The following is a 72,089-nucleotide window of genomic DNA, read 5'->3' as shown; positions in this document are numbered from 1 at the left end:
GGATATCTACATCATCATATGGAAGGAAGCGCAAATGGATGGAGACACATATGGATCACATTAGTTTCCTGTGAAGCTACGTCTTAGTTGGTGCTTATCTTGGCAAGAGCCAAGTTGAAATCAGCATGAAGTTTTAACATCTACTCTCCTGTAATGGAAATCATAATCCATGAGTTTACATAAAATAGAAGTCAGACTTATTGGTCTGTAGTTACCTGGTTCGGTTTTTTCTCCCTTTTTGAGGATCAGTATTACGTTTGCTATTTTCCAGTCTGTCGGTACAACCCCTGTGTCAAGAGACTGTTGCATGATCTTGGTTAGCGGTTTGTAAATAACTTCTTTCATTTCTTTGAGTACTATTGGGAGGATCTCATCTGGCCCAGGTGATTTGTTTATTTTAAGAGCTCCTAGTCCCTTTAACACTTCTGCCTCTGTTATGCTAAAGTTATTTAAAATTGGATAGGAACAGGTCGACATGTGGGCATGTTGTCCGTGTCCTCCTTTGTAAAAACCTGCGAAAAGTAATCATTTAATATATTTGCTATTTTTTTTTCTTCATCTATGATTTTGCCATTTGCTCTTAGACATTTAACCTCCTCTTTGAATGTTCTCTTGCTGTTATAATATTGGAAAAATATTTTGGAATTGGTTTAGCCCCCTTAGCAATATTGATTTCTATCTCTCTCTTGGCCTTTCTAACTTCCTTTTTGACTTGTGTTTGCAGTTCCAAGTACTCTTTCTGTGTACTTTGTTTTTGGTCCCTTTTAAACGCTCTGTAAAGTGCCTTTTTTCGCTGAATATTTTTTTTAATTGATCTATTAAACCATTTTGGCCATTTTGTTTTAGATTTAGATTTGTCTACTTTTGGGATGTAAAAAAGTAGACAAATCTCTAGTACTACATTTTTAAAAAACAGCCATCCTTTTTCTGTGGATGTTTTCTCTATTTTACTCCAATCTACTTCTGTTAGTCTCTGTTTCATACCTTCATAGTTTGCTTTTCTAAAATTGTAAACCTTAGCTTTAGTCATTACTTTTGGGGTTTTAAAAATCACTTCAAATAAGACCATGGTGTGGTCTGAGTTTGCCAATGGCTCTCTGACCTCTGTTTTAGTTATTCTGTCTTCGTTATTTGAAAAGACTAAGTCAAGGCATGCCTCCCCTTTAGTCGGTGCCTTGACAAATTGCATTAAGAAGCAGTCATTTGTCATTTCCACCATTTCAATTTCGTCTGTCGTGCTCCCCACAGTGTTTTCCCATTTTATTTGGGGGAAGTGGAAATCCCCCATTAGTATGGCTTCTCCTTTTCTACACGCATTTCTAATGTCATTGAATAACAGATTATTTTGCTCGGCGTCTGAATTTGGCGGTCTATAGCATGCTCCTTATTATTTGAGACTGGCGAAAAGCTGGTCTCTTAAAGTGTAATTGGCGTGGGTGGGGTTAAATACCCCATCCCTATAAAAACCCATGGGAATGTGGCTGGAGCCTTAATAAGGTAATTTATTAATAGGTAAGTAAGGTTCTAGCCACAAATATAAAAAGACCCACTCCGGGCTCATTAGGGGAGAGGAGCTTAGGAGAGAGCTAAATAGAACGAGAGCGAGTGCTACCGAAAACTGTGAAAGTCGAAGGTACTCGTTATATTTGTGATTACAGTTATCATTTGTCTGTTTTGTTTTCGCCCATGTGCCCTTTTCTTTGTTTGTTTTTTGTTTAAACTGTTTATTTTTCATTTAATTTAATAAAACGCTGAGGCACAAACTGTTTTACGCTTCTTCCTGGTCCGTGACGTCATCCCACACACCACTCAAGCCCATCCTTTCACAGGTCAAAATAAATATTCTTCTAAAATAAACATTGAGAATGATTACCCTAATAATAAGGATAGGTAACCGATTTAAATTTGTACTGTAAGTTTACCAACCCTACAGTTTTCCTTTTCAGTTCCCTGCCTGATTCTGCAAATCATTATAACAAAGGCATAGACAGGTGATGGTTATATTATATGACGGTTTTAGTTTTATACTTTATGGCTGAGATAAAGTGTATAAGTGTCAAGTTCGTTCATTTCTAGACAACCTCACATCAATTCAATGTCACTGACCGGCAATTACAATGTCAAAAAGCATTCTTGAAAAAGTGCACCTTTATCGACAAGCTGAAGCGCAATTATAGCTTGTACATGTTTCCAAAAAGCAGAGAGGAAAGGAGAACTACGCTCCCACAATCGTGTGATTCCTCACTGCCAGTTGACTTCATAGTGCACTCTATCAGAAAACATTTATACCAAATGGTGTTTCATTAGGACCTCAACCAAACATCAGGTTGGGCCCCCGCTTACCCAGATCCAAGCCATGACACAATGTGGCATAGACTCCACAAGGTGCTGGAAGGCGTCTTGTGTGATCATTAATATTTCAAGAAACTGGTATATAGAGGCCGGCAGATGATGAATGCGCCGTTCAAGTTCATTCCAAACATGCTCAAGTGGATTGAGTTGCGAGGATTGAGGTGGCCAAGGAAGACCTGACCATTCACACACAATTCTAGCACGGTGGATGGGTACATTATTACCTTGAAAGTAGCACTCACCATCAGGGTACAAGTGCAGAATTGCTGGGTTGACTCAATCAGCAATGATGCTTAAGTAAAGATACTGTCACAGTAAACAATTAAGTCAGAAACTTAAAAAATGAATTAAAGTTGTTGGGCTTGTACACCTTTAAGTCGACTAGGCTTTATGAAGAACACCATAAACACACATCCACACACACACACACAACCCTTATTAAAATGATATATAAACAGACAGATTAGGTTCTTACAGATAAGACAGACACGAGAATGATCCTGCTCCAAGCCCTGCTAAATAAATACTGACAGCAGAAAGCAAAATATGTGTAAGCACACACAAAAAAAACACAAATCAGCAAACACCAGTGAATCAAATCCTGTATCCATTTGACACAGATGACAACTGTCATTGTGTCTTTAGGAAGGTGACCCCCCTTTCATATGTGAGTTGTGGAAATCTGCTGAATCTCTACTTAGCTGAGCTCATCGCTATAGCCAGCAGTGCAGGGATGTACAGTAAAGACCATACCGTGGTCTCCAGTGACACACCCAGTAAAGGCACTGCGGGCCTGGAGTGGAGGGGATCAGCTGACTGCTTCGAATCCTGTAGTGTTGAGTTGCCTGGGGTCTCATTGGCCTTTCCTCTCCCTTGGGTTGGGCAGGAAAGTCATCTGGGCATAGTTCTCATTATACTTCAGGGATGCTTACTGGTCAGACACCCTTCAGGGTTCAGTAAACTTGTAACAAACGTCAGGGCGAGATTGATGGGAAAACAACTGATAAGCAAAAAATATTTTTTATGAAATATTCTTGTAGTGCGTTTATAGCCTGAGACACTATCAGTGGGACAAAAAATTAAAAACACCTGCCATAACAGTCAGCATACATACATTGATTTATATACATTTGGGATGGCTGTGGGGCCACTCACAAGGGGGCACATTTAGTCCCACCGATTACTGGTGCATTAGAATTTCTAAGTGTATACAAAAATTGACTTTCAATTACAATAATGATTAGGTGTCATCCGTCATTGACATAGTGATACTTTGCTAATAATTCTCTCTTTTTACAAGTGCCAGAAGCCAGATCAAAACATCAGCCACTGTGATGACACTCGGAAGGCCAGAAGGGAATTTTTAGCGAATTCTCATTATTGATTGTTTAACTGAAATAGCCACCGAGCTCACAGCATGAAGGGATTTTAGCACTTCAGCTAAAAAAAAAGTGTTTTTCTTGGAGTGAGGAGAGAATAATATAGATAGATTTGAAACAATAATAGAGTTTTTTTTTCAGAATGCTAAATGGCAAGCTTTTATCAGAAGTGGAAGCTGTTATGTATGGCTGGTGAAATGTAATTGAAGACATTTTTGATAGCAAAACGCAGGTTGCTGTGGCAACAAGCAGCTTTTAGTGGATTGCTATTGTCGTAATGGTCACATGTCATAATGTTTATTTATTTATTTATTTTTTACCTGTGGGGCATATTTTAAATGTATTTAGTAAGTTAACTCCTATTTTTTGAGAGTAGAAAAATAACCTTATTCCCAGTTTCTTAAAGCATTTATTTTAAACCTGAGTCAAATGTATCCTCCCATGAATAGATACTATATTCCCTTTTGGTCAGAATACTATATTAGTATAGAGGTTGAAAGGTCACAGTGTCACGCTTGAGAAGGAACAGAGAAGGGCATCCTGGGGTTAGTCATGAGTTAAAATTAATGAAATCTATTCTGTCCAGAAAAAGACTGATAAAAGAATATTTAATTGAAGTTTATCTATTCCTAAGTGGTATAGCTAGTTAACTCAAGTCATCACTTAAAACTAAGCACAGGGGTCACAAATGGATGCTCAGTAACAGTAAAGGCAGAACAGAAGGTTGTAAATGCATGGACTAGATTAAGAAGTGATATTACATTTCACAGGGAACCACATATGAACCAATTGCAGCCCACTCCCTTTGCTTGACCCACTGTAATCTATCAACTTCAATGGTTTAAAATAGTGGATGAGAATTGACCAGCACAGGGACTGCAATGAAAGCACAAGAATGTGGAGATCAGCGGCAGAGCCCACCTAACCCTACAATTAGATTAGAACACCATTCATACAACATGAGATCCCTAGTAGCCCATTTTAGAGAGAATACAGTAGACTGAGGAGGACAAGATTACAAACCAACCTTAACTTAATAGATAACCGAGCAGAGTCAAACACAATGACTGCATTGGGTTTAAATGTAAGAAACCATCTCAGACTTTTGAAATTGATCTTATTTCTTTATTTTTTCAAAAATAAGTTAAAATTATTAAGCCAAACATATAACACAAATCTAACATTATGAGCAGACCTATCAAGTACAAGTCCCCATCAAACATCAAATGTAACCCTAACACCAAGCCCTAACCCTAATCCTAAACTCAAAGTGAAGTAGTAACATTCTAACACTGTTGGATTCTGCCAGTAGTTATACTATTTCACAGGAGAACCGTAAATAATTACTTATCAAATCATTTTGACCATAGGAGACAACCCCCCCCCCCGACCCCCCCCCCCCCCCCCCGACCCCCCCCAACCTTCCTGCTGCAACCCAAGCACTCTTTTCTCGTCTAGAGGCATCAGAAGCAGTCACTTCCCCTTGGTTAACACCTTAACATCAGTCTTACAAGGTCAATGCATTAAACCCACAGCATGTTCACGAGGTGCGTCTTTCTCAGAAGGCATTGTATTACCCTGGAGCCTTTACTCTTGTCAAGTGCGCTTGTCCTTCCGAGAGTATTCAGTAATATTGCTGACAGCTGAACTTTTCACTTGGAAGTTTCCCATCTATGCTTCATCACATTCCGACTATGAGTTAAATAACTTAAATAAAGTTACACCAACAAAGGGTTATTCTGGGCTATTTGTGATTCCTAATATAATCTATAAGACCTACTGAGGTGTAATGTGGGCTTGCTATTGGGAAATTATTGAATTAATATGATTTCTAGAGATGTGCAACTGTAGTTTCAAACCATTTCAGCAACTTCTTCAAAATCAGCATTGAGTAACCCTAACCCTAACACTGCATACTAACATTGTAATTATGTGCAAGTACACATATATTTACTATGTAACTACTATATAAATACACAGTAATTAGGGACACAGAATGTAAATTGTTACCAAAATGGAATTAGGAACATTTCGATGTGTAAAGTAAAAGTGTGAGAAACACTGAGTCCACACTAGTTAAAGTGAAAATGAAGTCTTGGAAACTAGGGATTTTAATTGATTAATCATTAATGGATTAATCACACTTGTGGGCTTTGATCGATTAAAAAATAACCGATTAATCTTGCCTACCTGAGTGCGGTATCAAGAAAAGGTGCACGAAAAATAAATCTTGAAAAATGTCAGAGGGTACTTCTAAATACCTTGGCAAAAGGGCAACTGGAAGGTACACCCAATATTTGACAATATCTCAGAATTCAACATGTTTCTTCAAACAGTATCAGAATATGAACAGCTATATCATACTTTTTCTTCAGCTAACTAAAATGAAATAGCCGTCAATAAATTACATTTCTCTTCAGCTAACTAAAATAAAATAGCACTCAGTAAGTTACCTTTGTTAGACTGAAACTTGAAAGCTTATGGTATACCAAAAACTGATCTGTTAAATACAGTAGTATTCTAGGCGGTAATGCAACTGGTAATTGACAATTATATATATATATATATATGTGCTGTTGATGTATTTTTTTTATCTTTTTCTTTTAGAGATGGCATTAGGTGAAGGAAATGCAAACGGGCAGTACAATGTCAGATTACATCACTAAAAGTGATCACTTGTAATTGTCTTTCAATACAATTTAATTTCATGAACAAATAGGTGTGATTAATCGACCATAGATCAGATGAGTAATCAATACAAAATGTCAAGATTAAAACCCCCATGGAAAACTAAACACATTTACTATAGAAGGGAGGATTTGATTTTCCCCCTGACAGGGATGAAATCCCCTGTGAAGGTATAGTGGAGGCTGTTATCCAATTGTCACGAAACTTGGTAGAAACAGTATTTGCCACTTAAATTATTAAGAATATCAGATTCTCAGGCTATAGGGGTGTCTTTCTATTTATAAATCTGTCAATCTGTATGTTCCACTTCCTTTTTTGCATAAATCTGGAGAACCAGTTATTCAATTGTCATGAGGCTTGGTATTAACATTATTTAGCAGAGGTTATTATTAATATCAAATGCTGGAAATATACAGGGGTGTCCGTATGTCTATACATCCATTCATTTGTATGTCACACTTACATTTTTGTATATACCTGTAGAATTGCTTATCAAATTGTGATTACACATTCAATCGCTAATTCTATACCATTCTGTACCTACCCTCTAATATACACCATGGTCATCATTCTATTAGCTCTAATTCTGAATTTACAGCTGTTGCAGGGAATGTATGTTACTGACATACATGTTATTTTTAAAATTGCATTGTGATAATTTCACTCCTTAGACTCTAATTTGTATTTGCACTAGTTTCATGTTGCATTTCAAGGTTAGCTGTTTACCTCAGCAATTGAGCACACAGAGCAGTTCTGTCTTTTCATTTTTAGCTAATTGAGAGGAATGGTTGGCAAAGGCCAAGCAACAATCGATACACTATGGATTCAAAAGCTGCCCTTCAGAATAACCTTATAAATCATCTCATGTATGCGCTTGTGTAAACTATTAGGAAAGAGGCACAGGCATGTTGTATATCAGCTTCGCTCTCTTAATTTTGAGCACAAACAACATAAATAAACTCAAAAGCATAAAACTGACCTTTTCGATGTGTTTGCAGAAGGCACAGCACATACTTATTGAGACAACCTTAATTTGAAATGTGTAAAATGAAATTCAAAAAAAAAAAAAACTTGCTTAGTCCAAGATACTGAAAGTAAATGGCTGGTATATATGTTATGGTAAAAGTCTGAATATTGGCAAATCTTTAGATTTATTTGTAAATGTCGACATTTAGCAAGTAAAGCAGTAAATGTCCAAAATAAACTTAATGATGCTTTACTTTGGACATTTATTATTATTATTATTATTATTATTATTATTATTATTATTATTATTATTATTATTATTATTATTTATTTCTTAGCAGACATCCTTACCCAGGGAGACTTACAGTTGTATACAAAAAAATACATATCAAGAATTACAGTACAATTAAGAGCAAGATACAGAATACAGTGACTTCAGTCCTAACAAGAGCAAATACAAAACACAGTACAATTTATTATTATTATTTGTTTATTTAGCAGATGTCTTTATCCAAGGCGACTTACAGAGACTAGGGTGTGTGAACTATGCATCAACTGCAGAGTCACTTACAACTACGTCTCACCCAAAAGACAGAGCACAAGGAGGTGAAGTGACTTGCTCAGGGTCACACAATGAGTCAGTGGCTGAGGTGGGATTTGAACCGGGGACCTCCTGGTTACAAGCCCTTTTCTTTAACCACTGGACATATCGGGGCATTTCAAGAGCAGATAAGTGTGTGTTGATAGATAGATCAGGGTTAGATTTGAGTGCAAGTGAAATACAAAGTACTACAGATTGGGTTAAGTGCAGGATTAAATGCAGTAAAATAGGAAGCAGATAAGTGCAAGCATCATCAGCATAGAAATGGTATGAGAAACCATAGGCTGCGATGAGGTGGCCCAGGGAGCTGTTGTAGAGAGAGAACAAGAGAGGCTCCTTGGAGGACTCCTGTTGAGAGAGGATAAGGTGTGGAGGTTGAGCAGTGCCAGAGATTCCCAGGTCAGCAAGAGAGGATAGGAGAAAAGTTTAGCGAGTTAGTGACAGACAGGAGAGCAGTTTCAGTGGAGTGAGCAGAGTAGAAACCAGATTGGAATGGGGTCGAGCAGAGAGTGGTTAGACAGGAAAGCAGAGAGCTAGCGGTGTACTGCCCGCTCGAGGGTTTTGGAGAGGAAGGGTATGAGGGAGACAGGACAGTAGTTCTGGAGGGAGGTGGGGTCGAGAGTAGGTTTTTTGAGGAGGGGAGTGATAGAGGCTTGTTTGAAGTTAGAGGGAAAGAGGCCAGAGGGGAGAGAGGGGTTGAGAAGGGAGGAGATGAAGGGGAGTACAGCAGGAGCAGCAGCTTGAAAGAGGTGAGTGGGGATGGGGGTCCAGTGCGCACATGGTGGGTTTGTGGCCCTGGAGGAGGGAGGAGAGGTCAGAGTCTGGGAGGGGAGAGAAGGAGGAGAAGGAGGGTGAGTTCGTAGGGGAGACAGAGGGTATTGGGGTTGGAGCTGGAGGGGGTGGGGGGGAGGGAGAAGTGTTAAAGAGTTTGTGGATATCAGAGGAGAAGGTAGAGAATAGTTTCCAGGGGTTGTTGGTGGATGATTGGATAATAGATTGGAAATAGGAGCGTTTAGCAGAGGAGATAGTAGAGGAGAAGGAGGAGAGGAGGGAGCGGTAGAGGTCTAGGGCAGCAGGGAGTTTGGTTCTCTTCCATTTCTTTTCAGCAGAGTGCAGTTCTGTTCTTGCTGTGTGGAGCACAGAGGAAAGCCAGAGTTGGGGAGGGGAGGAGCAGGCAGGTTAGAAGGTAATGGAGGAGAAGACGGTGGATGTAGTAGAGTCTATAGAGAGTTGGGAGAAGGAGTCGATAGGAGGGAGATGAGAGGGAGCGGTGGAGGAAAGGACAGTGGGGGTAGGTGGAGTAGGGAGAGAGGGGAGAGACAGAGACAAATAGATGAAATAGTGATCAGAGAGGTCCAGAGCAGTGACAGAAAGGGTGGAGGGGCAGCAGGCCCTGCAGAAGGTGAGGTCCAGTTGATGGCCATCTTTGTGGGTAGGAGGGGATGGGGAGAAGTTGAAGTTGAAGGAATGAAGGAGAGGAAGGAATCCAGCAGAGTGGGGGGGGTTGGAGAGATGGATATTGAAATCACCCAAAAGGACAGTTGGGGTAGACAGAGAGGGGAGGGAGGAGAGGAGATAGTCGAGTTCCTTGAGAAAGTGAGCGAGAGGTCCAGGGGGACGGTACAGTACAATTAGCAGGAGTTGACAGGGAGAGGTTAGTTGGACACCGTGAAATTCAAAGGTGTTCACAGGCAGTGAGGAGAGGTCAGAGGGGACAGAAAAGAGTAAGGAGGGAGAAGACCAGTCCCACCTCCCCGTCCAGTGAGACGCGGAGTATGGGACAGGACATAGAAAGAGGACAGGGCAGCAGGAGTTACAGTGTTATCAGGAGAGAGCCAGGTTTCAGTGAGAGCAAGGAAATTGAGAGAGAGGTGGGAGGCAAAGGCAGAGATGAAATCAGCTTTGTTGGCAGAAGAGTGACATTTCCAGGCTATTCCTTTGCCGACAGAGGATGGGAGCTCCAAGGGGGCGGTGCACAATTGGCCGAGTGCCGCCTGGGGGAGGGAGGGTTTGGTCGGCCAGGGTGTCCTTGGCTCACCATGCACCAGCAACCCCTGTGGGGTGGGGAATGGAATGGGATGCAACATCGAACCCTACTAGCTAGACACCGAGCACATTCAGAGTGGATAAACAGCAGGGCTGATCTCTGTTCTCCGGGATTGGTAACCCGCCCACCTCTGCTCAGGAATGCTCGGTGTAAAAACGATTCTGGCTTTAGGCTTGTGAGATCATTGGACGCTCACACACCCTCAGAACGTCTGTGCTGTCTAGGGACCCGCTGAGGTGAGGAGAAAAAAACATAATTGGGCATTCCAAATTGGGAGAAAATAAAATTAAAATAAAAATAATAATTGGTTACACAAATATGAGTGCAAGCGCGAACGGCCCCTGATTCTGTGTCGCATAAATGGAGCAAAGACGTAAAAAAAAAAAATTCACTGCACTAAAATGATATTCTGAAGACATGTCTTGCGCCATTATAGAGCGCCTGCCTCATCACTACAGGTCAGCATATCATTGTGTGTGGTATCATTAACATATTCACCGAAGCCATTCTGATGACAGCACAATTGGGTCCCAAATAGACAACTGAGTACTGCGTTAAGACCTGCTAAAACCAGGATTATTTAGTGGTGCAATCAGGAACTTTAACAATTAAACACACTATAAAAGGCAAAGTAGCCCTAAGTAGCAACCATATGCATTAGCCAAATCCAGGAATGTCACATGGAGCTCCTTCCTCTCCTTTTTAGCTGATTGAATTTGTTGCCATATCACATTGATGTGTAATAAGCATCCTGGGAAACCTGGAATGCCCGCTTTTTGTATTGAAGTGTCAATGAAGCAGTTCTTTAATAGATAAGTTGACAATCTCTGAGCAATAATGCTGAAGAAAATCTTGACTTCTACGTTTAATAGGGAAATAGGGTGAAACTGACTGATGCTTGTAGAATCTTTTTCTTTAGGTATAAAGACTCCACCTGCTCGGTGCCATGCTCTTGGTACAACCTGTTTTTCCCATGCCACTTTCATCAATTTCCACAGGATTCGTAGAACTCCTGAAGCACTCTTGTACACTCTGTACGGAACTCCATTAGGCCCTGGAGATGATGAAACCCTTGTTTTTTTCACAGCTTGCTCTACTTCTTTCCACTTAGGTGCACAGTCCTCCATTTGGTATTCTGGTGAATTGATAGGTGGGATGTCTGAAGGAATTGACATAGGCTCCTGCCTTTTTGAATCTGTATGTGTTTCCTCAAAATATTTCTCCAGCTCAAACTTAGATGCTTTTAGTGTGCCATTCTTCTCACTGGTGAATAACTTCTTTATAAATTTGAATGGGTCTTTACAAAAGTTAGTTCTCGCACGTTCCTTCGTTTTTTAGCGTTTCCGTAGGCGCTCAGCTCTGCGCAATGTTGCAAGCTTATCTTTTATGACCCTTTGTAAGAGATTGAGTCCCTCCTTCTGACTTTGTTCTGCTCTTCTCCATTGCTTCCTCAGCTGTCTCCTTTCTCTAACTAAGCGTTCATTCTTCTGCTGCCGTCTAGACTTTCCAGGAATAGTTTGTACTTTTTCCTTCCTTTTTTCAACTCCAAACCTCTCGCTTCCATATGCGTAGATGATGTCCCCAAATTTATCCAGCTTCTTTTCAACTGTTCCACTTAACCTTTCCAATGCAAAGCAGAGATCTGTGTTTACTTTGTCCCATGCAGTTTTCTCACAAGCTCTTGGCTATTTAACTCCAGGCTTGTGCCCGTTGAGGTTCTTTTCTTTCTTATGCTGGTTTGTCTGACCGGGTTTACAAGGATCATTAGGTTCATCACTAACTGTGTCCATGCAAGTCCTCCTCACGTCTATGACAGGGGTGCTGATATCCTGCGAACTGTAGTTTGCTTCCTGTCGCTGGATTTCATTCGACTGACTTGACTGACTTCGTAAGAAGTACTGATCAATGCGAGGCCCTTGTCCCTTCTCCCTCAACCATTTCATTCACCCTTGATGAATCTTCAAACCCCTGACCGTTGTCGCCTTGCTCCAGGCCTGAAACAAAGATGGTTTAACAAGGGGATATATCAATGTAAATGTAATAGGCTACTTGATGCATTTTGTAATACAGGATTATCACAAAATGCAAGAGGCCGAAGGAGTGCTTGCATATCAGTCAAAACAAAGGCAACAACTCAGGTAAGACAGCTATTAAATGTATTTATCTTAATGCTAGAAGTCTCACAAACAAAATGTTAGAATTTGAAGCTACTGCATTAACAAGTAACTACGATGTGATAGGTGTTACAGAAACTTGGTTTTCTGAGAGTGATGGAGACGAATATATTATTAGTGGGTACACACTGTATAGGAAAGACAGGCAGGACAGAAGAGGTGGAGGGGTAGCGCTATACATAAACAGTCTTGAAGCCCAGGTGTTAAATCTCGACAAAGAAAACAACGCTGAATCAATATGGGTCAGAATGATGGACAAAAATTCAAAGGGCATAATAATAGGAGCATGCTATAGACCGTCAAATTCAGACGCCGAGCAAAATGATCTGTTATACAATGACATTAGAAATGCGTGTAGAAAAGGAGAAGCCATACTAATGGGGGATTTCAACTTCCCCCCATATAAAATAGGAAAATACCGTGGGGAGCACGACAGACGAAATTGAAATGGTGGAAATGACAAATGACTGCTTCCTAACGCAATTTGTCAAGGCACAAACTAGAGGGGAGGCATGCCTTGATTTAGTCTTTTCAAATAATGAAGACAGAATAACTAAAACAGAGGTCAGAGAGCCATTGGCAAACTCAGACCACAACATGGTCTCATTTGAAGTGATTTTTAAAACCCAAAATGTAATGACTAGAGCTAAGGTTTACAATTTTAGAAAAGCAAACTATGAAGGTATGAAACAGAGACTAACAGAAGTAGATTGGAGTAAAATAGAGAAAACATCCACAGAATAAGGATGGCTGTTTTTTAAAAATGTAGTACTAGAGGCACAAAACAATTACATCCCAAAGGTAGACAAATCTAAATCTAAAACAAAATGGCCAAAATGGTTTAATAGATCAATTTTAAAAAATATTCAACGAAAAAAGACACTTTACAGGGACCAAAAACAAAGTACAGAGAAAGAGTACTTGGAACTGCAAACACAAGTCAAAAAGGAAGTTAGAAAGGCCAAGAGAGAGATAGAAATCAATACTGCTAAGGGGGCTAAAACCAATTCCAAAATGTTTTTCCAATATTATAACAGCAAGAGAACATTCAAAGAGGAGGTTAAATGTCTAAGAGACACAAATGGCAAAATCATAGACGAAGAAAAAAAAAATAGCAGATATATTAAATGACTACATTTCACAGGTTTTTACAAAGGAGGACACGGACAACATGCCCCACATGTCGACCTGTTCCTATCCAGTTTTAAATAATTTTAGCATAACAGAGGAAGAAGTGTTAAAGGGACTAGGAGCTCTTAAAATAAACAAATCCCCTGGGCCGGATGAGATCCTCCCAATAGTACTCAAAGAAATGAAAGAAGTTATTTACAAACCGCTAACCAAGATCATGCAACAGTCTCTTGACACAGGGGTTGTACCGACAGACTGGAGAATTGCAAACATAATACCGATCCACAAAAAGGGAGACAAAACCAAACCAGGTAACTACAGACCAATAAGCCTGACTTCTATTATATGTAAACTTATGGAAACTATAATAAGATCCAAAATGGAACATTACCTATATGGTAACAATATCCTGGGAGACAGACAGCATGGTTTTAGGAAAGGGAGATCATGTCTTACTAACCTGCTTGATTTTTTTGAGGATACAACATCGACAATGGATAATTGCAAAGCATACGACATGGTTTATTTATATTTCCAGAAAGCTTTTGACAAGGTCCCGCATAAAAGATTCATTCTCAAACTGAACGCAGTATGGATTCAAGGAAATCCATGCACATGGATTAGGGAGTGGCAAACACTGCTGCATCAGCAAAGGTCATTCAGAATGATCTAGACAGCATTCAGAACTGGGCAGACACATAGCAAATGACATTTAATAGAGAAAAGTGTACTGCACGCAGGCAATAAAAATGTGCATTATAAATATCATATGGGAGATACTGAAATTGAAGAAGGAATCTATGAGTTTATGTTGACTCGGAAATCTAGACAATGTGGGGAAGCTATAAAAAAGGCCAACAAGATGCTCGGATATATTTTGAAAAGTGTTGAATTTAAATCAAGGGAAGTAATGTTAAAACTTTACAATGCATTAGTAAGACCTCACCTAGAATATTGTGTTTAGTTCTGATCACCTCATTACAAAAAGGATATTGCTGCTCTAGAAAGAGTGCAAAGAAGAGCATCCAGAATTATCCCGGGTTTAAAAGGCATGTTGTATGCAGACAGGCTAAAAGAATTGAATCTATTTAGTCTTGAACAAAGAAGAATACACGGTGATCTGATTCAAGCATTCAAAATCCTAAAAGGTGTTGATAATGTCGAACCAGGGGACTTTTTCGACCTGAAAAAAGAAAAGCACCAGGGGTCACAAATGGAGATTAGATAAAGGGGCATTCAGAACAGAAAATAGGAGGCACTTTTTTACACAGAGAATTGTGAGGGTCTGGAACCAACTCCCCAGTAATGTTGTTGAAGCTGACACCCTGGGATCCTTCAAGAAGCTACTTGATGGGATTCTGGGATCAATAAGCTACTAACAACCAAACAAAGGCCTCCTCTCGTTTTTAAAATTTTTTATGTTCTTATATTGCAGGACATCTGAGTTTAATGACAATTAACTTGTTTTGTCAACATGGAAATATACTAGGGAACACACTTATTGTGATATTTATATCACTTATATTAAATGATTTATTTCTGTTTTAAAATGGAACATTTGCCTTGACCGGAGAGAATATGCAGTGAAAGTGCAAAGACTAAAACGTAGGGTTATTATTTTGGTGCCATGAATTCCATGACATGAATTCTCTGTAGTTTCAAATAAAACAAACATTTTGAGAATTCAACACCGTCTCCCTGAGTACTACTTCCTAAACATGAAAAAGTTACATTATACTAAATGAACTGATCAAGATTATTATGATAGTTTGCAACATCAGATAAAAGCTTTCAATAAGAAATAGGGAGAATACGTAATCTTTACTTACAAAATCTTGTCTTGTTACTTTAAAAACTGTAACTTTACAGCTATACTACTTGCAAATGTTGTTAAAAGGAAGGACAAACTTTGTCGTGTGAAAGCTAGGGCGTCTGCATTATAAGCTGCATTGGAAGCATGTTATGGGTTCAATTCCCACACAGGGTTTATGTTGCAAACATAAAAAAACCAATGAATGTATTTTATTTATGTGTAACAAACACATTTTTAATGGGGAAAAAATGTAGTTGATATGAATGTCACTTTAATTGAACATATATACTTTTGCACACATAATTTTAACGTGCATATATATATATATATATATATATATATATATATATATATATATATATATATATATATATATATATACACAGATATGCTCAGATTTGTTGGTACCCCTCCACAAAAAACGAAGAATGCACAATTTTCTCTGAAATAACTTGAAACAAAACAAAAGTAATTGGCATCCACCATTGTTTATTCCATATTTAATAGAAATCAGACTTTGCTTTTGATTTTTTATTCAACATAATATTGTAAATAAGAAAACAAATGAAAATGGCATGGACAAAAATGATGGGACCGCTAACCTAATATTTTGTTGCACAACCTTTAGAGGCAATCACTGCAATCAAACGTTTTCTGTAGCTCTCAATGAGACTTCTGCACCTGTTAACACGTAGTTTGGCCCACTCTTCCTGAGCAAACTGCTCCAGCTGTCTCAGGTTTGATGGGTGCCTTCTCCAGACTGCAAGTTTCAGCTCTTTCCATAGATGTTCGATAGGATTCAGATCAGGACTCATAGAAGGCCACTTCAGAATAGTCCAATGTTTTGTTCTTATCCACTCTTGGGTGCTTTTAGCTGTGTGTTTTGGGTGATTATCCTGTTGGAGGACCCATGACCTGCGACTGAGACAGAGCTTTCTGACACTGGGCAGTACGTTTTGCTCCAGAATGCCTTGATAGTCTTGAGATTTCATTGTGCCCTGTACAGATTCAAGGCACCCTGTGCCAGGCGCAGCAAAGCAGCCCCAAAACATAACCAAGCCTCCTCCATGTTTCACTGTAGGTATGGTGTTCTTTTCTTTGAAAGCTTCATTTTTTCGTCTGTGAACATAGAGCTGATGTGACTTGCCAAAAAGCTCCAGTTTTGACTCATCTGTCCAAAGGACATTCTCCCAGAAGGATTGTGGCTTGTCAATATGCATTTTAGCAAATTCCAGTCTGGCTTTTTTATGTTTTTCTGTCAAAAGTGGAGTCCTCCTGGGTCTTCTTCCATGGAGCCCACTTTCGCTCAAAAAGCAACGGATGGTGCGATCAGAAACTGACATACCTTCACCTTGGAGTTCAGCTTGTATCTCTTTGTCAGTTATCCTTGGTTCTTTTTCTACCATTCGCACTATCCTTCTGTTCAATCTGGGGTCAATTTTCCTCTTGCGGCCGCGCCCAGGGAGGTTGGCTACAGTTCCATGGACCTTAAACTACTTAATAATATTTGCAACTGTTGTCACAGGAACATCAAGCTGCTTGGAGATGGTCTTGTAGCCTTTACCTTTACCATGCTTGTCTATTAATTTCTTTCTGATCTCCTCAGACAACTCTCTCCTTTGCTTTCTCTGGTCCATGTTCAGTGTGGTGCACACAATGATACCAAACAGCACAGTGACTACTTTTCTCCATTTAAATAGGCTGAATGACTGATTACAAGATTGGAGACATATGTGATACTAATTAAAGAAACTAATTAGTTTGAAATATCACCATAATCCAATTATTTATTATCTTTTCTAAGGGGTACCAACAAATGTGTCCAGGCCATTTTAGAATATCTTTGTAGAATAAGCAATAATTCATCTCTTTTCACAGCTTCTTTGCTTTATTCTATGACATACCAAAGGCATGCAAGTATACATGATAAAATAGCTTTTAATTTCATCACTTTTCAGGAGGAATGAAGCATTATTTCAATGAGCTGTAAGGGTACCAACACATTTGAGCACGTCTGTATATTGTAGCGACCTGGGAGTACTGCTTAAGGCACTGCGCCTGAAGGGACACTTTATGTTGTTTGTTTGTTTGTTTCACAGCAGGTGCATGTATTGTTCGGGCAGGGACCACGTCGGGGAGGGTTAGGTTGAGAGAGCAGGGCAGTGTGTGTGTGTGTGTGCGTGTGTGTGAGGGGGAGGGGTGGAGTTATAGAGAGTGATACACTGCAGTGATTGGAGGAGAGCAGAGAGCAGATTGGGGTGGGGACCATGCCAGAGGGGTGGTACAAGAACAGGAGGGGCGTCAGTTGGAGCGCGAGTTGTGAGAGTGGTGAATGAAAGTAGGAGACAAAGTGAAAGTGAGTCACGACCTGACAAATTGCAAGACCAAGAACTGACAAGAGTCTGTGCGAGATAGAGAGATAGAGTGAGAGAGCCGGTACGAGCTGTGAATGAGTCCGGAGAAGCACTAAAATTAAGAGAATTAAAAGAGGCGTGGAGTGGAGAACTAGATAGCTAGAGAATAGGGGGGTTTATTGTTTTGGCGTGGTCTTAGCCTATAGAGACCGAGTGTACTGCAAAATAATTTTAAAAAAAAGAAGGATATTCCGTTTGCACCTGCAACCCTTGAGTCTGTCCATTTATTCTGCTTAAAATAAAAACGAGAGAGACCCAGTTTCACCACTATATATATATATATATATATATATATATATATATATATATATTTTGTGAGGAAAGGATAGCGTCGCCTTTAAGAAATGGCGGCGCTAAGGAAGAAACTACACAACCCAGAAATCCGAGTGCCAATTAATTGGGTGGGGTTTCTGGGTTTAAAAAGGAGCAGGGCAGAGCCATAGGGGGAGAGAAGTGTGGGGAACACGGCCCGGTTGTCCTGCAAGGAAAGAGCGTGCAAACTTGATGTATCCTGATGTAGCTAGAGAGGGTTGAAGAAGTGAGTTAGTCAGTGGCCCGTACAGGGCGAGAACTATAACAGAAACTGCTTTTTTGATGTAAATATTGTAAATAAAAGTTACTTGCCTGCAAACGTATTGAGTCTGTGCCAGTTGGTGGAACGGGAAAGCAGTGGTTCAGCAGCACGTGTCTACTGGATCGTTTACAATATATATATATAGCTCTGGAAAAAATTAAGAGACCACTGCAAAATTATCAGTTTCTCTGGTTCTACTATTTATAGGTATGTGTTTGGGCAAAATGAACATTTTTGTTTTATTCTATAAACTACTGACAACATTTCTCCCAAATTCCAAATACAAATATTGTCATTTAGAGCATTTATTTGCAGAAAATGACAACTGGTCAAAATAACAAAAAAGATGCAGTGTTGCCAGACCTCGAATAATAGACTTTTATAGTGCTCTGAAATATTGTCTACGTAGGGTTATTTAATGTTTAAACAGGTCCGCGAAATCCTAATTTTATTCCATAACCTACCCGGGAAAAATATGTAAATTCTCTGTGATTTAAGTAGACCCCTAATAGTCATGTATGATAAGATTGCTATTTCTATAATTTCATCATTGTTTAACAAGGTGTTCGTTGTTTCTGTTAGCATGGAATTAAGGTGCGTAAAATGAAGCACAACAGATAGACACAGACGCTGCTTCATAGCATGCACAGACCCTCAGTGAAGAGAATCGAGTTCACGTTTTCATGTTCAGACGGTAAGCAGGTTACATCGCATGCTTTTCCCAGAGTAGTTGGTTTTATTTAATTTTGTTTATTTTAGTACTGATTTTTATTGTTTGGTAATTGTAGAGCGAGCCGTGGTTTTATTGTTGTTGAACTGGTCACTGCAGCAATACGATTTACACGACACGACTCACCCGAGCGTGCGGATCACTGGTTTTTCTCCTTTTTGTAGATTGTTTTTATTAGTTTGTTTTATTTGCTGTATGCATTGTTTTTATTCCATTGCTGTTATATCTTCTTATCGCTACGGTTGTTTACCATTCTGTATTATTTGATTAGTCTGTTGTTTTCAGTAGTAACGATATGTTATTTAATCCAGCATATAGGTGTGTTATGTGTGGGAGGGGGGGTTCATTTTATCATCTTCTCCAGGTTTTCCGTAGGGAGGTGTGTATTGGGTGTTAAGTTTATTCATTTCAATATATTTACAATTACTTGCACACGATTTAAGTTATGTTATTCATTTCTCTAATATAGATCAAACATGTTGGTTGATTTGCTAACGATAATCCTGTTCAGAATTGATATCACTGCTGTGATCTCTTTGCATGTTCTGGACTATCTTTACACTGAACATTTAATAAACTTGTAGCTTTGTGGACCATTTGAATTTGACACCATGTCTACTCGTCTTCATTTATTTGAAGGGTACTTGTTTAAAGGGGAAACTACTAATTTGGGTTGTGGTTAATTTAGGGGTCCCTCTTCTACTAAGTAAGTGCGTGGCGTCACATATGTAGTATTATTTTCACTAATGCGTTTACAAAAGAAACACCATAGTTAGGCTAAATTGGTTTATTGAAAGAGAAAAATTATGGTACATACAGAAAATATTTTATGAGTTTTAGTACAGCGTGTGGACCTAGTCAGCACATACAAGGACAGGCCATTGGGAGAGAATACATAAACCACACATTATAAACCAATAAAATTAAAAACAAGTGGGAAATACACATACAGGTTGTCCTGGAAGAAAATTTGCTTCCTTCTGCTCTGACAATGTTCCCCAACTCTGAGGATTGTTTTTACCAGCAGGACAATGCTCCATGCCACAAAGCCAGGTCAATCAAGGTGTGGATGGAGGACCACCAGATCAAGACCCTGTCATGGCCAGCCCAATCTCTAGACCTGAACCCCATTGAAAACCTCTGGAATGTGATCAAGAGGAAGATGGATGGTCACAAGCCATCAAACAAAGCCGAGCTGCTTTAATTTTTGCACCAGGAGTGGCATAAAGTCACCCAACATCAATGTGAAAGACTGGTGGAGAGCATGCCAAGACGCATGAAAGCTGTGCTTGAAAATTAGAGTTATTCCACCAAATATTGATTTCTGAACTCTTCCTAAGTTAAAACATTAGTATTGTGTTGTTTAAAAATGAATATGAACTTATTTTCTTTGCATTACTCGAGGTCTGACAACACTGCATCTTTTTTGTTATTTTGACCAGTTGTCATTTTCTGCAAATAAATTCTCTAAATGACAATATTTTTATTTGGAATTTGGGAGAAATGTTGTCAGTAGTTTATAGAATAAAACAAAAATGTTCATTTTACCCAAACACATACCTATAAATAGTAAAACCAGAGAAACTGATAATTTTGCAGTGGTCTCTTAATTTTTTCCAGAGCTGTATTTATACAGTGCCTTGCAAAAGTATTCAGACCCCTGACCAATTCTCTCATATTACTGAATTACAAATGGTACATTGAAATTTTGTTCTGTTTGATATTTTATTTTAAAACACTGAAACTCAAAATCAATTATTGTAAGGTGACATTGGTTTTATGTTGGGAAATATTTTTAAGAAAAATAAAAAACTGAAATATCTTGCTTGCATAAGTATTCAACCCCTGTGCTGTGGAACCTCCCAGTTTACACCGATGTAAGAAATTGCCCTAACGAGGACACAATTACCTTACCATTGGCCTCCACCTGTGAACCATTAAAGTTGCTGTCACATTTTCTGGATAAAAACCCCACTGTTGAAGGATCATTGGTCAGGCTGTGAATCTGAAGGAAAATGAAGACCAAAGAGCATTCTACAGAAGTTAGAGATAAAGTAATACAAATGCATAGATTAGGGAAAGGGTACAAAATAATATCCAAGTGTTTGGATATCCCAGTGAGCACAGTTGTATCAATAATCAGGAAGTGGAAGCTGCATCACACCACCAGGCACTGCCAAGAAAAGGCCGTCCCTCAAAACTCAGTGCTCAAACAAAAAGGAGACTTGTGAGAAAGCCACAGAGAGGCCAACAATCACTTTGAAGGAGCTACAGAGTTCAGTGGCTGGGAGTGGAGTAATGGTGCACCATAACACTGGCCTGTATGGGAGGGTGGCAAGAAAGAAGCTGTTACTCAAAAAGTACCATCTGAAAGCACGTCTGGAGTTTGCCAGAAAGCATGAGAGTGACCCAGCTGCGATGTGTGAAAAGGTTTTGTGGTCAGATGAGACCAAGATAGAGCTTTTTCGCCAAAACTCAAAGCGCTATGTGTGGCGCAAACCTAACACTGCCCATGCCTCAAGACACACCATCCCTATAGTGAAGTATGGTGGTGGCAGCATCATGCTGTGGGGATGCTTCTCATCAGCAGGGACTGGGCATCTTTTTAAAATTGAAGGAAGAATGGATGGAGCCAAATACATGGAAATACTGCAAGAGAACCTGCTTCAGTCCGCTAAAAAACTGAAGCTTGGGAGGAAATTCACCTTTCAGCAGGACAATGATCCCAAGCACAAGGCCAAAGCAACATTGGAGTGGCTCAAGAACAAAAAGGTGAATATCCTACAGTGGCCCAGTCAAAGTCCTGATCTCAATCCCATTGAGAATCTGTGACACTATTTGAACATTGCCGTCCACAAGCGTCGTCCAACCAACCTGAACAACCTGGAGCAAATCTGCCAAGAAGAATGGGCCAAAATCAGTCCGACACTGTGTGCAAAGCTGGTACATACTTACCCCAAAAGACTTAAAGCTGTTATTGCAGCGAAAGGTGGCTCTACCAAATATTAATGTGTGGGGGTTGAATACTTATGCAAGCAAAGTATTTCAGTTTTTTATTTTTCTTAAAACTATTTCCCAACATAAAACCAATGTCACCTTACAATAATTGATTTTGAGTTTCAGTGTTTTAAAATCAAATATCAAACAGAATGAAATTTCAATGTACCATTTGTAATTCAGTAATATGAGAGAGTTGGTCAGGGGTCTGAATACTTTTGCAAGGCACTGTGTATATATATCATAATAAATGCTGCAATCCTTCCAGAAAGCTTTTTAGCTGTCATAAAACAGAATGTAATTGGCTGTGCTTGTGAATCAAAATATAACACTAACATAATTATGCTTGGCTGGTAACCGATATTATCAAAATGTATGTGAATGCGGTTTCATTAAAGACATAAACATTCGATTTATAATGCCCTTAAAAAAACACCTTTGTAAAATGAGTTAAACTTGGCAGGGCTCTCACCACCAGTACATTTTAATGTCATTTTATTTTACATTTTGAAATAAGTTGTGTATGTAAATGTCAAGAGAAAAAAATGTATCATGCCCTCGACCTTATGAGAAAAACACATAATGCACCCTTGGCCAAAAATCTTTGAGAACTCCTGCATTATTTTTGAACATGTCATTGAATTATTCTTGAGATTGCATATGATATTGAACATTTTATATGCTACATTCCCATCCATCTACAAGGAATGCATTTAAGGTAGCTGTGGTAAAGCCTATGCTCAAGAAGCACTTTATTATTTGTTTATTTAGCAGATGCCTTTATCCAAGGCGACTTACAGAGACTAGGGTGTGTGCACTATGCATCAGCTGCAGAGTCACTTACAATTACGTCTCACCTGAAAGACAGAGCACAAGGAGGTTAAGTGACTTGGTCAGGGTCACACAATGAGTCAGTGGCTGAGGTGGGATTTGAACCAGGGACCTCCTGGTTACAAGCCCTTTTCTTTAACCACTGGACCACACAGCCTCCTAAGCACTGGGTGTTATTAGTTACTTGCCTTACAGACATCAAGCACTGGATGTTGCAGAATTTTCTAATGTTGAATTCAGATAAAACAGGTTATGCTAGTGGGCTCACAGAACCAACTAAAAGGAAATGTGGGATTACATGAGCTCAACCCTTGCAGTCTCTCATCAAAACTTAAACTAGAAATTAAGAGTTTGGGGATCATCTTTGATCCTGATCTATCATTTGAGACTCATATTAGGGAAGTTACTAATATCTTTTTACCATTTGAGAAATATAGTCAAACTTATATAGTCAGACCAATTATTTCCATATCTGATGCCGAGAGACTAATTATTATTATTATTATTATTATTATTTATTTCTTAGCAGACGCCCTTATCCAGGGCGACTTACAATTGTTACAAGATATCACATTATACAGATATCACATTATTTTTACATATAATTACCCATTTATACAGTTGGGTTTTTACTGGAGCAATCTAGGTAAAGTACCTTGCTCAAGGGTACAACAGCAGTGTCCCCCACTGGGGATTGAACCCACAACTCTCCGGTCAAGAGTCCAGAGCCCTAACCACTACTCCACACTGCTGCCCATGAAGGCAGACTAATGCATGTCTTTGCTTCATCTAGAACTGATTATTGTAATGCACTTTTTTCTGGTATCCCAAAATGTGTGTGTGGCAGGATGGCTCGCAGTGGTGAGGTGTGGTGACGTCAGCGTGTTTAATAAATAAATAAACAAAACAAAAGATTTAAACAATCAACAAAACAAAAGGCACAAGGGCCAAACGAATCAGACAGACAAACAAGTAAGTGTTGTGCTGGCTAATCCAGCACGTTTTAGCAATTGTTAAATTCTGTCTTCTCTCTGTACACCCAACCCCTCAGGTTCTTATACTCTGGCCGAGGGGTTAACTGGCTGTTAATTATCTTATTACACCTCGGCTACAGTCTGCACGCGTTTGGTAAGGATGCATGACTGTCAGCTAGTTAGATAATCAGTAGCTGATCAGACATGCATCCTCACAGGGTTTTTAAATTATAAATATATAAAAAAACAATAACAAAAGACGCGGCGCTTTTAACTGAGCCGCAAACAAAAATACAAATAATAATAAATAGGGGCAGGACACTCCGCCACAGCGTGCTATCCCGCTTGCTCAGAATACTGCCGCTAGAATTCTGACTAAAACCAGGAAAAGTGAACATATTACCCCTGTTTTGGCCTCTTTACACTGGCTCCCTGTGCAGTATAGAATTGATTTTAAGATTTTGATGTTAACTTACAAGGCCCTGAATGGATAGCACCTAGTTATTGCCAGGAGTTACTGACCCTGTATCTTCCAAACCGCACTCTGAGATCACAAGATGCGGGGCTGCTGTACTGATTAGAGGAGAAACCTCAAAATGGAGCGAGGTAACCAGTGGTGTACCACAGGGATCAGTATTAGGTCCTCTGCTATTCCTAATCTACATTAATTATTTAGATTCTGGTATTGTAAGCAAACTTGTTTAATTTGCAGATGACACAAAAATAGGAGGAGTAGCAAACTGTTGCAGCAGCAAAGGTCATTCAAAATGATCTAGACAGCATTCAGAACTGGGCAGACACATGGCAAATGAAATTTAATAGAGAAAAGTGTAAAGTATTGCATGCAGGCAATAAAAAATGTGTATTATAAATATCATATGGGAGATACTGAAATTGAAGAAGGGAACTATAAAAAAGACCTAGGAGTTTATGTTGACTCAGAAATGTCTTCATCTAGACAATGTGGGGAAGCTATAAAAAAGGCCAACAAGATGCTCGGATATATTGTGAGAAGTGTTGAATTTAAATCAAGGGAAGTAATGTTAAAACTTTATAATGCATTAGTAAGACCTCACCTAGAATATTGTGTTCAGTTCTGGCCACCTCATTACAAAAAGGATATTGCTGCTCTAGAAAGAGTGCAAAGAAGAGCAACCAGGATTATCCCGGGTTTAAAAGGCATGTCGTATGCAGACAGGCTAAAAGAATTGAATCTATTCAGTCTTGAACAAATATAGACAATGTCGACCCAGGGGACTTTTTTGACCTGAAAAAAGAAACAAGGACCAGGGGTCACAAATGGAGATTAGATAAAGGGTCATTCAGAACTTTTTTACACAGAGAATTCTGAGGGTCTGGAACCAACTCCCCAGTAATGCTGTTGAAGCCGACACCCTGGGATCCTTCAAGAAGCTGCTTGATGAGATTCTGGGATCAATAAGCTACTAACAACCAAAAGAGCAAGATGGGCTGAATGGCCTCCTCTCGTTTGTAAATTTTCTTATGTTCTTATGTTCTTATTCCTAGGGTCAACAAAAGCAACACGGGAGGTAGGGCTTTTCCTTGTAGAGCACCTAAATTATGGAATGCTCTGCCTTCGTTTGTCAGGGAAGCTGGGACCATTACAGTTTTCAAGTCAAGACTAAAAACGCACTTTTATAAAATGGTTTTTAATGTAACTTTGAAATTGCTGCTTTTGTATTATTATTATGTGTGTACTGTTATTTAAATTGTCTGATTGTGGCAGTGATATGTGTGACATGCTATACAAATGTATTGTGGTTTGTACTTTTTTCTGCTATGTACTGCACAGTGCTTTGCAATACTTTTGTATAAAAAGCGCTATATAAATGCAATAAATAAATAAATGATTAACTTTGACGTTGAAAAAATAACAGCTATCTGCAGCATACTTTTAGCTTTGTTCATATGTTATTTATAGAGGAATTAAAAGAAGAAATATAAAAAGAGAAGAGGAAAGGCGGCATTGTCCTCAGTGCGGACCTGACACTGGCAGCTTTCACTCAGGTCCACCACGGATATAGGATAAGGACTGTTGATTGGCCCTCGAGGCCCCCTGAACTGTTCCATGATTGGATAGACTTTTGGGGACATTATTTGCATAAATGTGTATGATTTGTCACTTGTCTTTTTCTGTGCTGCATTAAATAAAATAGCTTAATTTTGGTTCTTTGAAGACTACACTATTTCTGCTACCTATAGTGACAACCGAGTATGATGGTCAAGACAACTCAAGATATTTCATCCCAAGCTACTCTTTAAAGTTAGGGCAGCCTTTTATGTAAACTTAGGGTATCCTATTGGTTGGAGAGAGCGCTTCAGGCCTTAGAATTGTAAAGAGATTTGCTCTGGGGCTAGGAACCTTCAGCAATGTGTGAAGACACCATGATTTCCATTACATGAGAGTAGATATTAAAACTTCATGCTGATTTGAACTTGGCTCTCGCCAAGATAAGCACCAACTAGACTTAGCTTTACAGTAAACTAATGTGATCCATCAGTGTCTCCATCCATTTGAGTTTCCTTCCATATGATGATGTAGATATCCTTCTGCCTGGCATTGATGGCTGAAGTGTAATGCTGGCTCCAGGGATCAGTTTATTTTGCCTCCCTAGCGCATCAGCACACACAACGGCTGCGATGCTTGCTCCGTGGATCAACCACAGTGCAGGCTCCCCATTGCATCAGCATGACAACCGTCTGGATTGAGCTAAGTAGGGTACATCTCTGGGGTCTTCAAGTGGGCACCTTCCATCCTCTGTGTTTCGTCGACTAGCCCACGACACCTCAAGAGGGCTTGACGGTGATTCTGGCGTCCCAGCATCACCCCCAATCCGTCCCCCAATCAACTCAGCCCAGCTTACCCGTACATCAGAGTGTGTTTCTTTCTATTGTGCTTGAGATCCCTGACCAGAATCTTTCCATCTCAACCACAGCCAGTTGTTGCTCCTCTCTGCTGCTTCAGATAAGTTCTTCACTGTGCGACGCAACTCTTGGCCAGTAAATCCGAAGTCTCTGAGAAACCGGATTGTAGAGTGTGCCTCAAATCCTCGACAACTCACCTCCACTGGGTAAACCCAGACTCTTCATCCTCGCTGTTCCGCTTCAGTGGCTAGTTGAGCATACTGCAGTTTTTTCCTCTCATACAGCATCCTCCCATGGCACTGTTAACTCTACCAGTTGAACAAGGCGTGCTGATCCAGGCCACAAGACAATATCTGGTCGAAGGTTAGTGGTGGCAATCTCAGGTGGAAAAATAAGCCGTTGACCAACATCTGCCAGCATTTTCCAGTCTCTAGCAGCATCCAGTTGTCCTCGGCGAGGCTTGGTTTTAACACCTTGTGTATAATGGTCAAACACAAATCTGATTGTTTACTCAAATCCTTATTTTAAAATATAGGTAAACCTCTAAACAACCATCTTAGCTGTACTGGAGGGGCAAAAACTCCAAAGATTGCTTGTTTACTCCTATGGAGTTTGTGTACAAGCAGCTTTCATTAACTTGCAGGCTGCTGATTTCATACCGGATCAGACCCTCAACAAATCCAGATAATAATATTGTTGTTTGCATTAGCAACTAATCCCAATTCGAATTAATGGTATGCTCAGTTACTATATATTTTTCCAAGATCCCAAGTTGAGAGTTGAGAGGATTAATATATCTGTTGATTTACTCTGTGTGATGAAGCAATACTGGGTCTGAAATAACAATCACAAATTTAATGAAAGTAAGATGTACAGTAGTGGTTTACCTGAACTTTTCCAATGTGCCCGAACAAGTTTAAAAGTGGTTCTACTGTATTTCAGGTATTACGTACAGTATTTATCTAATAGCTGACTTGAATGAAAAGTGAGTAGGAATATGCTGATGACAGAACCAGTTAGATAAATATTGTACCTAATACTCAGACTAGGCTATCCTATTTATACATACTGTATCCCTAATTTTAATGTGGTTTATTCTAAGCCATTGCGCCAAGCAGGAAGTGTTTTGTGGTTGTTTCTCTCAAACTCAATACAGTTTTGATTACCTGTAACCTAGCAACCAGCAAAGATTCTTGTTGATTGGTGTGATATAAGAAATACATCAGTAAGAGTTATTTCTTACATCCACTTGGGGCAGAGTGTTGCAGGGGGACAGGTTAATGGTTACACTCTGCTGTACCAGAAGAAGTTATGTTTGAGAGCAACACAACTCAGAACCACTTGGAATGATTGCAAATGGCCAAATATATTAGGGGAAATGAAAAAAAAAAAAGGTTTAAATGACATTTTAAATATATGTTTTAGAAAACATTAACTAGCCCCAGCCGGTCTGTTATCCAACCAGACCCCCGTCTCCAGTGTGACAGACCTGCATGGACTAAAGGATGATATCATTACAATGTCTAGGGAGAGGTGGGGAGAATTGCGATGCACTGTTGGATTTTGTAAAGGTATGCGGTCAAGTGGTGTAGCAGGAGTGGCAAAAAGTAGAGGGATTTTAAGTGCAAAAAATGAGGGATTTATTCAGCCTCAGTTGAAGAGTAAACTAAATTAGGCAAATTACCAAAAAAAAAATGACAATACATGTATAAAACAAAACTAAATAAATAAAAAAAACAAATCAAAATGAACAAGGCACTATGCCTAGTATTCAGTATACTTAAACTCTACTTTTTGTTCTTATTTTCTAAAGACAGAAATTTTCAAATTTTACAGCCAACCTCTCCCCTGCTGCTAGCTATATACACCTTCTAGCCCCATAACTCCTCCCCTGGGCTAAACCATTCCAATAACCTGAAAATAAAGTTACATATAATTTATAATTCACTGTCACAAAGACGGCCAGAGTGGGTGGCGTCAGACCAGACAGGAATACACAGACACAGACGGTGGTGATGAGCTGAGTGCAAATGGTGGCACTCAGCGTTTATTAACAAAATAAAAGGGTTTAACAGACAAAACACGGGACACGGCACTACACGCCAAAATAAAAAGACAAACAAAACGTACTAAACACTAAACAAACGGTGCACGGAGACAAACAAACACGGTGAGTACAAAACACTTATAATTATTCTTAGCACTTATTTTAACTCCTTTCTCTCTCACCCGTTCTCCTCTTCCGAACACCCCACCACCACTGAGTGAAAATGTGCATCTATATATACTGTTGTGCTGGGATTCAATTACTAATTAATTATTCACTTGAATCCCAGCACGTGAATTAATTCTGTGCAACCCCGTGCTCACATATTACATTTAACCAGCACGTGAAGTGATTTGTGCTCTCCTCGTGCCTAAATACAAATCTACACTTTTTAAACACACGTGAAACACAGACCCGTTTATATCCCGTGTACCAATCTATACACCAACATTAACATACGCATGCATACATACATACACATAACACAAATGCACACAGGGGCGGGGCGCTTTGCCACATATACCCCCCCTTGTGCGCAGCACACATGGCCTCAATGGCCACCTCCCCCCTTAAAAATCCAGCAGTCCAGGACAAAGTCTCGGGCTGGGAAGGGAGGCTTCAGTGGGCCCATGGCTGGCCATGCTGTCAGCACCCCTGCCGGTAGTGGCACGGCTGACAGCCTGTTGGTCCCGTCCTGCAGCGAAAAAGCTGCGGGGGCAGGTGGTCCCCCGACCTCCCCCTTCTTCGTAGCCGGCAGCTCCCTCCTGTGGGGCTCCGGCCACAAGAACTCCTGCAGCGAAACTGCTGCTGGGGAAAGTGGTCTCCAGACCTCGTCCCCCTTCTTTGTAGCCGGTAGCTCCCTTTGGTGGGGCTCCGACCACAGTACTGCCGGCAGCGAAGAAGCTGCAGTGGGAGCAGGTCTCCGGACCTCTCCCACGATCTCCGGCAGCGAAACTGCTGCAGTGGGAGCAGGTCTCCGGACCTCCCCCACGATCTCCGGCAGCGAAACTGCTGCAGTGGGAGCAGGTCTCCGGACCTCCCCCACGATCTCCGGCAGCGAAACTGCTGCAGTGGGAGCAGGTCTCCTGACCTCCCCCACTTTCTTCGTGGCCGACAACTCCCCTTGGTGGGGTTCCGGCCACAGTACTTCCTGCTGCGATGCGGAGCAACTAGCAGCCCCAAGCAATGCGGCACGGCTGGCAGCCCCAGGCGAGGGTGAAGCGTGGCAGGGAGTCAGGACCAGCCGGGATGCGGGTGTTGGCCCTCTTCTCGGCCTCTGCGACCAGGCGATTCTTACCCATGCTTCCCTCAGCAGCCTATGCAAGGGCTGCGGAGGGCCGCCAGCTTCACGCCCTGGTCTTTCTGGTGAAGGGAGAGGCAGCTCCTGCTTCTCTCCCCCTGATGGTGATGGAGGCAGAGGCAGCTCCCGCTCCTCTCCTCGTGATGGTGGGGAAAGTGATACCAGCAGGCATTCATCCTCTGCTGGTGGGGGAAGTGATACCAGCAGGCATTCATCCTCTGCTGGTGGGGGAAGTGATACCAGCAGGCATTCACCCTCTGCTGGTCGACAGGGACCCAGCAGGCATTCACCCTCTGCTGGTGGACATGGCGGAGGCAGCGGCAGCTCCTGCTGCTCTGCTCCTGCCGGTGGAGGTGGCAGAGGCAGAGGCAGCTCCTGCTGCTCTGCTCCTGCCGGTGGAGGTGGCGGAGGCAGAGACAGCTCCGGCTGCTCTGCTCCTGCCGGTGAAGGTGGGAGCAGCGTGTAGTCTCCTGGCGACGGAGGTGGGAGCAGCATGTCGTCTCCCCCTTTTTCAGGGGACTGGTGCTGCTCTGCCTCTCTTGCAGGGGACTGGTGCGGCTCTGCCTCGGAAGGGGAAACCAGCAGGCATTCTTCCTCTGCTGGTGGAGGTGGGACCAGCAGGCATTCTCCCTCTGCTGGCAGCTTGGTTCCTAGGGTTATGGAAGCCCCGACTTTCCTCTCTTTGGGCTGTGGACGCACCGACTCCTCCCTTTTGGGCTGTGGACGCACCGACTCCTCCCTTTTGGGCTGTGGACGCACCGACTCCTCCCTTTTGGGCTGTGGACGCACCGACTCCCCCCTCTTGGGCTGTGGACGTTCGGGCTCCCCCCACTCAGGCGTAGGACGTTCGGGCTCCTCCCACTCAGGCGTAGGACGTTCGGGCTCCTCCCACTCAGGCGTAGGACGTTCGGGCTCCTCCCACTCAGGCGTAGGACGCTCGGGCTCCTCCCACTTGGGCTGTGGACGCTCAGGCTCCTCCCACTTGGGCTGTGGACGCTCAGGCTCCTCCCACTTGGGCTGTGGACGCTCAGGCTCCTCCCACTTGGGCTGTGGACGCTCAGGCTCCTCCCACTTGGGCTGTGGACTCTCAGGCTCCTCCTCATAACTGCGGAAGGGACAGTTGGCGAACAGATGATCCTGGTCGCAGAGGAGGCACCCCGGCGTTGGCTTGTTAGATCGCCGTGGATGTCTGGCCCTTAGGCGGCACTCCTCCTCCCTGTCCTTCACCTCTTTATCCTCCTTCCATCCCATTTTATTTATTTATATATATATTTTTTTTGTAATCCAACATTTTTTTTTTTTTTTTCAAAAAAATGCGGTTCCTGCTCTGGCCTGAGTCCTGGAGGCGCTGTCGATCCCACCGCTGCCACCACGTGTCACAAAGACGGCCAGAGTGGGTGGCGTCAGACCAGACAGGAATACACAGACACAGACGGTGGTGATGAGCTGAGTGCAAATGGTGGCACTCAGCGTTTATTAACAAAATAAAAGGGTTTAACAGACAAAACACGGGACACGGCACTACACGCCAAAATAAAAAGACAAACAAAACGTACTAAACACTAAACAAACGGTGCACGGAGACAAACAAACACGGTGAGTACAAAACACTTATAATTATTCTTAGCACTTATTTTAACTCCTTTCTCTCTCACCCGTTCTCCTCTTCCGAACACCCCACCACCACTGAGTGAAAATGTGCATCTATATATACTGTTGTGCTGGGATTCAATTACTAATTAATTATTCACTTGAATCCCAGCACGTGAATTAATTCTGTGCAACCCCGTGCTCACATATTACATTTAACCAGCACGTGAAGTGATTTGTGCTCTCCTCGTGCCTAAATACAAATCTACACTTTTTAAACACACGTGAAACACAGACCCGTTTATATCCCGTGTACCAATCTATACACCAACATTAACATACGCATGCATACATACATACACATAACACAAATGCACACAGGGGCGGGGCGCTTTGCCACATTCACATAAACTTAATTTAACTAAACAGTATTGTCACAGCACTATCCATTTATCAATTCTCAAAATTAATTTCCCTTATCTATCAAATGCAAAAAAATAATTTCCATTTAATATGTTCCCCATAGACTTGTATTGCACGCACCCGCATCTATATCAGGATGCATACTGTGCGTGCGCACTCCCTAAAATGGCTACCCTCTGCTGCTCCATAACAGCGCATATGCACTCCACTGAAATTGGTAAGTATTGTTCATAGACCTAACACAAGTTTACCATTATTAATAAACAAAGTAATACAACAATGGGTATATCCATTGTATAGAATATGTGCACCTATTCCACACAATGAACACAAGCGCAAGCACCACGTTCGTAAGAAAGAAAAAAAAAACATTTTTAAAATGCTTTTCTTTGTTTTAAATAATTATTTTACACAACCCCATTTAAAACCAATTTAACAATGAGACAGTTTGTGAGTCCCGTTGTTTATTTACTGTTAACTCTGATGGAGTTTATATTTGTCTCACTCCGTCACAGACTTCTACAGAGATGGAAGAGAACAACATGTGCTATTCATTTACATGGAAGGAGGTCCCTGAACAGAACTGTATGTGTCTTTATTCTCATGATTGAATGCTACCCCCAGGATTTCATCATGAAGGGTTGATTCTACAACAGTACCCAAAGGGGATGCATTCTGGCATCTGCTTCAGTGTTCTATCCAAGCTGGAAAGACATGAAATAAACCTCAGGAGCAATACAAAAAGAGGAATGGTACAGAAACATGTGAAACAGAAGTTAAATGGAGAAAAATTGTATGACAGGAAAATGACACAATGAAAGAAGATTAAGTTTAACCCTCACCTTTTAATGATGCCAGCTAGCCCCACACTTTTTTGTGAGGAAAGCAAAGATATGTTAAGCAACTCCATAGTTGTATTCTTTTCATTTTATCATATGGGCTTTGACAATAAAAGGCTTGGTTAAAAACGTATTTCAGCACATGTCATTGACTTACTTGAGTTGACTCTGAGGAAGTGCAACACTGGAAGCAGCATAAACATAACAGAGAAACCAATCCATATTATTAATATGGTCTGACAGAGAACGAATGAATCCTAGTCAACAATCTCCCTCAAGACCTGTGAGGGTGCTGTATAACAGGAACAGTGTGCATTGTACTGGATGGACTGGCAGTTCATTCCAGAAGCCAGCCATCCAAGAAGGGGGTGGAGTCACAATGCCCGAAGTCATCGCCCTAATGCGGTATGTGATGTGTCAGTCATGGATTGGAGGAGACTATGCGGCGATCTGATTCAAACATTCAAAATCCTAAAAGGTATAGACAATGTCGACCCAGGGGATTTTTTTGACCTGAAAAAAGAAACAAGGACCAAGGGTCACAAATGGAGATTGGCTAAAGGGGCATTCAGAACAGAAAATAGGAGGCAATTTTTTACACAAAGAATTGTGAGGGTCTGGAACCAACTCCCCAGTAATGTTGTTGAAGCTGACACCCTGGGATCCTTCAAGAAGCTGCTTGATGAGATTCTGGGATCAATAAGCTACAAACGAGCAAGATGGGCCGAATGGCCTCCTCTTGTTTGTAAACTTTCTTATTTTCTTATGTTCTTATGATTGAACTAGCTATCGCAGGGGGTGTGACGATGTAATCTGTTGCTACATTATGGTTACTGAGAGGACCCGTTTAGGAAACGGAAGTAATTAATTCTCGTGAGTGTTTTGTGTTTGGTTTGTTTGATTGTGCTAACTGTTTGTCTTTTGTCACTGTTAGATGGCTAGCACAAACCGGGAGCTGTCACTATTAGCCAGCTGCTTCACAAACTGTTGTCTTTCACCCCACCTGCACTCGAGCACTCACTGTCTGGAGAAGTGACCGGGTCTGTGTTTGGTGGTGTTATAAAGTGTCGTATTATTTTGTTTTACACGGAGTGATACACATGGCTGTGTTGAGCCCATGCTTATTATTTAAGTGTTGTTCACACGCAACCCAGCCAAATAAAGGAGCTGTTTTATTGAACTTTCACTGTCTTGTCTGTGTTATTCCTGAGCACTGCACCAACTACACCTGCACACTGCAAGTCACTTTGCCACATATGGATATCAGCTTTACAGAGTACATTTCTGTGATGAAGCAAATTGATCTGTATACATTGTTCAGCACTCGTGTCAGTATCAGTATTACACACTGTAACAGGGGAGATCTGTGCTGACTGTCTGGCACATACGTGGTTCTGCAGGAAAAGGGCAGCAGCATCGTAAGATCCGCCTGTCAGTCATGGCGATGACACGGAGAGGTGGGGAAGAGGGTGTGTTGGCTTTCCCTCTCTCTGAGTGGCTGAGAGGCGGGCCTTGGGGGATTGCTTGGCCCATAAGTACTGCGCTTGGTTATGAATTCGGATGGCCGTGATTGGGAAGACCCAGAGACGCTGGCTGAGAAGCTCTGTGTAAACATAGACCAGGCAGGAACGCTAGTGGTTGGAGCGAGAGAACAAAATAGGCAAGCACGGCTGAGGAAGACAGCCAGCCTAGAGAAAGAAAATAATACATAAAATAAATTGTTACGTATCTAAGGGAACGTGTATGAGTAGAAGGGGAACCTTGGCCACCCCAGTGTATAGTGCATAACAGCGTAGGACAGAGACCTGAGCTGACCGGCTTAGCGGCAGTGGGGGCACTATGTAAGCAGCACCTTTATTTTGTAGTTTTATTACCGTGTTTTATTTTCCCTTTTTCTTTCGCCTTTTGTTATTTAGTATTTCAGAGCACCTGTGAGTGTGCCAGCATTTAACTTTTTACCAGTATTGGTATTTCTGTGGTCCTGTTACCGTATTCAGGCCACGGACAACAGCGCCCTCTGCTGGCTAAAAGAAAATATAGAAAATAATAAAACTGGGCACCAGTGCAGTATTTTCAACCTTCTGTCTCCCATGTGTGTCAGTGAATTGCCCACCACCCTTCCACACACACATTAAGCAGACTTGAACCACATTTCCATCTACATCTATGGCAAACAGTTTTGCATCACCTAGAATATTAGGATTGAGACATAATAATAAAAAAAATGTTATGAACATAATTTTTATTTAACATCATGTAATCATAAAAACTATAAAATTATATTGCAAAAGTCTATAGGAAGCCATAACAGTAGTACAGTATTTCATATTAGATTTCAAAATGTCACATTTTTCAATTCTTTTTGTTTTTCTTAAGTACTATGGACAACTACAAAGTGATATGTAATTCAATATGTTAACATTTAATTTTACTTTATGAAACCAAATTAGTTAATCTATTGGGTGATGCAAAACTTTTGGTCATAGCTGTAGAGTTTCTGATTGCATTGCCAAATGTAACAGAACAGCTCAGCAGAGAGTCACTGTATTGTAACGTCCGTGGCGAATCTCACATGATGACACTATTAAACCTCTTAGAGCAACAGTAGGCAAGACTGCAGATTAGACAGACTTTAATAGAGGGCTGATCAAAGGTACTCTGTTTGTAGATGCTTCTATGTTCAATGTGCACAGTCTACTGTGCAGTACACCTTCCATGAAGGAATTAGAGGCAGTAATCATTGAAGAATGGTCATGTATCCCTGTAGAACAATTGAAACTATTTGTAGATTAGTCCCATCAAATCCTTGCCACCCTGGCTGTGTACAGTGGCCCATATTAACAGTGTTATTGCATTTCCTATGAATGAGATTAGAATAAGGGTTGAGATACATGCCATAGCTAAACTATTCTGAAGCAGTAGGCATGGTTCTACGACCCCTACCGAATTTCCCACTGAATTGAAACCCATGGGAATGTTGGGTAATATATTTTGGCCTAATTTCCAGATTCCCAGAGAATCCTTTTTTTTGGCAAAAAGAAGAGGTTTAATATGTCAGGAAAAGTGAAATAAAAATAATTATGGCATTCATAAACACACAAACAAATTAGTTTTTCTCATGAATATAAAACAAAGACATCCCAAAACCACTATAAAATGTAAAGTTGAGGGAACATGAAGCCACTTTTTCAGGAACAGCGGCTTCAAACCTGGTTCAAGTAGACCTAGTCTGAAGCAAATCTGCTGTATCAAACCCCCCAAGTCTGCCCTGGTGTGCTGTGCAGTGGCCTGAAACCAAGTTCCAAGCCACAAAGTGGCTTAGTGTTCCCTCAGCTTAAGAGATAACTACTGCACACATCGAGTATGGAGATCTTCTGAGTGGATACAATTCAAGACGGAGTTGAGGTTTTATAAAAAGGAGGGCGACGGTTGTCTCCTAGTACACTTGATGCTCCTCTAGTTTTAGCTATTATATGACAAGTACTTTGGTCTTTCCTAGTTTTTCCAGGATTTAAATAAAAAGTCAATTATGTGCTAGATCTGCTCACTTCAACCACATCAATCATACTCCAGTAGGCTTCTGTATTAAGTGATATGCTGTCAGTGGGAGCCTTTGGGATGTTTGTTTATTGAAACTGTACAGTGCCCTGTTATTGCAGGACTTTAAAATCTTTATGAAAGTGCAAGACAGACAATCTGACAGACTTTCATAAATAGCAGATTTTCTTCTTTATCCAATATAGAGACATGTATTGATGCTTCAGTTTCCCTTAATGTTCAGAAATCAGAAATACAGAGAGTAACTGACTTATTTGCAGTTCAACATTTTAAGAGAATAAGATACAGTATTAGATTATATTGGTTGTGTTATTAATTGGCATACTGTTTCACATATTGTAGCACCGACACACTGAGTGGGTGGGAGGACCAGATGGAAAATGAATGGGTCCAAGGATAAGTCCACACAGGGTAGGTGGAGTAGGAGCTCTCCATCGCGTGCTACCCACCATCTGTCTATCCCTGAGCTAGTAAGAACAGTAGGGACTTCGCAGCAGTTTTATGGCATTTTGCATTGTTGATGGACCACATCCTACCAATTCTCTGCATTATCCATCGAATTTGACATGGAGTATTTGCGTTTTTCTCTGTCAGAAAATTGTGTACAAAATACATAGAACTCCATCAGTTTCTGTACTGCATGAACCAGCCTCCATTGAATTAGACTCTGTGGATGTGAATCAGTGGAGGCTCCTTAGAGGAGGCAAGGGAGGCAGTGCCTCCTCAAAATTTCAATTCTATCAAAAATATATTATTATATCAAAAAGTGACGTGAGTCCCAGGCTTTATGCTGACTGTTGCGTTATTCAAGCCAACCGGTGGGGCAGTGGAAGTGTGATGATGTGGGGAGGAATCTCATTTAACACAAGAACGCCTTTGGTGCAGATTGAGGGCAACCTTACTGCTCAGCAGTACATTGACAAGGTTCTTGAGGCAACAGTTTTTCTGTTCCTCAATCCGGAAGTGTCCATTTTCCAGCAGGACAATGCAAGACCACAAAATGCTAGGATTACAATTGCACGACTTCAAGAAAACAATGTCGAGGTCTTACCGTGGCCAGCTTTTTCTCCTGACCTGAGTCCAATAGAACATCTGTGGGACCAAATAGCCAGTGCCATCCACAGGAGACAACAGCGACCAGCCAACCTTCGCCAGCTGGCTGCAGCGGAACTTCCCACAGCAGTCCATCCAGAGGCTGATCAGGTTAACGCTGCCAGGATTGTGTTAACACTTGAACGACCGTGTTTATAGACATACCTAGAACAACCATGACATGACAATTTGACCGGCGTATTAAAAAAAACATAAATATTATAATGAAAGGAATATAATTGAATATAAGTTGTAGTTTTATTCAGCATCTACACAACTGAAACATTGCAAATAAATGGACATTTGAACAGAAATGTGTTTATATACAGATATTACATAACACGCATCCTCAAAAAATGGTAAAAAATTAAATAAACAAATATTTGAAAATAAATTTGTGTATATACATGTATATCATATACATACAAAACTGTACAACTGAAACGATGTAAACAAGTATCACATTCTTTTTAAATAAATAGGTTTATATTGCCTTGTGGCGAAGTGGTTTGTAGTGCTCAGGTGTAGAGATGATGCAGTGCTCTAGGCAATGACAAACAACAAATTACTGGTGAAATGGTGGTTTATTTGTAATTCCAATATCACTTGACAACAGTAAAATAATGGAGGACTGGCAATACACAACAATGTGTATTGCGCAGTTAAATAAACACAGGGTTCAATCCCGAAATAATAGACACAGTATTTAAACACACACAGAACACAAGCACTATCACAAGTCCAGAGTAAGTGCTGCAGTGCAAGTGGTGAAATACAATGTATTTTGCGAGTATGAGTGCAGTGAAGTCCGGGGGTGCTGGTCTTAAGCAACAGCTCCTGGATGTGTTAGCCGTCTATAAAAGACAAACAGTACAATTAACACGGCAAGCAAAACAAACACGAAACAATCATGGTACATATACGGTCCTTCAGCGGTTCGTCCATAATCATAACAAAAGGAACAGTTCACATTGTCAACCTTTTATACCGCCAGCCATGCCCCCTTGGTTAGCGAGTGCAATCATTTTCCTCTAATGCGTGATCACCACATCAATTCCCATCTGGGGCGATGACTTGGTGTACTGTGACTCCGCCCCCTTTCTAGATGGCCGACTTCCAACTTTTCCTGGAATGAATTGCCAACCCATCCAGTCCAGGGCACACTGTTCTCTTTACACAGCGCCCTCACAACTTGGGAGGGAAATTTGTAACTCAGGTTCATTCTTTCTCTGTCACATGCCTACATAACAAAACGCAACTGAAGCTATGTATTTATATACATACATACTATAATCGAAATGACAAGAATAAATAAACATTTGAACAGAAGGGCTTCAGTCAAATGTGTGTATATACAGTTACATAATGTACATACAAAACTGTACAACTGAAATTATGTAAATAAGTATATATTTTTTTTAATAAATGGGTTTATATTGCCTACATCACAAAGCACAACCAAAGCTATGCGTTTATACACAGATATACTATAATCGAAATTACATGAATAAATAAACATTTGAAAAGAATGGGCTTCATTTATAATTGTTTACAAAGTCTAAGTGCTGGCACAAATCACACAGATACTGCGCTTTTCAAAATATGCAGTGCACTTACCGCATTGTCCATCTTTGCTGCATCAGAATCTTGTTTGGTAAAATTTGCAGAAATTACAAACACTCTTTTCTGTCCTGCTTCTTCAGCGATCCATTTGTAATGTGTATTGGGGTGTGACAGGGTAGCCGAGCAGCGACGTTACCAGACCAGAAACACACACAGAAACACACACAGACAGGTACTATGGGTGATAAGTGCTCTGATGCGCAGTTTTTATTCAAAGCAAAAATAAAATAAATATTTAAACAATAAAAAAACGCTTCTCATAGAGCAAAAATAAAAGGTTTATCAAAGCAAATCACGAACACATACCACAGAACCCATACCACAGAACCCCAAACAAATACTGTGCTGCACGAGTAGCAATTGGTTGCTTTCTTTCTTTTTACTTTCAGTTTCTCCTCGCTCTCGCTGGCTCTCACAAACATGTTCCTCCTCTTTAAACACCCACCCCGAACACAGAAACAGACCGTTTTTTATACCGGTGACCATCTAACTGGCATCCCCAGGCGAGCTGACCTCCCCAGGCGATGGCGGCCAGGCATCCCCAGGCGGTGCAGGATTTGCAGCCCCAGGCGGTGTAGGATTTGCAACCCCAGGCAGTGCAGGATTTGCAGCCCCAGGTGATTCAGGCTCTGCAGCCCTAGGCAGTGCAGGCTTTGCAGCCCTAGGCGGTGCAGGTTTTGCAGTCCTAGGCGGTGCAGGCTTTGCAGCCCCAGATGGTACAGGATTTGCAACCCCAGGCGGTGCAGGATTTGCAGCCCCAGGTGCTGCAGGACAGGGCGGAGGTGGAAACAGCAGGTAATCTTCCTCTGCTGGTGGTGGTGGGAACAGCAGGTAATCTTCCTCTGGCAGTGGAGGCTAGAGCAGCAGGTGGTCTCCCTCTTGTGGTGGAGGGGGGAGCAGCAGGTAGACTCCATCTAGCGGTGGAGGCGGGAGCAACAGCTAGTCTCCCTATTGTGGTGGAGGCGGGAGCAGCAGGTAGTCTCCCTCTTGTGGTGGAGGCAGGAGCAGCAGGTAGTCTCCCTCTGTCTCTGGAGACTGGTGCGGCTCTCCTTCGGTCACTGGAGACTGGTGCAGCTCTCTCGGTCACTGGAGGTCTGTGTCCGTGTCCCAGTCGGCCTCCAGGCAGTTGGCATCCTCTTACCCATAGCACAGGCAGAAGGCATTGTGGGACATGGGTCAACTGTGACTGCTCAGCTTCCCGCTCTTCATAAACCCACACCAGTCCGTATCGGGGTCCTCTCCCCGCTCTGGGCAGTTGTCCTCCACTGGGCCAACTGAGACTGCTCCACCTCCCAACGCTCTCAGTGGATCCAGCTGACCACTTTGTCCATTGCGTTCAAGGCCCCCTCTAGTGCAGGGTACTTCCCTCGGATCCCCTTCAGCTGCACCTCAGGCAGCAACTGTACAAAGTCCTGTAGCATCTCACAGTGCTGGGTCTCCAGGTGTTTCAGCCAATGGAAGGTGCTGGGTTCCAAAAGCCATTTCCCGGCTATCTCCATGTCTTTCTTCACTCACCAAAAAAAACAAATTAAGTGAAAAGCCACATTTTCAAGTGTATATATATGGAAAACCGATGTATACTATAGTTGTAGAAACAGCGCACTGAAATACACATCTGGTTCATTACAGTGAATACACAGTACTGTATTGTACACATAGTACTACAACAATGTACTATCAATATCCTTAAACAGTAAACACTCTTGGTATACAGCACTTACATTTAATACAGAAGCATAATTTTAAAAGAAGCAGTTGTCCAATGTTTGTATTTTATGATTCGTCACCTCCAGCTGTAAATCACTCTCAATTTTGCATGCAGCTTCGTAGCCAATTTCAAAATGCGGGATACAACAGATTTTGAGATGCCAAACTTTTCTGCTACCCGTACTTGTTTAGCACAGGTTCACGTAGTGCTTCCAGAATGTACAGCTGTGTTATGAAAACTGATACATAAATAATGCTGCAATACGTGCGCATGATGTATTCGTCGTAGAAATTGTAAAAAAAGTTGTGATGGGATGGGATTGGTTCCCGTGAAAATGTTGTTAATAACCGAAAGTTGTCTTTATCAGGGGGTTGCCAATAACCAGCATCCACTGTATTTCCAAAAAAAAAAAAGTACCCGCAGTACCTGCTCTGGCTCTGAAGATACAGTACTGAGTGTCCTGTTGATATGCAGTGCCTTTTAAACCTGTTTTACTGTGAAAAATGTTTTTTTTTAAACAGCGCGTCTAAAATAAACTGTGCGTGTGAAAATAAATTGGACCTGACGCGCCTGACACGCGCTGAATAAATGGACTGCAAAGGGTTAAACATAGAAGGCAAGATTTTCTTCAGCATTATTGCTCAGTGATTGTCACCTTACCTGTTTAAGAACTGCTTCATTGACACTTCAGTACAAAAAGCGGGCATTCCAGGTTTCCCAGGCAACAAATTCAATCAGCTAAAAAGGAGAGGAAGGAGCTCCATATGACATTCTTGGATTTGGCTAATGCATATGGTTCAGTGCCACATGAACTTCTTTGGGCAGCATTTGATTGTTTCAGTGTACTGATGACAATAACAAATTTAGTGAAAGCCTACTTTGGAGATTTGCACTACATGGCAATGCCTAGAAGTTGGAATAATGACAGGATGCACCATTTCTCCACTGGCTTTTACCATGGTGTGACAGAGATCGAATGGTGCTTGGTGTTAGATCTCCCTCTCGACCTGTGAGGGCACTGTGTAACGGGAACAGAGTACCCTTAACTAAATGGCACGACAATTTATTCCGTAGGGTAGGTGGAAGTTGGTCATTTAGGAAAGGGGTGCAGCTACGGTATCCAAACTCAATGACCCAGACGGTTAATAGGTGTGACATCCGAGGATTGGAGGAGCGGATGCGCTCGTTAACCTAGGGGTCATGAGCGAGGATATAAATAGGAGACTTAGTGTACGTGATCTGTTCCTTGGTAAATGGTTAGTATTGAAAACCTACAAGGAGTCTGTGTACTGTATCGTGAACCGTGAGTTTTGTCTTGTGTTTGTTAGTGTTTTGTTAACTGTCGTCTGTTTTTTAATAGACTACCAGTTGCACGATCCAGAGCTGTAGTGAAAGCCAGCATAAATCCGGACATCACTTTCACCCCTGCATTTCACGGAGAACTGTATTACACCACTTGCACGTATTCACTATCAGTAAGAACTGTGTTTTGTGTTTTGTGTTTAGTGTTGGTGTTGAAAACTGGACTTTTTTGGTTACGGGTCAAATCCGGGGAATTACAAATACCGAGTGATACACGCCGCTGTATCACTCCAACATTATTATTTAAAGGTGTTTGCCATAAGGCTCAGGACATTGTTAATTAAATCAATAAACACCCTTGCACCTGGAAATCATTGTCTGTCTGTTTTGTATCCGCTCTGCACTGCACTCACCTGTATTCACTTACCACTTTGCCACACATGGCAATGGAATTAATTATGAGGGCATCAAAATGGGTAGTGGGAGGAAAGCGCTTTGCTTCTGGAATGCGACTACCACCAATTCGAGCATACATGGATGACATGACAACCATGACTACAACAGTAGCCTGCTGATCAGTTATTGGGCAAATTAACCAGTAACATTGAATGGGCACAAATGCAATTCAAGCCCACTAAATCAAGGAGCATCTCTATAATTAAAGGTAAAGTAGTAGATAAAAGGTTCTACATTAATGGTGAGGCAATACCAACAGTGTCTGAAAAGCCAGTGAAAAGTCTTGGGAGATGGTACGACGGGGCTCTAAAGGACACAGTTCGTGTAGGAGCAGTGGAAGGGTTGAAGAGCATTGACAGCAGCACTTTACCGAAAACTTTACTAAAACTCTGGTGCTGAAAGCTTTAAAAAGTTCATACATCAGGAAATAGTTGGGAGTTCCACGCTGCCTCAGCAGAGTGGGACTTTATGGTAAAGGAATACTGCAGCTACCAGTCTCCGCTCTAACTGAGGAGTTTAAGTGCACCAAGGTCCGACTGGAAATGACATTAGTAAAGTCAAGCGACAAATGGATAAGGGAGGCAGCACCTGTGTTGAAAACTGGAAGAAAGTGGGCGCCAAAGAAAGCCGTGGAAGATGCAAAGGCTGCCCTTCGAATTGGTGATATCATGGGGCAAGTTCAGCATGGAAGAGGGGGTCTTGGTCTCAGTTCAGCTCCTCCTACATGGCACAAGGCAGCCCCAGCTCAATGGAGGAAGCTGGTAGTCAACGAGGTGCAAAAGCAGGAGGAGAGGATGAGGTGCGTAAAGGCCATTTCCCAGGCCAAGCAGGGAGAATGGATGAGATGGGAGAGTGTGGAACAATGCAAGATTGGCTGGCAAGACCTATGGACAATGGAACAGAGCAGGATCAGTTTCCTCTGGGTAGGAGAGGATCCCTCATGTCCTTTGTGTTCATCAGCTGCAACATTAAGCCACATTTTGACAGGATGTAAGGTGGGTCTTAGCCAAGGACGGATTACTTGGCATCATGACCAGGTGCTGGGATGTTTGGCCTTAGCATAGAAGACAAGTGTAACATGACCAATAAGTTGCCACCAGTTCCATCAAAACATTACACACAAAAGACAACATTCCTCCGGGGGGGGGGGGGGGGGGGGGTGATGCTGGGAAGCCAGAATCACCGTCAAGCCCTCTTGAGGTGTCATGGGCTAGTCAACGAAACACAGAGGATGGAAGATGCCCACTTGAAGACCCTAGAGATGTACCCTACTTAGCTCAATCCAGATAGTTGTCATGCTGATGCACTGGGGAGACCGCACTGTGGTTGATCCCCGGAGCCAGCATTGCAGCTGTTGTGTGTGCTGATGCGCTGGGGAGGCAAAATAAGCTGATCCCTGGAGCCAGCATTACACTTCAGCCATCAACACCACACAGAAGGATATCTACATCATCAGATGGAAGGAAACGCAAATGGATGGAGATGCAGATGGCTCACATTAGCATGAAGTTTTAACATCTACTCTCATGTAATGGAAATCATAACAATAATTACAACACTCAAACAATAATTCAATAAACGGCACCAGCCACATTCTCAATAAATGACACCAGCCACATTCTCACAAGCTGTCTGGCAGAGACGAGCGGATATCATCACATCTGCCAGACCACATCTAAACCAAACAAAATAACAAAGAAAAACATTTTATTTTTAAATAACACAAATAACATTAAAATCATACAATAAAATCCCCTGTTTAACTAAACTTAAACAATACATTTTAAGTCATACAATAAATTAAATCATAACAATACATTCACTGTTGCTAAACAAACACAACACATTTATTTACATACAGAGCTTTGCCCTGCCCCCTCTAATTATGTGCAGGGCTTTTCTTCTGCCCTGCCACATCGGGTAACAATGAATTTCTTAGAAAAACATGTGGCTTACAGTAACCTGTCCAGACAGAGAGCCTGGCACCGTGAGCTGTCAAGGCTGATTGATGGGCTATCAGAGGCACATTGAAACAATAGAAATGTTAACAGACCGCTCACTTGAGGAATGCAGACTGATATAATCAAACTTCAATATGACTGCAAATCCCGACTGATAAACACAAACAAACCGCAACATTTAATTGTTATAATATGTATTAGTCAATTTGACCGCTCCTGGTCAGAATAGGTATGACAGGTATTTGATCTCGCTAATTTTTGCAGCTACGTGATTCTTTCTTTGTCAGGGGAATTAGTAGATATATTTATGAAAAGTCAGGAAATCACAGCTTTCTGTGGTTTTGTTTGATATCTATGTTTAAAATATTTGATTAAATCCATTTGACCTGAGTGTTGTGTTTATTTTGTGCATCAGTATATATATATATATATATATATATATATATATATATATATATATATATATATATATATATATATACAGTGCCTTGCGAAAGTATTCGGCCCCCTTGAACTTTGCGACCTTTTGCCACATTTCAGGCTTCAAACATAAAGATATGAAACTGTAATTTTTTGTGAAGAATCAACAACAAGTGGGACACAATCATGAAGTGGAACGAAATTTATTGGACATTTCAAACTTTTTTAACAAATAAAAAACTGAAAAATTGGGCTTGCAAAATTATTCAGCCCCTTTACTTTCAGTGCAGCAAACTCTCTCCAGAAGTTCAGTGAGGATCTCTGAATGATCCAATGTTGACCTAAATGACTAATGATGATAAATAGAATCCACCTGTGTGTAATCAAGTCTCCGTATAAATGCACCTGCACTGTGATAGTCTCAGAGGTCTGTTTAAAGCGCAGAGAGCATCATGAAGAACAAGGAACACACCAGGCAGGTCCGAGATACTGTTGTGGAGAAGTTTAAAGCCGGATTTGAAGATTTCCCAAGCTTTAAACATCCCAAGGAGCACTGTGCAAGCGATAATATTGAAATGGAAGGAGTATCAGACCACTACAAATCTACCAAGACCTGGCCGTCCCTCTAAACTTTCAGCTCATACAAGGAGAAGACTGATCAGAGATGCAGCCAAGAGGCCCATGATCACTCTGGATGAACTGCAGAGATCTACAGCTGAGGTGGGAGACTCTGTTCATAGGACAACAATCAGTCGTATACTGCACAAATCTGGCCTTTATGGAAGAGTGGCAAGAAGAAAGCCATTTCTTAAAGATATCCATAAAAAGTGTCGTTTACAGTTTGCCACAAGCCACCTGGGAGACACACCAAACATGTGGAAGAAGGTGCTCTGGTCAGATGAAACCAAAATCGAACTTTTTGGCAACAATGCAAAACGTTATGTTTGGCGTAAAAGCAACACAGCTCATCACCCTGAACACACCATCCCCACTGCCAAACATGGTGGTGGCAGCATCATGGTTTGGGCTTGCTTTTCTTCAGCAGGGACAGGGAAGATGGTTAAAATTGATGGGAAGATGGATGGAGCCAAATACAGGACCATTCTGGAAGAAAACCTGATGGAGTCTGCAAAAGACCTGAGACTGGGACGGAGATTTGTCTTCCAACAAGACAATGATCCAAAACATAAAGCAAAATCTACAATGGAATGGTTCACAAATAAACATATCCAGGTGTTAGAATGGCCAAGTCAAAGTCCAGACCTGAATCTAATCGAGAATCTGTGGAAAGAACTGAAAACTGCTGTTCACAAATGCTCTCCATCCAACCTCACTGAGCTCGAGCTGTTTTGCAAGGAGGAATGGGCAAAAATTTCAGTCTCTCGATGTGCAAAACTGATAGAGACATACCCCAAGCGACTTACAGCTGTAATCGCAGCAAAAGGTGGCGCTACAAAGTATTAACTTAAGGGGGCTGAATAATTTTGCACGTCCAATTTTTCAGTTTTTTATTTGTTAAAAAAGTTTGAAATATCCAATAAATTTCGTTCCACTTCATGATTGTGTCCCACTTGTTGTTGATTCTTCACAAAAAATTACAGTTTCATATCTTTATGTTTGAAGCCTGAAATGTGGCAAAAGGTCGCAAAGTTCAAGGGGGCCGAATACTTTCGCAAGGCACTGTATATATAGGGCAGCAGTGTGGAGTAGTGGTTACGGCTCAGGACTCTTGACCGGAGGGTTGTGGGGTCAATCCCAGGTGGGGGAGACTGCTGCTGCTGTATTTCTGCTAAGAAATAAATTATATATATATATATATATATATATATATATATATATATATATATAGGGTGACCAGACGTCCCATATTTCAAGGGACAGTCACGTATTTCATTCCCTTTTTTATGTGTCCCTACTTATTCTCAAAAAATGTTGATTTGTCCCGTATTTCTGACGTCCCATTTTTTCAATAGGATTTCAATGGGTTTCTATGCGAAGCTAGTGCGGTTTCTCAGTGCAGCAATGTGCTTTGTACAGGCACTACTTATCGCCAATCACATCAAACCTTTTCATAACAGACTATCTGTCCAATCAACTCTCGTCCTGCCTGTGCAACGGCAGTGCGCAATTTCAAATTCAACGGAAATGCGAAGCTAGCTAGCTAGCATGTTTAGTCTCAGAGCTAGTCCATCTGTTGACGTTAGTTAGCTTGTGATTTAACTACTCGTAATATCTCAAAAACGTTCTTGTTCTTTCAATGATGATCTCCAGAGGGAATATACATTTTTAAGAAAAGATCTATCCGTTTCTGACTACAGCAAGGTGATCTGCCAAACTTGCCAAACTGGAGCTAAATTTTCTATTGCTCACGGAGGCCGCACAGACATAACTCAACATATCCACACCAAGAAACACAAGGACGCTGAGAAGAGTGTTACAGACTTTTTTGTCAGACAAAATTCTGAGTCTGATAAAGTGTATGCAAGTGAGGGACTTTTTGCATATCATTCGGTGGTTCATGGACATAGTTTCAGGTCGGGTGATTGCATCGCTAAACTGATCAAGAAAGTGTACAATCCCAAGTTTGCTTCTGAACGTACCAAAACCGAGGCCATTGTATGCAACGTATTAGCTCCATTGTCAGAGGAAGAAGTGCAAGAGGATTTGGAAAAGTGTGCTTTTGTCAGTCTGAGTGTAGACGCATTGAACCATAAAGCCAATAAACTATTTCCAGTGTTAGTGCGTTATTTCTTACCTTCAAGCGGAGTCAACACTAAAATAATAGAATTTTTTTCTCTGCCTGGAGAAACGTCTGATTTGCAAACGGAATATCTTCCTCAACCGATTGAGAAACATTCTTTCAGTGAGAAGATTGTTGGACTTTGTGCAGACAATTTTGGCGGTGCCAAGCGAGCTGGAAAAAACAACAGCTGGAGGAAACTACAAGGGCAATTGGGAAAAGACATTTTAGGCATTGGTTGTGCTGCCCACATTGTACATAACGGTCTGCAAACAGCAGCGGATTGCCTTCCAGTTGATTTGGAGTGTTTTGCAGTGAAAGTATACAAGTATTCATATCTACACTGTTCGTGTTGAGGAACTAAAAGACTTCTGCGATTTTGTAGATATTGAGTATTTAAACCTGTTACAGCACGGCAGCACACGGTTTCTTTCTCTTGGGCCAGCTCTTGAAAGAATATTGCTGCTGTTTGAGGTCATACTTTCTTTCCCAAGAGAAATGTCCAACAGTGTTAAAAAAACAATTCAGTGATCCATGCACAAAATTGTGGATTTCTTTTGCTATTAAACAAGCGGCTACTTTTCACCGCAGAGTGGAAGTTATCGAGAGAAACAACATATCTGTCACTGAGGTTGCACTGCACATCCGTAGCCTTAAAGACCTTTTAACGGCAAGGCTCAGCAAAACATTTGTGACCACAGATGTGAAAGCGCAGTTGGATGTTTTGGTCGAGGCTGGTGATATCAGTGCTGAGGAGTTTTATGGGGCTGTTAAGAACTTTTATTCAATCGCTCTTGTCTACCTGGATCATTGGGCCGCTTCATTTGAGGGCACGGAGAAGCTGGGATGGGCACTGCTGAGGAGCGTCCCACTGTGGAGTGAGATTCAGGGGAGCCTTTCCCACTTCCATTCAAGAATCCCCACTGTCAGACAAATTGACGACAACACCCTTTTTGACGAATGGAGAAACACAAATGAAGTGATCAACCGCCGCATTCCCGACTGGAACAAAGAGAAGACAACCGTCTCTGACAGGTGGAGAGACGTTTTCCAGGAGCTGGACAGGAATAGTGTTAGTTACAAAGCACTTGCCAAGGCGGTGGAGTTTGTTCTATGTCTGCCAGGAACATCAGCTCCAGTTGAGCGTGTTTTTTCACTGATGAACGCTGCGTGGTCCCCGGATAAAGCCTGTCTCAATGTGACTACCATGAAGGCAATGTTGTTTGTTCGAGTCAATTTCGGAATGCAATGCAGTGATTTCTATGACAAGCTACTAAAGGACAAAGGCACTCTGCGAAAGATTGCTTCAAGTGCAAAATACAATAAGCCACAGACACAGGAAGTCTCGACAACACTCCATGAGGAGCAGCCCAGCACTTCCAACTAACTGTAAGAAAATGTATTTTCTTTCAAAGTTTTTTTAAATGATAAGATAGTGTAAGATAGTGTAATCAGTAGTGTAATCTACTTTATAGCATTCTGCAGCACGCATGGCTGATGATGATGACACTGTAGCGCCGTTTACTTTGGTCAGTGAGTTACTTGGTGATTTGTCTGTCTGTCTGAGTAGCGCCGTCTACATCAGTAACTTGGTGATGTAGCCTATTTGCCTGAGTAGCAATAATTAGCTTGTATACTGTATCTAGAGATGTCAGCTATGTGAGTAGTAGTTCTATAACATCATCATATCGTTTCCACCCCCTCTGTCCCGTATTTGACCTCAGGGAATCTGGTCACCCTATATATATAATGATGGGCAGCAGTGTGGAGTAGTGGTTAGGGCTCTGGACTCTTGACTGGAGGAGGGTTGTTGGTACAATCCCAGGTGGGGGACACTGCTGCTGTACCCTTCAGCAAGGTACTTTACCTAGATTGCTCCAGCAAAAACCCAACTGTATAAATGGGTAACTGTATGTAAAAATAATGTGATATCTTGTAACAATTGTAAGTTGCCCTGGATAAGGACGTCTGCTACGAAATAAATAATAATAATAATAATAATAATAATAATAATAATAATAAATAATACATATACACACACACGCACACAGTCGCAGACAAAAGTATTTTGAAAGTAGAAAAAAGAGAAAAACCACAAAGAAAGTGATTTCTATAATTTCTAATTGTTCTAATGAAAGATATAAATTAAAGTAGAGATTCAGCTTCATAATAAAACAACAAATTATTACATAACATGCATAAAATTAAAAATAACATGCAAAAACTAATTTCATACTTTGACAAAAGTATTTGGGCAATCAACATATTTCTTATGAAACCATTTGTTGCTAATTATTGACAATTATCATGATTGAAAACCAACACCTAATTATAATTATAGAATAAATAAATACATAATCATCAAGTGCTGAAAAATAAATTTGAAATTTGTGATTAAAAAACGCAGCAAAAATGAGTACAGCAACAATCTGAAAATGGCAGTGATACAACTAAACAAAAAAGGAGAAACTACCAGAAAAATAGCAGAAAGACTTGGTTTACCCAAAAAGCACTGTGTGGGCTATTATTGACAAACACAGATAAACAGGAACTACTGCAACTAGCTCCAGGTGTGGAAGACTGTGACAGAGAGCAAATGAATCTGAATGAACAATGTCCGTTTCGACCTGTGAGAGCACTGTACAGCAGGAATTGCGTGCCCCGTACTGAATGGTTGGGCAGTTCCTTCCGGGGGCAGTCGGAAGCCGGCCATTCAGGAAAGGGATGGCGTCACGGTACCAGGAGTCATCGCCCTAGTACGGTAAGCGAAGCTTCATTCATGAATTGGAGGAGACGTGATTGAACTAGCTATCGGAGGGGGCGGGGCTGAGGGTACTTTAGGGCGACGTGACGCCGTAATCGGGTCCTTTTGTTGTGGTTGATGGGAGGAAACGAGGACTGATTGGAGCGAGAGTTGAGTGTTTTGGTTTGTTTTGCAACTGTGTGTGTTTTGTCATTGCCAGAGTAATTAAGCACGGATCTGGGAGCTGCAGCCTGGGGCCAGTGATTCACCCGGACTTCACCGCACCTGCACTTAACCAGCATCACTGTTTCCAGCACCGCACCTGCACTAAGAGCTCGCACTGTCCGGAGACGTGTCTGTGGTTTTGTAATTATTATTTCGGGACTGCAACCCCTTGTTTTGGCGCTGGCAATACCCATTGCTGGGTAGAGCCAGCTTTATTATTTAAACTTGGTCAAGGAAAATAAAGAACTTGAACCGTGAACTCTGTGTTTGTCCTTGTCTGGAGCACCTGCATCACCCTTTCACTACGCATTGCAACCCACACGTTCACAAAGATCAAGAAAGATTTCTGCAAAATCTAGAAGAATACTGCAAAAGATTTTACACAGGAATTGAGAGAAGATGGTCAAGAAATTTACGAGCGAACAATTCAATAATACCTTAAGAAGAAGAATGTCCATGGGCGAAAACCAAGATTCAAACCTTTGTTAAAAACAATACACAAACAAAAGAGATGGGCGTTTCCCATTGAATACTTGAAGAAGCCTGATGATTTCTTCAACCAAATTTTATGGCCAAACGAATCTAAAATATAACTTTTATCACCAAGAAAGCAACAATGTGTTTGGAGGAATGAATACATTTTACACTCTCATTTATTACCCAGTGCTAGAAGGCTTATTGGACAGAAGTTTGTATTCCAGCAGGATAATAACCCTAAGCATTCTGCAAACTACAAAGGAATTTCTGAAAAAAAAGAAGATTACAGGTATAGATTGGCCATTTCAGTCCCCATACTTGAATACCATTGAGAAGGCTGCTGTAGCAAAAAAGAAAACAAAGATGATTGCAGAACTCAAAGCTATGTGTTGAAGAATGGGCAAAAATATCTCTGGAAAGATGCCAGGAACTGGTTTCAAAATACAAAAAAAGACTGCAAGCTGTAAAGGAAGAAAAGAGTGGGCACATAAAATACTTTTATCAAAGTATGAAATTAGTTTTTGCATGTTATTTTTCATTTTATGCATGATATGTAATAATTATAGAACATTATATTAATAATGTTCTATTAATTTCTAATAGAACAATTAGAAATTATAGAAGTCACTTTCTTTGTGGTTTTTCTCATTTTTTTAACTGCCCAAATACTGTGACTATATTATATTATAATGCTACATATATTATTATGTAACATTATAATATAATAGTGTTCAATAAAACAAAAACATATTGTCTAAAATGCAACAAAAAATGTCATTTTAACCTAAACCTTAGATTCAACATTCTTACTGTAACAGCAGTTCTGGCTCCTCAGAGGAGGCAAGGCTCCATTATAAATGCCTACCTGCTATTAACCACAGTACTAGCAGTAGCAGATCATGTGATCTGACCACAGGTTTTAATTGGAGAGTGTGACAGGAATGGCTGGGCGGTGTCGTCAGACAGAAGCAGGATGGTAAACACACACCAAACTGCAGTTTCCAAATAATAAAGACGCAGCACGCCGTTTTTATTAACAAAAATAAATAAAATATTCAAACAAAAAGACTTGCTCACAGAGCGAAATAAAAAGGTTAAACAAAACAAATCTCGAACACAAAATAAATAAAACTCACCTTCTCTCTTTGTCTCTCTCTCTCTCTCTCTCGTGGAGGATTGTGCGATTGTGGGAGGTGCTTGCACAGAGGCGGTAGCGTTTGAACGCTGGTGCGGTAGGAGAGTGTTTTTTGCAAATTTCTATATTTATTTGTTAATTGTTTAGTTTGTTTATATATCTTTGTTTTGTTGCTTTGTTTGTATTTTACCGTTTATAGAGTAGTGTTTTGTGTGTGTGTTTGTGTGTGTAGGTCACGTTATGGGATCTCACTCTGGAGGGCTGGGGGCTCTCAGCCGCCGACATGGGGTTAGCTGCTTGCCCGATGCTGGCGTGTCGGTGAAGGTGCCTGCTGGCAGTGGGAGAGGTAGTCGGGTGTGACAATATAGTGTCGGCATCCTGTATGAATAAAAGGTTCATCGTATTTTTAAAAGAGGTATCGCTGGTCAATCAACTAGTGGAGGAAGGTTTTTCGGTCAAAGGGGATTTTATCCAAGTATCCCCCTTGGTAACCCCTGTTACCAAGGTAATCATGTCTTACGTGCCGCCGTTTTTAAAAAATGAGACCTTGGAAAAAGAACTTGCCCAATATGGTAAACTGGTGTCCCCAATTAAAAATATACCTTTAGGGTGTAAAAATACTAATGTTAAGCACGTCCTGTCTTTTCAGAGACAGACGTTTTTACTGCTGAATAACCCAGGGGAGGTGATTGATGTCGCTTGGAGCTTCAGTGTGGAAGGGACGGGCTGCGTAGTGTTTGTTAGCTCTGACACAATGCGGTGCTTTAACTGTGGGGAACAGGGACACCAGAGGAGAGCCTGCCCGAGAAAAAATAGAAATGAGGAAAGGCAGGAACAGGGTACTGATGGCAGGGAGGAGGCTGGGGATGTTGGGGGTGAGCGGGAGGATGAGGCTGCTCCCCCATCGCAGCGCCAGCCGGAGTCTGCAGATACCAGGGAGCTACCGAACGGGATGAAGCCACCCACACCACAGCCGAGCCTGAAGAGACTCAGCCACGCTCCGTCACAAAATGAAGCTACTGAAAATGATGAGGCGTTTGTGATGGTAGCTAAAAAAAAACTAAAAAAAAAGAAAAATAAAGAAGCTGCAGATCTGCCTAACAGCGAGCGGGGAACGGAGCAGAGCCCTGAGCCTGTGCTGGAGGGGAGCCTGCAGTCTCAGGCAGGGGTGCCTGTCCCTCCTGACATGGAGGGAGAGGGGAGCGGCACGGCGACAGGCTTACAACCCGGCGCTGTGCAGCGCTCTTCTCTCTCTGAACCCCAGCAAGCGGAGGCAGAGGCAGCGGTGACAGCTGTGGCTGTGCTGGGAGGAGGAGAGGAGAGCGGCGCTGTAGAGGTGGAGAGTGCCGCGGAGGAGCTGGCAGCTGTGGACGGCGGAGCAGACAGCGAGGACGGATCTCCGATAGCCAACCCGTTAACAGGGGGAAGAAAATTTATACCCTAGATGAATTTAAACTGTTTATGGAGAGTACAAAAGGGAAAAGGGGGGTTGAAATTGAAAACTTCTTCCCCGATTTGAGATTATTCCTTCACTCAGCACACATTGTCACACGAAAGGCAACATTAGAGGAGTTTGACCAGAAAAAAAGGTACCATCTTAAAAAATATGTACAAATAATTAAGAAAAAGATTGCTAATGTTGCTAACCAATAATTTTATAATGGATAATGGAGTTTTTATTTTTTTTAACGTGAATGGCTGCAGACAGTCTTTTATAAGAGCACAGCTGTGTGAGTTTTTAGAGCAGAAGCGGGCGGGGGTCGCGCTGCTGCAGGAGACGCACTCAGACAGGGAGAATGAGGCGGCGTGGCTGGCAGAGTGGAGGGGGCCCGTGTGTGCTGAGTTACAGCTCAAGCACCAGTGCGGGAGTGGCAATTTTATTTAAGCCCAGCCTAGGAGCAACAATTTTAGACATTGAAGAAATTGAAAAAAGGAGGTTACTAAAAGTAAGAGCAAGGTTGGGTGGTACTGTATTTGTTTTTATTAATATTTATGCACCAAATAAAGGGAGGGAACGCATTTTAATTTTTACTAAATTAAAGCAAGCTCTTTTAAATATTGATAATGATGATGTGGTGGTGGTGGGAGGAGATTTTAACTGCACTATTGATTTTACAATGGATAGAAACAATGAGAAACCCAATCCACAATCCTCAATTGAATTAGCTGCAGTTTTTCAGTTCAGTGGCCCTGGTTGATGTCTGGAGGTGTCTGCATCCTAATGCAAGACAGTACACCTGGTCTCATTGTCGCTCACAACAAATATATAGAGCCAGGTTAGACCGCTTCTACACATCACACACTCATCTGAATAAAGCCAACATCATCCCCAGTAGCCTCTCTGACCACCACTGTCTGTTAGTTACAGTAATACTTACCACTGACTCTCACAGCACCTCCTACTGGCATTTTAATTTAAAGTTATTACAGGACACAATTTTTGTAAAACAATGTAATGATTTCTGGAACATATGGAAAAAAGAAAAAACACTTTATAAAAATATGCGGCAGTGGTAGGACATTGGCAAAACGCAGATTAAAATCTTTTGCCAGCAGTACACACTCATTTCAACCGGGTCACTGAACACAGCGATGAGAGAGCTGGAGTTGAAAATTCTCCAGTTAGAGAGCAGCCTGGACACAGACCACCAGGAGCAGACCCTGCAAACCCTGAGAGAGCAGAAATACATGTTGGGCAGCCTGCTGAAGGAAAGAGTGAAGGGGGCGCTGGTGCGCTCTCGCTTCATGGAGCTTAAAGACATGGACACCCCCTCCAGTTTCTTTTTTGGCTTGGAGTGGAGGAGAGCAGACAGCCGGCAGATGCACTGCGTCCGGACGCCTTGCGGCAGGGAGCTGTACAGCCGGGAGGAGATCAGTAGGGAGGCAGTAAAATTCTATTCTGAACTATACAGCAAAGAGCCACGTGACCAGAAGGATACGGACCTGCTGCTCCAGGATTTGCCCACCCTGAGCGAGGAAGAACAGCACCAATTAGATAAGCCGTTAACATATCAAGAGCTGACCACTGCTGTTACACAGCTTTCAAATGGAAAAGCTCCTGGCATTGATGGACTGCCCGCTGAATTTTTTAAAAGTTTCTGGACTGTGATTGGTGAGGACTTTTTGCAGGTGCTGGGTGAGAGCCTCCGAGATAAAGAACTGCCCCTCAGCTGCAGGAGGGCAGTAATCACACTACTGCCCAAGAAAGGAGACCTGTGCTTGCTAAAAAACTGGAGACCTGTTTCGCTTTTATGTTCCGATTTTAAAATAATTTCAAAATGTCTGGCCAATAGACTAAAAATGTGTATAGGAGCTTGTCACAAGGCTGGCTGAGTGGTGACACGTCAGACCCGGAAGAAACAGACAGACACAGTGAGGTTGGTGAAGCTGAGCACTTCGTTGTGCTCAGCATTTAATAAACAAAATAAGCGAACACAAAAACAGGACACAGCACTTTACGCCAAAATAAAAAGACAAACAAAACGTACTAACACACAAAACAAGTGGATGAACGTTTAAACAAGTACCGTGCTGGCACTTCCAGCACGCTGTAGCAATTGTTATTTACTTTATTTCTCTTCAGTTCTCCTTCTCTCTACACCTGTTCTCCACTCATGAACACCCAACCCCGAGTGAATGAAATGTGCATCTATTTATACTGTTGTGCTGGGATTCAATTACTAATTAATTATTCACTTGAATCCCAGCACGTGAATTAATTATGTGCAACCTTGTGCGCGCATATTACTTACTTTAAATGCACGTGCAGTGATGTGTAATCCCGTGCCTAAATACAATTATACATTTTTAAATACACGTGAAACACAGACCCGTTTATATCCCGTGTACCAATGACTATACACCAACATTAACACACCACATGCAACATACAACACAGAAATGCACACAGGGGTGGAGCACATTGCCACATATACCCCCCCTTGTGCGCAGCACACATGGCCTCAACGGCCACCTCCCCCCTTAAAAACCCAGCAGTCCAGGACAAAGTCTCGGGCTGGGAAGGGAGGCTTCAGTGGGCCCATGGCTGGCAATGCTGTCAGCACCCCTGCCGGTAGTGGCACGGCCAGCTTTGTGAGGGCAGCAGTGACCAGGCTGAGACACCTGATCAACTTTGAGCTCTCCTGCTGGCTGACTACTACACAGCTGGCTGGGGACGGCTGGGCTGGCACTCTGAGAGACTGGCTGAGAAAATGGTCAGTGAACTAAGGAGTTCTCTTTCCCCCGAGTTGAGGCAGGCTTTGAGGGAGGAGATGTCCAGTGGCACAGGGCAGAGACAAGACTTCATCTTTCCAGGGCTGCTAGTGTGTCCAGCAGTAGGTGAAGGAGAGGAGGATGTAGGTAACGAGGGAATGCTATTAAACTTAGACACAGTTGAAGATCTAACTCTTCATACAGCAGAGAGTAAGAAGATTTACCAGATGTGTGTGAAGGCATCACATTACCACCAGTTGAGGGGATTGGTGGATTCAAGGTGGAGGGCATGTCTGGAGGTAAATGAGGGGTGCAGGCCAGTATGGAGGGTTAATAACCAGGAGGACTTCCAGGAGAGGTGGTGTGTGGGAGACGCCTTGTGTGCTGTGAGTGAGGAGGGGGAGCTCCAGGAGAGGTGGTGTGTGAGAGACGCCTTGTGTGCTGTGAGTGAGGAGGGGGTGCTCCAGTTTTTGTTCTAGTATTTAATTTTGTTTTTAATTTTATTTTTATTGTTTTACAGTGTTTTTTTTTTAATTAATTTTGGCTTTAATCTGTTTTTAACAGAAAGAAAACACTGTTTTTTTTTATTGATTTTTTTACGATCCTTTTTTTGTTTAAAATCTATTTTTTAGGAGAACATGATGTATTTTAAGATTTTTTTAATATTGATAAATCTTAATTTTGTTGTGTTTTACCTTTATTGATTTTTAAAGGATTTTAATTGGAATGTTTAATAAAGGATCTTAAAAGTCAAAGTCTCTCTCTCTCTCTCTCTCTCTCTCTCTCTCTCTCTCTCTCTCTCTCTCTCTCTCTCTCTCTCTCTCTTCTCCTCTTAAACACCCACCTGGAACTGAGAGCTGCAGGCTTTTTATACCGTGGCCGAGGGGTTTAACTAGCTGGCAATTATTCTATTACCCCTCGGCCACAATCTGCACGAGTTTTTTTAAATTACTGTGGGATGGGGCTCCCCATTCACGCTACTACACAAATATAATAAAACAAACACGGCTACACCGTCATTTAAACAAAACAATAACAAAACATATTGAGCTTGCCGTCATTTACACACAATAAAATAAATAATACCAAATACAACAAAACAAATACAAAATACTGAAGGACGGCACCTCGCTCGTCCTCTATAATAAAACAAATACAAAGTAACACAGGGGTGGAGGGGGAGACCCCGTTCTAAAAATAAACAAATACATTTAAACAGCAGGGCTTACTACCGCCCTGCTACAGAGGGGTTCAGAGAGTTCTAGCAATGACAGATGACGTAGTCTGATCTCTGGTTTTAAGTGGAGGAGCAACTCAAACACTCCCGGCCCCTGCTGAAGCACTGCTTTACTGTGTATGCACGATTATGAGTGAAGTGGAAAGAGTTTGACCAGAAAAAAAAGAAATCCATCATAACGGTAGGAAAATTAAAAAAAACAGCTGGGATGGTAGACAAGAAATAAACTGCATCACTGCTCAATTGAGTGGAAAATCCCTTGACTGTTTACTCCTATTAAACCACGTTGTTGACATGCGTAGTTTTCCTCTGCATATCGGCTGTTTGGAAACACCTTTCAGCGTGTACCAGATAAACTACTATTCCCAGAAGACACTGCGCGCCCATATGGCCATCGCATTGACACCGATAGCATCAGTAAAGTGAGATATATTTTCAAAGTTTCATATTATGATACCACTTCCTTTCTCTGGGAACAAAGCTTGTTGTTGGTTTTGTTTTTTTCTCTGTTGGAAGTCATATTTATTTTATTTTAGCCCTACCCCAGCAGTATTTGTTTATTTCCCCCAGCACAGGAACTCTCTTTTCACCTGTATGGTATATAATTATTTTGTTGGTCATTTATTTAAGTTTAGCAAATCAAGTTGATAGGATGTGCTTGATTTTTTGAATGCCTTTCTCCTGCCTTAACAACTTTGTTTAGGAAATATTGTATGCAAAGTATGTTAGTGACGTGGTCTTTTAATCTAAATGCTATATTCATGTTCTATACAGTGAATTTTCATACACACACTGAAAATTGTGTAACAGTCACGTTTATTATAATAAACTATGATGGTCTACTGTTTTCTTTTTTCTGTTGGCTAGTGGAGAAAATGTGTTTAACAGCCGAATTGGGGTAAAACCTGTTTAGATTGCACTTGTAGATCTCTTGATCTACCCCTATACACGGGACTTGCCTGACCTCAGCACCACGTTACTGGATCCTCAGCTGATGCACTATGCTTGCACTATTGCTCTACTAATATGTCAATGTAGATATATCTTGTTGTAATCCTAACTTGTTGCATCCTAGTTCATATTGTATTTTATTAGTATTATTTGCACTTACTGTAAACTATACTGTATTTAACTATTGATATTGCATTGTAACCCTGTACAGTACCGCCCTGTAACACCTGTAAGTCACCTTGCATAAAGGCATTTGCCAAATAAATAAATACATAAATAAATAAACAATAATAATATGAAAAGTGTTGCCAGTCAGAATACAATAATAAGATTCTACTGCTGCTGGGGTCTTAAGTCCTCTGCCTTTTTCTGCCTCCCATTTTTTTTTTGTCCACCAGCCGCCACTGATTTGTAGACTGCCAGGAAAGGTTTCAGTAGATCAGAACAAACCCCCACAACACAGACATTTAAATATTTCCTATTTTATTGATGATTATTCATAAACAAGGGGAGATTTCATTACACATGCCCATATCATTTTGTAAAACTAAAACTGAACAGCTAAAAAATACTTCACGCATTTGGGGACACTATACCATTTGATTGGTATTGCCACTGTGTAAACATAGAGAAAGGCAAACTGCACGGAGGAGTAGAATGAGATTAATGTAGAGGAAACTCTTTTTAATTCCTTCTTTAATAAAAGTGCAAACTTCCTGTAAGGTGTTTTGAGATCTTCCTCCCCAAAGACATGAAGAGCATGAGTGTGCATTAAAACGCTAGATCAAATTTTACAGGGAGCATTTTGTGAATGAAACATGATACAGCTTTCTGTCTCCTACCTGCTAAATATTTAATAACCCCTCTTCCTTTTACTAATTCACTTTTCTCCAGCCAGCTTGACCCAGACAAGGGCAAAAAGCATTCTTCTGAGTAACATCAACTCTACTAATATCCCTGAGGTCAATGAAGAAATTACTGTAAATTTATATCACAAAATTTTAGCTTCCTTTGTCTGTGTTTAGAATCTTTTTTTCCTCTATGTGTAGTATGTATAGTATGTCCTGCCCTACATAATTCTAAATGTCTGTCTGATTAATATTTAATGACTGGACAAAGTGGTGCCACATTGCAGATATTTATCTACTTTCTATTCTTAGTTAGGTTGTCTGCTCCCATTTATTCTCTTTCAAACCCTTTGTAATAGGATATCAAACATAACCAGAAGTGCACACAAGACAAAGCTTTTTTTTTAAATACTACTGTATGAACAAGAAACCTGAGTAAAAGTCGTTTTCATGAAAGCTTGTGCTATTGTTAAAGGACAGACTTGACATTGTCCATTCTGCTGACCAAGTTAACCAAATTACCCAAAATAAAAACCAACATAGGTGTTTTTTCTTCAGGTTAAAACACCTTCTCCAATTTAGACCATTCCATGAAAATGTTAGATTGAATAAGTCCTCAAAACCAGACTACTTGCAAGACTTTTTGGTAATCAAACTTTTATTAGTATAGACCCATCTCCAGTTTAGTCTGATAAGTCTGATAACTACTGGTAACAAACTTACCATTTTCATGGAGTGACCCGTCTATGCCTTTCTAGCAGTGGCAGTGTCATCCTCTTATCTGTATCAGAACTGTTGGCCAGGTTAATGAAACAGTGTAGTAAAAATTACAGCTTATTTAAAAGCTTTTCTGGTGTCTCTAAAGAACCAAACTACAGGAAGTATTTTATGAAAAACAAAAACTTTCTTTCTGAGAATTTGCCAAAAAAGAAAACTAAAATTGCTCAACAGGAGAATCTTAGTCCATTAAAAGCCTAGTTAAATGCCTGTCAGGCTGTGTGTGTCATCATCGAAGATGAATACTTTGGTACACTTGTCAGTTCTCATTCAATAGAGGTTAATTAAAGTACTCTTTATTGTCTCAGAATCATATCTAACCTCCAAGTACATCTGGTACACCAGTGCGTACCATAAACCTGCCTCCCTGCAACACTATCTCACTAGTGGACGAAATACCACGTGGAACAGAAAAAGTATATCTAAACAGCAAGCATCATTCAATCAATCAATCAAATCTATTTTGTATAGCGTCTTTCATGCCAAGGCATCCCAAAGCGCTTCCCATTACAAATAAATATACTATACAATAACATAATATAATATACAATAAAATATCAAAAAATATCAAAAAACATCCAAAAACAAATGGGAAAAGATAAATAAATAAAATACATTAACAAAATTCTAAAATAGGCCATCTCAATCTACAGAAAGGCCTCTGCATAAAGATGTGTTTTAAGCTTTCATTCAAATGCATTTATTGAGTCAGCTTTATGGATTTCAAGCATCACACATCAGGGGTGATAAATCACCTGGGCAATACATTTACAATATGGCACTCATTTCAATCCTTCTCCTGGCAAACGTTCACAAGTAAAAGTTGAAAAAAAGGAATTACCTAATTGATACACCTATGAGGTGTGAATAGAGATATGAAAAAAATCTGGATTATGTTGAAAAAAAAATTGCTGCAATATGTGCAACATGGGATACAGGTCAGCAAAGGTAAATTAATGTGTTTCTTGCAAACACTGCAGGGGGTTCTGTAGCACTTTAAGTTATTTATTTTAACAATATTTAGGTGATCTTTGAGTTTTGAGTAATGTTACCCGTAGAGTTTGGATTTCAGCTGAAACGGGTTGCAGTCCCAGTTTAATATTGGAACGAATTTTACAGACTGGTTTCATGGTGTACAGATTTGCTTCACACTATAGAATAAACTAATTTTGCTTCATGAAGTCGAATGAAACTGGCTGAATAATGTTAACATATTGAAATACATACCGCTTTGTATTTTTCCATAGACTTAACAAAAAACTGACAAAAATTTAAACATGTGACATTTTGAAATCTAACATGTGTAATAGGGTGTGTGGAATTGTGTTGGAAAATAGATATATCAGCTTGATATATCAGCTCTGTTACAGGCCACCGCAGCCCAACAGGATCAGACTGCAGCCCAGACGGAGACTAACCGACTACAGCAGGAACAGTTGTGTCTACAGAGAGCCCAGTTGGAACCGGCAGGAGAGAGTGGAGATGGCTGCTAGACTTGACTCCCTTGAAGGTTCCCGGACAAGGGTGACTGACATGAAGCCAACTCACCTGCTACAGAAAATGACCAGGGACGATGACGTGGAAGCATACCTGTTGTCATTTGAACGTGTAGCCACCAGAGAAGCTTGGCCAAAAGTAAAGTGGGCTGGCCTTGTGGCCCCATTTCTAATAGGTGATGCCCAAAAGGCCTATCATGACCTGGACCATAATGCAGCGGCCGACTATGACCAGCTCAAGACGGAAATCTCGGCCCGGGCAGGTGTGACCACCGCAGTAAGGGCCCAGCGCTTTCATGCCTGGAGTTTCAAGCAGGAACAAGCTCCCAGGTCACAAATGTTTGACCTGGTTCACTTGGCCAGATGGTGGTTGCAGCCCGATGTGAATACTGCTAACAGAGTGGTCGAAATACTGGTCCTGGACAGGTTCCTGAGAGCTATGCCACCCCCTTTGCGGAGGTGTGTAGGACAAAATGAACCCTCAACTCTGGATGACTTTGTTGCGGTCGTAGAGCGATTCATGGCCGCTGAGGATTTAGCCCTCCATCCAAGTGTCACTTCAGCCAGGAGTGGTCTGCGGTCCCCCCGACTGAAACAACACCCTGACAAGAATTCGGGTAAGCGAGAACTAAAGGAAGAGCGGCCGGTGGCTGGGAAGGGACTGGGGATAACTGGGGATTATAGAGGAGCTGTTAATCCACCAATTGTAGAACGGTATAAAAACTACAAGTGTTTTAAATGCAATGAGTTTGGCCACATAGCTATACAATGTCCCAATGAAACTGAGCCAATGCAGTGCAATGTAGGTGAGCAGAACTACTGTGGTGTAGCGAGTGTGGTAAATGTGGCCCTAGCTGCTCATAAGTTTATGGTAAAGGTTTTGGTGAACGGGAAACAAGCTCAAGCCCTCACTGATTCCGGAAGTGCTGTCACAGTGGTTTCACCTAAATATGTGAAGCCAGAACAATTAGACAATAGTCGTAGGACCGGTATCACCTGTGTGCATGGAGATATTAATTACTACCCCACCTGTGAAGTTAGCATTGAATTTAATGGTATAATAAATGCTATGAGAGTTGGAGTGATAACCAGACTGCCACACGAGGTGATATTAGGTAGAGACTATCCAGGTTTTGAAGACTTGGTAAAATTAAATGGGGAATTGGCCCCCCCCTACTGAAAGTGGTGTGCAGGGTGAGGGTGACCCTCATGAGGGCTTGAAACAGGTGCTCCCATTCACTGACCAAGAACTGGACCCACCTAGCACTAAAGTACGTAAAACACGCAAAGAAAAGCGAGCTGACCAGTATCAGTGGAATAAGAACATTTTTGAACAGGCTTTAGTATTGTTGGGAAGGGGTACAAAAAGGGATAAGAAGGGAGTTAGCACTCGGTGTGGGGCCCAGGATATACTTGATGAGACAGGCACTACACCAGCATTAATGGACGGAAATGGGCCTGACGCCGTTGAGCAGTGGGTGGTACCAAGTGTGCAGTTTGTGAGAGACCAGGCTAATGATCCGTCTCTAGTAAATGTTAAAAGCCAGGTGGTGGAAGTAAACGGTGTTACCATGGAGGACGCTCCAAGTAGGGGTGCAGGAGCCTATTATGTAGTAAAGAATGACCTGTTGTATAGAGTCACCCAAGTAGGAGAGGACCAGGTAGAACAACTGTTAGTGCCTCAACAGTACCGTAATACCGTAATGCACCTGGCACATAATCATTTGTTTGGCGCTCACCTGGGAATTGAAAAGACCACTCAGCACATCTTAAAAAGGTTTTTTGGATCGGACTATATAAGGAAGCTGAACGATTTTGTAACTCATGTCCTGAGTGTCAGAAAACCAGTCCCCGAGCTAAGTTACGAGCACCTCTCGTACCGCTTCCTATCATAGAAACACCCTTTGAGCGAATCGCTATGGACTTTGTTGGTCCTCTAAGTCGATCCGCTAGGGGGCACGAGTATATTTTGGTGGTCTTGGACTATGCCACCAGGTATCCGGAAGCGATACCCTTGAGGAACATGGCAGCTAAAACCGTAGCAAAAGAACTGTTCCACATGTTCACGCGGGTAGGTGTGCCAAAAGAAATCTTAACAGACCAGAGGACGCCCTTCGTGTCAAACCTGATGAAAGATCTGTGTGATCTTTTAAAGATTAAACCAATCCGTACGTCAGTTTATCATCCACAAACCGATGGTTTAGTGGAGAGGTTCAATAAAACCTTAAAAACCATGTTAAGGAAGGTTATTGATAAAGACGGGAAGGATTGGGATTTGTTACTTCCGTATCTCGTGTTTGCTGTTAGGGAAGTGCCACAGTCGTCAACTGGGTTCTCCCCATTTGAATTGTTGTACGGTCGTCAACCTAGGGGGATCCTAGACATTGCCAAGGAGCTGTGGGAAGAACAGGGTGGTCATAGGAAGAACCTTGTTGAACATGTAATGGGTATGAGAGAAAGAATACAAACCCTGACACCTATAGTTAGGACACATCTCGAGAAAGCACAGGCTGCACAGTCTAGACACTATAATGTACAAGCGCAAGTTAGGACGTTTCTGCCTGGGGATAGGGTTATGGTTTTGGTTCCAACTTCAGAGTGCAAATTGTTTGCAAAGTGGCAGGGACCCTATGAAGTCATAGAAGCAATTGGCCCGGTGAACTACAAGATAAAACAACCAGATAAAAGAAAGAAAGAGCAGATTTATCACATCAATTTGTTGAAGCCTTGGAAGGACAGGGAACCAGCATATGTGGCAACTGAGGTTGGGGCAGCATGTAGTAGGTCACCTGTTCCTGAAATTAACATAGGCCCTCAACTGACCGAAACCCAGTGCCATGAAGTATTTGAGATGTTACAAGCTGTCACAGATGTCTTTTCAGTTCTCCCAGGGAAGACTCATGTGATGAGCCATGACATTGTGACGGACCCCGGTGTTAAAATAAACGTGAGAGCCTATAGAGTTCCAGAAGCAAAACGCGCCGACGTAACCAAGGAAGTAGAGAGAATGCTTCAACTAGGAGTAATTGAGGAGTCGAAAAGTGAGTGGACAAGCCCCATAGATTTAGTTCCTAAGCCCAATGGAACCTGGTGGTTCTGTAATGACTTCCGGAAGCTGAATGAAGTCTCAAAGTTCGATGCATACCCGATGCCCAGAGTGGATGAGCTCATTGAAAAGCTAAGTATCTAACCACTCTTGACTTAACTAAGGGGTATTGGCAGATACCACTTACTGATACAGCCAAGGAAAAGACTGCATTCGTTACTCCAGATGGGTTGTATCAGTACACGGTGATGCCCTTTGGCCTACACGGTGCTCCCGCTACCTTCCAAAGGTTGATTGATAGGATCCTAAGACCTCATTTAAAGTTTGCCTCGGCCTATTTAGATGACATCGTAATATATACTGAGGATTGGGAATCTCACCTATCTAAGGTAGAGCTTTTGTTAGGTAGCCTTAGAGAAGCAGACTTGACAGCAAACCCAGAGAAATGTTAAGTCAGGTTAAAAGAGGCTAAATATCTAGGATATGTGGTAGGCAATGGACTGGTCAGGCCACAAATGAGTAAAGTTGAAGCCATTCAAAACTGGCCTCGGCCAGTGAATAGAAAGCAAGTCCGGGCTTTTTTGAGAATAGTGGGGTATTACAGGCGGTTTGTACCTGACTTTGCAACCAAAGCAGCATCCCTCACTGAGCTGACCAGAGCCAAAGGACCAACAATGGTCAACTGGTCTATCGAGGTAGAAAAAGCATTTGGTTATCTGAAAAATATACTCTGCAGTGAACCAGTCTTAAGGGTACCTGATTTTAAAACGGTTTATTTTGCAGACAGATGCTTCAGACGTAGGGCTTGGGACAGTACTGTCACAAGTAGAGAATGGGGAAGAACATCCAGTTTTGTTTTTAAGTAGGAAGTTGCTACCCAGAGAACGTAAATATGCCATTGTGGAGAAATAATGTTTAGCAGTAAAGTGGGCAATAGAAACGTTACGGTATTATTTACTGGGCAGAGAATTTACACTGGTCACTGACCATGCACCCCTCAAGTGGATGAAGGTCAATAAAGGAAAAAACTCTAGAGTGACCAGGTGGTCTATCCTTGCAGCCTTATAAATTCAAAATAGAACATCGCAGTGGTAGCAAGAATGGAAATGCAGATGAGGGGAGGGGTGTGTAATAGGGTGTGTGGAATTGTGTTGGAAAATAGATATATCAGCTTGAGAATGAAGAGGGCACTGTTCCCAGAAAGCTCCTGATCTTCAAACTTTTTAAAGGAAAGGATTATGTGCAGAATGTCCACTAGGGGATCAGGAGCCAGTTCTCTCTCATGCTTAACTAGCTGATTAGTAGGAGCAGCTGAAGTCAAGCTGTCTCCAATTAAGCTAAATCAGGCAGAGATATAAGCTGTCTCTTTGTCAGTGTTTGGTGATCGTGAGTGAGAGAGTGTGGAAGACTAAAGGCAAGTTAAATTTACATGGTCTGTGAAAAGGAATATAATCCCTTACTACAGAAATTAACCCTGTGTTTGGTTACGGTTTGGTAACTGTTTTTTTGTTTGTTGGATAAGCGGCTTATCCGTTCCAACCGTAGTTTAGGAAAGCCTGTGTTTAGTTAGTGCTCTGTGGAGAGCTAGGCCTTTTCTTTTGTGCCCTGTGAGGTGCTGTGGTTTTTTTGTTTTCTTGTTTATTTCAAACCTGTAAGTAATAAACTGTCAGTCCTCCTTTGAAGACCACTTTCAGCCTCCAAGCGCTTTTATTCTGATTCCAGCTTACCCTTCTAGCCACTGGGTTACACATGAAATAATGTATTATGGCTTCTGGTAGACGTTTACAAAATCATTATGTAGTTTATTTGATCACATGATGTTAAACAAAATATCTAAATTATGTTCATATAGTCTCAATCCTAATATTCTAAGTGATGCAAACCATTTGGCCATAGCTGTAGATGGAAATGTGGCTCAGTTCTGCTCATGTGTGTAATACTGATATTGACACGAGTGCTGAACTGCTCATACTCTGCAGTTTAACCTGGGGCCACGTGCATCAGAAGTCTGCTTGCCATTAAATGGCCAAATTACTGGCAAGGCAGGAGAGAGCAGGAGTTAAACAGCCTCATTTGATTATATATCATGCGCTGAGTACTCTTGAAATAACTCTGTACCTCCTTGAATAGAAAACAGGGAATTAAAGGCTCAAATAGTTTCAACGTGATTAGATGGGACGTAGATGATGAATTAATGACGGATGATGAATTTGGCAGGAGACCTTGTCCATGGGTGCTAACAGCTATCCGACTAGCGAATGCATGATGACATGATGTAGTTTAGTGCCACAGATAGGAAGTAGCTCGTAGGGTCACCTCCCCCCAAAGACAAAGCACGCTGCAAGGTGGTGGCAGGGGAAGAGGAGGCCAAACAAAAGAAGCGACATGAATTATTATTATTATTATTATTATTATTTATTTCTTAGCAGACGCCCTTATCCAGGGCGACTTACAATCGTAAGCAAATACATTTCAAGTGTTACAATACAGGTAATACAATAAGAGCAAGAAATACAATAACTTTTGTTCAAGCAAAGTATAAGTGTGACAAACCACAATTCAATAATACAGCAGATAATAGTGATAGTTACATCAGGGTATGATTAAATAGTGATAGTTACATCAGGATATGATTAAATACAAAGTACTGCAGGTTAAACACTTGGCAGATTACAGTATTCTGAAGAACAGGATTAAATGAATGAAAGCCACAATGTGTTTTTATGGCGCTTGGATATGATGTGTTGATTAGTGGTGGATTTATCAGTGGCTCTTAATTTTATGAGGTATTTATAAGGAATAGCTGAATAGTTCTTGGAGAGCTCAATTAAATTTTACAGTAATCTTTCACAGAGGTTTATCTGTTCAAACTGCGAATTGATCAACATCCAGCATCGTGACTTTACTGTTGTTGAAGTTGTTAAACAATTCTCTGGAAATGTATAATTGAATTTGGCAGGAATAATTTCTAAATATTGTGCACTTTTCACTTGTCTTGATAATTGCCTTGGATTTCAGAACCCTATTAATTCTGTGTTTAGACTAGCAGCCTTTCCATGCCCAGTGACAATGTATTCTACAAACAGTTAATCTAAACATTATGTTTATAGCAGAAAAGCAAAGGCAGATTCAGTTGTAAGTACAGCACAAGACTGTAAGACTTTTTGCTTCTTGTACAAATCTTGCATATCAGGGCTCAATAAACACACTGTGACAGGATGAATAGGAAAACAATTAAAGCCGCATTTCCAAATGTTCTCTTCAGCAAATAAGCCACCTGTCGCATGTCTAGCCCTGCATGGTTTAATGGAATATTCTATTCCAACACACTTTGCACTCAGATAAGGTGTATTGTGGAAGTCATTGGTAAATGTCACATAGTTATTATCTCCATGTACCAGTATCAAAAATGTATTCCATTAAAGTTTTTTGGAATTAATTATGCTTATTAAACAGATATTAGCAGTCCACTCATGAGCACCTCAGCGTTAAAAACAACAACATTATTGTTCCCATGGTTTCAATGGCTTTTGGCAGACATTCTTGGATTCTCTGCTGCAGATGGCTGAAATACCCTTAAAAAGAGGTGAAACTTAACTACTTTTGATCTCTTGAGCCCAAATGTAGACTCCTCGCTGGTGGACACTTGCAGTTAAATTGTATTGCTTTTGCAGTTCCTTACCACCTGTTATGCAGTAACATTTGCCTGTAATGTTGGAAGAAATAAATAATAATACTGTCTTATTTGTGCATCTGTTTGTAATCTACACGAAAGCTGCTGAGTTTTGGGAGCCTCTTGGCCAGGTTATCATTGAAAATAATAATTCTCAACTGACTTAGATGCTTAAATAAAGTATTGATTGATTGAGTGGTTGATTGATTGATTGATTATTGAATAAAACATAAATAAAAATTAACTGAAGCTGTAACTACACTAAAGGAATGTTTTTTCTTTTCCCTCTGAAAACGCAGACAGGTTTGACCGTAGTGAAATCGAACACTCAGTTCAGCGAGGGACTACTGTACACAAATTTTTTCTGGAAAATTACATTATGATAGAAAGAGATTTCAGTTTTACCCATTGCCACCCATCAGCTGAACATGTGTCCCGGTTGAGGCTCCCAGAAATTTGGTAGCCTTACTAGAAGACTCCATTAAACCATGCTGTGCAAAACGCATGACAGGTGGCTTGTTTGCTGAAGCGAGCATGTGGAAACGTGGCTATGAGCAATTTCCTATTCTTCCTGGCACACTGTGTATTGAGTCCTGTGACTGAATTTTAACTATAGGGAGTAATGCATGTAAATCATTTTACAATACCTACAGCTATGGCCAATAAGTTTTGCATCACCTCGAATTTTAGGATTGAGACATATTTAAGAAAAAAAAAAACTATATGAACATAATTTAGATATTTTATATTTAACATATAAAATATCTAAATCATGTTCATAAATTTTTTTTTTTTTTTAAACTACAAAATGATATCGCAAAAGTCTACCGGAAGCCATAATAGTAGTACAGTATTTCATGTCAAAATGTCATTTTTGTTTTTATTTTTGTCCGTTTTTCATTAAGTATATGACAGACTACAAAACGGAATGTAATTCAATATTGTTAACGTAACATTATTCAGTAGGTTTCATTCGACTTTATAAAGCAAAATTAGTTAATTCTGCAGGCTGATGAAAAATGTTTGGCCATAGCTGTAGAATACATTGTCACTGGGAAACACTTCTTATGTGTTATTGTGTAGAAAAAATAAATATATATTAATTATTTAATATAAGCATTTGTTTATAAGGATATTGTCCCTGCTTCTGGTTAAGCATAATTATAACTGATGTTAAAATAATAACAGATAATACCACAAACTATTCATAATAAATAGTGTTCCTATAAATATCACTTAAAATAAGAACTACTTCCATTGGGATATCTGTTTCACATTTTCTACTATTAATGAGGAAACCATTTCCATTGTAAACATTTCATGACTAATACATGACACTATATATTTTTTTTTACATGACCCTTTACATTTTTAATAGACCGGCTTCCGTTTGATGATGAATCTACTGCTCTGCAGCACATTAACCCAGTGCAGACCTTGTGCCCTTCTCTGGATTAAGCCTTGAGGACACTGATAGGTAACAATCGGGCAATTATATCATACAATCCAGAGCTTATCTCATAATTACACTGGACTCACAGTCTTCCTTATGGATGTTCTTCTAGCATTTTAAAGGTCATGTGGCATTTTACGGAAATGTATTAGCGCCACAAAAAAAATGTATTACATAAGAAAATAAGAAAGTTTACAAACGAGAGGAGGCCATTCAGCCCATCTTGCTCGTTTGGTTGTTAGTAGCTTATTGATCCCAGAATCTCATCAAGCAGCTTCTTGAAGGATCCCAGGGTGTCAGCTTCAACAACATTACTGGGGAGTTGGTTCCAGACCCTCACAATTCTCTGTGTAAAAAAGTGCCTCCTATTTTCTGTTCTGAATGCCCCTTTATCTAATCTCCATTTATGACCCCTGGTCCTTTTTTCTTTTTTCAAGTCAAAGAAGTCCCCCGGGTTGACATTGTCTATACCTTTTAGGATTTTGAATGTTTGAATCAGATCGCCGCGTAGTCTTCTTTGTTCAAGACTGAATAGATTCAATTCTTTTAGCCTGTCTGCATACGACATGCCTTTTAAACCCGGGATAATTCTGGTTGCTCTTCTTTGCACTCTTTCTAGAGCATCAATATCCTTTTTGTAACGAGGTGACCAGAACTGAACACAATATTCTAGGTGAGGTCTTACTAATGCATTGTAGAGTTTTAACATTACTTCCCTTGATTTAAATTCAACACTTCTCACAATATATCCAAGCATCTTGTTAGCCTTTTTTTATAGCTTCCCCACATTGTCTAGATGAAGACATTTCTGAGTCAACATAAACTCCTAGGTCTTTTTCATAGTTCCCTTCTTCAATTTCACTATCTCCCATCTGATATTTATAATGCACATTTTTACTGCCCGCATGCAATACTTTACACTTTTCTCTATTAAATTTCATTTGCCATGTGTCTGCCCAATTTTGAATGCTGTCTAGATCATTTTGAATGACCTTTGCTGCTTCAACAGTGTCTGCCACTCCTCCTATTTTTGTGTCGTCTGCAAATTTAACGAGTTTGCTTACTATATCAGAGTCTAAATCATTAATGTAGATTAGGAATAGCAGAGGACCTAATACTGATCCCTGTGGTACACCACTGGTTACCTCACTCCATTTTGAGGTTTCTCCTCTAATCAGTACTTTCTGTTTTCTACCTGTTAACCACTCCCTAATCCATGTGCATGCATTTCCTTGAATCCCTACTGCGTTCAGTTTGAGAATTAATCTTTTATGCGGGACTTTGTCAAAAGCTTTCTGGAAATCTAAATAAACCATGTCGTATGCTTTGCAGTTATCCATTTTCAATGTGGCATCCTCAAAAAAGTCAAGCAGGTTAGTTAGACATGATCTCCCTTTCCTAAAACCATGCTGGCTGTCTCCCAGGATATTGTTACCATATAAGTAATTTTCCATTTTGGATCTTATTATAGTTTCCATAAGTTTACATATAATAGAAGTCAGGCTTATTGGTCTGTAGTTACCTGGTTCGGTTTTGTCTCCCTTTTTGTGGATTGGTATTACATTTGCTATTTTCCAGTCTGTTGGTACAACCCCTGTGTCAAGAGACTGTTGCATGATCTTGGTTAGCGGTTTGTAAATAACTTCTTTCATTTCTTTGAGTACTATTGGGAGGATCTCATCCGGCCCAGGGGATTTGTTTATTTTAAGAGCTCCTAGTCCCTTTAACACTTCTGCCTCTGTTATGCTAAAGTTATTTAAAACTGGATAGGAACAGGTCGACATGTGGGGCATGTTGTCCATGTCCTCCTTTGTAAAAACCTGTGAAAAGTAATCATTTAATATATTTGCTATTTTTTTTTCTTCATCTATGATTTTGCCATTTGTGTCTCTTAGACATTTAACCTCCTCTTTGAATGTTCTCTTGCTGTTATAATATTGGAAAAACATTTTGGAATTGGTTTTAGCCCCCTTAGCAATATTGATTTCTATCTCTCTCTTGGCCTTTCTAACTTCCCTTTTGACTTGTGTTTGCAGTTCCAAGTACTCTTTCTGTGTGCTTTGTTTTTGGTCCCTTTTAAACGCTCTGTAAAGTGCCTTTTTTCGCTGAATATTTTTTTTAATTGATCTATTAAACCATTTTGGCCATTTTGTTTTAGATTTAGATTTGTCTACTTTTGGGATGTAATTGTTTTGTGCCT

The sequence above is a fragment of the Acipenser ruthenus genome, chromosome 33 (genome assembly GCF_902713425.1).
Source record: "Acipenser ruthenus chromosome 33, fAciRut3.2 maternal haplotype, whole genome shotgun sequence".
NCBI lineage: Eukaryota > Metazoa > Chordata > Actinopteri > Acipenseriformes > Acipenseridae > Acipenser > Acipenser ruthenus.
This window is presented reverse-complemented; position numbering follows the sequence as displayed.